Raw genomic sequence first — 72,089 nt, forward strand, 5'->3', positions numbered from 1 at the left:
TGTTTCCCATCCCAGCCTCTTTCTTGTCACACTTGCGTTCACCATGCGTGATGCCGCTGGGTGTCCGACATGCTTCAAATACTCAACAACGTAATGTTTCTGCAATGCATAAATATATTGTCATAAATCAATATAATTATTCACAATTATAACACTAAATATAAAATACATACTTACCACTTTAGAAGGCGATCCTAAACTTCTAAAACTTGTTCCTTTCCCTGATGTCATCTTGTAGTACGCGAAGCTTTCATGCATGTTATCAACCACTTCAACCGTTGCATTATCCAAATCAAAACAAATTATGTAGAAGTGTTTTTTTTCAATCATTGGTACAATTATAATGTTGAAATCTCTCAACTTCAGCAGCTCGTTGTCACACTCAACTACCTCTTTCAGGTGTGATGTTATTGTTGCATACGCCCTTTTTTCTGTTTGTTTCGCCTTTAGCATAAACTCTGGCTGCACATATTACATCAATACACGTCATGCACAAAAAAAATATTTAACGTATTCACAATTGTTTTTAATCATAATTTATGACACACTTACGATTGTTGTGGTATAGCACCATAACCTCCTTTTCCCTGACGGTTTTTCTTTGTTTTCCGTATAGTTCAACAGTGCAGCCCAGCAATCTATTACGTTCTGAGAGACCCACTTTCCTTCTTCAAGTGTGTTTATCCAAAACGCTCTGGTCGACAATCCATGTTGAGTTTCAAATATATAGTTGCTGCATACGTCACATACGTTTCATTAGTTTTTTTTTATGCACATGTGCATCAAACATATAACATGCATTTTGATCAATATTTTATAATAATATAACTAATATGACATATGGTGTCCATATGTCATAATGCATAATTGTATATGCACACGTGCATCAACCAAAAATAATAATATGAATCTTAACAATGATAACATTAATATTACAAGTAATAGCAGTCGTAATGCATATGTAACTTACTTGAATGTCCACTTCACCTCCGTCAACTCATCTTGGACGTCTATGTCATCGTCATCATTCTTTATATCGCCTTTTTTATTACTTTCTCCCCTATAACACAAGTTTGTACCTCAATTTGTCATAACGTCAATACAAATCATGTAATAAAACCACAACGTTCGTAATTATACTTACCATCGTTTATCTTCCATAACCGTCAACAAGTATTGCCATATCAGTTTCTCATCGTCGTTCAGCGGTTCATTCATTTCAATAGCATTCCCATGCACACTTGATTCGGCTTCTAGACTTGGCGAGCTTTGTGAACTTTGTGATAACAACATGAAACTTGGTATCGAAAAATCCACTTCCTTTTCATCATGCGGTTTTCCCTCCCCTTGTTCGTCAACGACACCTCTGTCCGCATCCGTCAACGTTTCTGCCAGCTTACCTGCCCCTTCCATCGATCCTTTCACTCCTTCCACATGACCCGTCATGGTGTACTCTTTGTCTTTTTTGCTACTATCAGCTGTACCCGTAACAGTTATCAGTTTTGACATCTTATGTTCGCCGCTAAACGCTTTGTCATACTGCCTAACAAGCTTTATGACATTCTCGTTGTTTGGATATTTTAAACATGCTTCATCCAACTTTTTATCTAACGATGCTTTCGTCCTCAATGTCTTGTCCATCAACTGTTTGATTAATCCGATATGTTCCTGAATACGAGCACGTGTAAATGTAATAAAACTAATATGTACAATCTAATTGTTATTTGTTATATTCGTTACATGTTACGAATTATTTATATTCATTATGCACACGTGCATTATATAAAACTAGTGCAATTACTAACTTTAATGACACCACCAAACCATTGTGCACATGTGCATTTTTTCTTATGTGCATCAACTTTATTTTAACTATTATTTATTACGTAATATTTGTATCCACCTTTTTTTTATTATACTAATGCATATGTGCATTTTTTTCATAAATATCATTATTCGTTATAACCAATTATGCACATGTGCATTCTCAAATTATCGTAACTATTATACATACCTCAAATGACTCTGGTTGAATTTTGCTGTTATCATCCGACTTGACAGAACCCTCATCATCTACTCCCCTATCTACGTCTTTGACATGGACATCGACACCAACCCCTTTAACATCTGTCACATGTGCCCCTGATCCGTCCCCTTTTAATGAAACACTGCCTGAAAGTATATCCTCCATATATCCTTCTCGTAACAATCCTTTCCCAAACCCCCCATTTTTTATCTCGTATTTTTCCCTAATACTCAACATGTCCTTTGTCCAAAACGACAACGGACTTGTTGTGCGAACTGAATTTATATGTCCGCATAAGGTTTGGTCCACGTATATCAACTGCACATGTGCATTATCACCATACATTACAAAATTATATAAACAAACTAATAATAATACGTTATACAATTTACAAACATGACAGTTAACTTACCACCATAATGGTGAGCGCGCCATTGAAATATATGGACTTGCTGTCTCGCTGCCAACCGTCCTTGTTGTTCTTGATTGTGTCGCATATAAATTTGCACCAATTCACGTTTTCCAAGGCGATGTTTTCGTTTAAACACTCGAGAAAATCGGTTCTACACGTCCCATCTTTCTTTGTCTCTACCATCGTGTTCATAAACAACGCTAAAAAATCGTATTTGAAAAATACCCCGTCGTCATCTTGATTACATACTATTCTTTCAACTATCCTACTTGGTGTCATTGGACACCCTTCGTACAAATGGGTCCACATGGCATATGTCCCACGACTTTCATCTTTGTCGTCTCCTTCTTCTTCGTTTATATCGATTGCTTTGCCTTTTAAATCCTCTTCACCTTTTACCTCTTTCTTTTTGCGTGTTTTCCCTTTCTTTTTTTTCACTTTCTTTGTCCCTTTAACTACATTCACTTGTTCTTCATCGTCGTGCTTTTTGGTTTCCTCATTCTTTTCACTTTTCTTTGTTTTGTCCTTAATTCTCCCTTTTTTGCTCTCTTTTCTTTGATAATTCAGCACAACCCCACCGTTTCTTAATCCTAACAACCCGCTTACTACATTTTCGTTGACCTCTATATTACCTACACTCAGCTTAATCACCATGTCTCTTTGGTTAAAATGATCTACTACAAAATGTGCCAGTCTTCCTGGTATGCTGTCTGTTTTGATCTTTAATATACTCCCGAACCCCATGTTTTGTACTGTCTGCTTCTGTTTGTTTGACATTGCATTTACCCCCCTCAGAAGTTGATGTGGTGATAAACGTGTACGTATGGAACGCCATTTGACTGCCCGAAAAGATCTTCGAATCACTGGCTTTTTTTCCGTTCTGTCTACTGTCTTATTCGTCGTTATAACTGCTCGGTTCTTCGTTTCTGTTTAATAATGCATTGTAGTTTTCTGTTAGTTTCTGTTTTATAATGCATTACATTTTCTTTTTAATAAATCATTACGATGCACATGTGCAGACAATTAAAAACAAAATAATTATAAAACCCACATTTGTGCACCAATAAATCACAAATGCATTTCAAAGAATCACAAATGCATTTTAAAAAGCACATATGCATTTTAAAATTACATCAATAAATCACATATGCATTTTAAATAATCGCATATGCATTTTAAATTATGGTTAATTATTTTAATAACACATACCATCAACATCTTCCATATCCACCTCGTTGTTTCCCGCTGGCGTGCTTTTTGATTTTACGGACCTTGTATTCCTAGTACGAGCTCCTTCATTCCTGGTATGGACTCCTTCAACACCTTTATCTCCTTCGACGTCTTCAGTTGATTCGTTATGTTTTCGTTTACTTTTCCTTGTACTGACATCCTCAGATTTCGTTCTGTTCTTCCTTTTCAATATGCCTACAGTTCAATTTGTAACGGTTAAACAATAAAAAAATAATTTTAAAAACATTCATGCACATGTGCATGTACCCATACTCTAAAATAACAATAAAAAAAAACTATATAACTAACAAACTATAACCTTTTGGCTTATCGTTCTTGTATTCGTCTTCAGCCGCGTCAGGCATCCTTGTTGATCCTTCATCTCTTGACCTCAGTAAAAATGTTACTTTCTTTTGCGTTTTCTCCATTGATTATCTACAAGTAACGTGTGTATCAACATTAATTTATGATACATTCATCAACTAATTTATGATTCATTCATCAATGCAACAACATATGCACATATGTGTCATTATAATCATAAGCATACAAAATATGCACATGTGCATATCAACATATACACATATAAAAAATATGTACACATGTATAGTCGTTATAATCGTCGACATACAAAATATGCACATATGCGTTTTTTAACATATGTACAATCACATATTAATATATGCACACGTGCATAATAACATGTACACACATGCATATCAACATATGCACATGTGCATATATATATATATACATATGTACTTGATACTTCTATATTTAACACTACGTATCTGTATTTCTCACAATGTTACTTTATGATCATGTTCTATTATTAATTATGATAGTGTCGTTTTTAATTACATAATGCCGAAATAAAAAAAACAAATATGCACATGTGCACGTGTATGTGAAACACCTTGATATACGGTTCTGTGTACACTATGCACATGTGCACGTATATGTGAAACACCTTGATATACGGTTCTGTGTACACTATGCACATGTGCACGTGTATGTGAAACACCTTGATACACGGTTCTGTGTACACTGGCGACGAGTAATGCACAATTGCACAAATGTTCATTACACAAACTTACCTTAATATTATGTTAAATAAATCAAACAAACTACATATGTGTTGATAATTATGCACATGTGCATTAACTTAGAAACAAACTTAGATTATAAATGTATCAATTCGAACTTCGTGTTGCCGAGCATATCAAACGCATTTTGTATAACATCATCATGTGTATAACATCGGTTATATAAAACTAATACAGGCATGAATCTAATAAGTTGAACATATCAAAGTCACTTGTATATCATCATCATTTGTATAACATCCATTATATGAAACACAGTTCTTAATAATACAGGTATGAATCTAATGATAACAGGCATATTAACATGATCGAATACACTTGCAAACTAGTGCGGTCGTGTTAGCATAATCGATTACACTTACAATATGAGTCTAATAATAACAGTCGTATTAACTTAATCGAATACACTTACAAAATAGTGGATTGGCGCTTGATTTCCGACGATTGATGAATTGTGATGAATCGCTATTCCGATTAGCCCTAGTTGTGCAGATTATCCCTAATTGTGCATCAAAAATCGACGAATTCTTTCAAATTAGCCCTAATTCCTCGGATGTATGACGATACGGCGATTTGTATGACAGATTTGTGATATTGTTGAGCGTACAGGATCGATTTTTCGTATAAATCTCTCTGAAGAATATTTTTTCGTATAAATCGCCTTCGAAGAATGGATTAGAGTGGATTGTTCGTATGAATCGCTGTGACTTTATCGGACGTGAGATGTTATTTGGTGTGTATTTTATTTTCTATTTGACGTCCGTTGATATTTGTAACTTAACGAAGGAAGCGGGTGTTTTTAAGTTTTCCATGTAATTACAATAATGCCACCCGTTCACACTGGTTCTCGCGGTTCTCGCAATAAGGGTGGTTCTCGCATGAACCTTACCCTATATATATATATATATATATATATATATATATATATATATATATATATATATATATATAGGGTCAGGATCATTTCAGAACTATAAATATTTACAGAACTCGCAGAACTCCTAATAAACAATCTTTTTATTTATATATTTTTATGCTTAGGATAATTTTATCATTTATTATGTGTATTTTTACGATTACATACATGTTAAGAGTACTTTTATCATTTTTATATGTAATTTTATAATTACACAGATGTAAACTAGTTTTTTTACATATATGTAATTAGTTATGACACATATATATAATTTTGGCAATTAAACATATGTAAACTACTTTTAACATGTATGTAATCAAAGAAATACATATAATAGATGATAAAAAGATTCTAAATACAAAAACTTATATATAAAATGATTGTTTATTAGGAGTTCTGAAAGTTCTGTAGTTATTTAGAGTTCTGAAATGAACTCAACCCTATATATATATATATATATATATATATATATATATATATATATATACATAATTGTTACTTTTTGAAGTTTTCAACGCGTAGCTTGTAAATTATATTTGCGATACATAGTTAGCTCGACACGAATACAAACGTATAAAAATATATTTTTATATACTCAACACGTTTATATTTTTATGACGATTCTATTTTATATTTTATTAAAAACGAGTAACTAGTGAGTATAATTAAGTGGTTTTTTATACACCTAACGAAACTTAACTCACACTCAATGAGCCATCACCATACCCTACCCTACCCGCACCCCACCCCACCCCTAGACCCTACGACCAAACACTCCACTATACACCATTCTTTTGTTACATAACTAGTTGATGCCCTGCCCGCGTTGCGGGGCGATGGCCGAATAATTAGCGAGTGTTAGGCAGCTCATTGACACGGAAAACAATTAAATCCAGTTAACCAATTAAAACAAAACACTTTTATAGTTTTGAAAAAAAAAACTAAAACAATGGCAATATTATAACTTTTAACTGAGTGAAAGTTGTATTTTTTAATTGGGGTAAAATCGTAATTTGCCAAAAGATAAAGTAATGACAGTACTATAAATTTGAACCAGGGGCACAGTTGAAAATTTTTACAGGGGCAAATTCGTAAATTTGAACTTGGGGTAACAGCGTAATATAAATTTGAACTAAGGGCACAATCGTAATTTTAAGCTAGAGGCAAAAACACAATTTTATTTTGAACCGAGGGCAAAATCGTAATTTTGAGTTGTGGGCAAAAACATAATTTTGAACTGGGGGAAAACGTAATTTTGAATTGAGGGCGAAATCACAATTTTTTAAACGGGAAAAAATCACATTTTTTAACAGAGGGCAAAAGCGTAATTTTTACCTGGGGGCAAAAACAAAATTTTATTTTGAACTGGGGGCGAAAAGGTAATCCTGAGTTGAGGGCAAAACCACAATTTTATTTTGAATAGAGGGAAAAATCGTAATGTTGAGCTGGGGACAAAATCGTAATTTTATTTTGAGCTGGGGGCAAAACCGTAATTTTAAATAGAGGCAAAAACGTAATTTTAGAATGGATATAAAATAATAAACTGGTTGGTCCAATGGGGGAGTGCGAGGCAAAGTCATAAATTTTGAATTTAGGGCAAGATCGTAATTTTGAGATTGGGACAAAAACGTAATTTTATTTTAAGCTGAGGAAAAAAACGTAAATTTAAAATGGATATAAAACAAAAGACGCGTTAGTCCAACGGGGGAGTGACAGACAGCTGCCTGGCACTATTCCTCCATTTTGAAAATGTATAAGTAGTAATAATAATAATAGTAAATAAATAAATATTACTATATATACTAATATTAAATTACCACTACCATTCCCAAATCAATCAAGTATCAACCCATACATTTGACTTTGACTTTGAAAACCTCAAAAATATCGGACCAGTCCTGCTTCTTATGGCGTTGCAAGCAATCACCAAGCTTTGATTTTTATATGAACAACCAATCACTTAAAACCATTTCACATTTCAAAACAATACAAAAACTCTCACTCTTCCTCTCTTGGTACACACACACATAGCATTTTGTTCAAGTTTTCATCAAGAATCTAAGCTACGTTCAAGTGCTCCAAGGTGTATTAAGTGGTGACTAAAGTGTTTTTAAGTGTTCTTCACCATCCATATCTTCTCCTTGTTTGTTGTTAGTGAGCATTTCTCATTTCTCAAAACTCTAGTTTTAAACATTTTACTAGTTGTTTTTGTGTAGGATTCTTCCAAGTAGGTTGTTTTTTGTTAAAAACTTGAAACATGAAACTAACACCTTATATATTTTGTTTTATTGAAAGGTGGGGACGAAATATTTGCATTATTTGCCTGTTGTAGTTTCCATCAAAGTTTTCCAGATACTTTAGCTAAACCCCAAACTAATAATTTCATAATAACTAGCGTTTTTCAATGACGCGCGTTGCACGAAAGGCATTGGTATTTTCGACCGACATCATTCGTCAAACGATTCGAGATAAACGATGCATAACCAGCCATATCCGGCATCGTGGAGTGTATTAAAAAGGGTGCAATTGAACGGTTGGATGCTGGGTTAGGTGTTTCTTGGAATGCCCACGGGTTGTTCGGGTCAAAACCACGATTATGAGGATTCATTTTTCGTATTGTGGTTGGATGAGAATATTTTTTAAAAATAAGATAGAGATGAATATAGAAAACGTGGAGTAGTTGTGGTAAAAAAATGAATAGAAGTGTGAGTATTTTTTTTAAACACATAGCCGTTGGCCAACGGCTAGCCCAAACGGCTACTTGTCTTGGCCAATGAGATCCCGCCATATCATCTTGATAGCCCCGTCCAACGCCCGGGTTGAAACCCCCGCCCAAGAGGCCACGCCGAAACCCAAGCCCACCTGGGGTGGTGACTTGGGCGTTTGTACCCAACCCACGCCACAACCCCCGCCCCCCGGGCTGAAACCCCCGCCCAAGGGGCCACGCCGAAACCCAAGCCCACCCGGGGTGGTGACTTGGGCGTTTATACCCAACCCCCGCCCTATAACCCATATTCTAATATACCCTAAATTCACTGTTAAGTTTGATTTTTATCATATATGAATGAATGTTGATTTTGAGGGAGAAAGATTCACATGGTGAGCCAGTCGTACTTACTTTCAAGCACACAATTTCTATTCATCTTTTTATATTGAATCATTATTCAGCATAAACATGACACTTATAACATGATCAAAATACAAAGAACAGATTAAATCAATCCGTTGGGCATGTGGATAACACAGCGCAGGCACTTCCCTGAAACCATTAGATCGAATGCTGTATTGATGTCTTCGAATGGCAGATTGTGCGTGATGAGATCGTCAATCATGATTTCCTCTTTTAAAAACATATCAATCAAGCTTGGAAGATCTGACTTTGGTTTCCATCCTCCAAAAAGAGACCCTCTTAGTGTTCTACCAGAAAGAAGTAGTCCATAGTGAGCTGTTACCTCCGGTTTTGTCTTGGGAACCCCGAGGGTAACCGTCACACCCCACCCCTAAATGTAACAAGGATCCAAACAAGTCAAATCTCATATGATGAGAATATTTAACTGGGTTTAAATTTAGATAAGTAATAAATGACTTACATCACAGCATGACTGCAAAGCAGTAGTTACCATTTCCGTGTCTCCAATGCATTCAAAAGAATAGTCAGCGCCACCATCAGTCATTTGCTTTATCACCTGAAAAATAAAAAAAAAAAAGAATTAACATGATAACTCGATAATAAAATTAGTATAAAAGAAAGATGGTACCTGCTGAACCGTCCCCTCCACCTCATTTGGGTTGATGAAATCCGTTACTCCAAAAGCTTTTGCTGCACAAGTAACAAAAACTCATGAATACAGTTGATTTTGATCATCTTAGCAAGTTCGTTTAGAAAAGTGTGCGGCGCTCGGAGGTGTTTTCCTTCACTACCTTTCTCATTTTTTTCGGGATTCGTGTCCACCCCAATTATCCTGGAAGCTCCTCTTATTTTGGCACCTTGTGCAACCTTATTGATAAAAAAATAAGAGTAAATTACAAAAATCGTCTTTTATGTATGTCACTTATTGCAAACTGTGTCCTTTGTCTTTAATAATTACAGAAAACGTATTCGATGTTTGCAAACCCTTGCAAGTTATGTCCTTTAGCCCTAACTCAGTTAATTTTTTGTGGTTAAATCTGACCCACATGAGGGTATTTTGGTCATTTTACTCTCATGTGAGGTCCATTTGTTTAGATTTAACCACAAAAATACCCTCATGTGGGGTCCATTTGGTCAGATTTAACCACAAAAATTAACTGAGTTAGGGCTAACTTGCAAGGGTTTGCAAACATCGAGTACAATTTCTGTAATTATTGAAGGCAAAGGACACAATTTGCAATAAGTGAAATACATAAAGGACGATTTTTGTAATTTACTCAAAAAATAAAAATAAAAACAGGTAAGGATTGATGAACACTACGAGGCAGCTAAAAAAACACTACGAGGTAACTAAAAAAACTTAGGTTCACATACTTACAGATAAACCTACAGTTCCCAGACCAAAAATGGCAACAGTTGATCCCTTAGAAACGTCAGCAACATTCCAAGCCGCACCCAAACCTATTCAAAAGTTCCAGTTCATTAAAGGCATATGATAAGTTGATTAAATATAGATACAAAATGAAATTACCTGCCGCTGTGCCACAGCTGAGGAGACAAACTTTATGTAAAGGGGCATCTTTGGTAATTTTGACAGCACAGCCTGAGTGAACAACAGTGTACTCACTGAAACTAGAAACAGCACAATAGTGATAAACGGGGTTCCCTTTGATAAAGAAGCGAGTTTTTTGATCGCTATGCATAACACCCTTCCGTTCTAAGCCCAGTTGTTGGCAAATGTTGCTTTTTTTAGTAGAAACACATTGTTTGCAACTCATGCATTCTCCAATAAACAAAGTGAGAACATGGTCACCTTCTACAAACTCAGTTACTTCTTCTCCTACACTCTCAACAATCCTGCAATATCCACCCTTCAAGATTCAGCACATCTTTCTTCTTTTGTTTGTTATTATATCGAAACTCTCAAATTTTAACATAAACTGGATGATGACTATGCAGTTAGTATTGGTGATATTATATCGAAACTCTCAAATTTACCGCATTAACTGCATAAGATGATGAATATGAAAAGTATCGAAATCATGAACATGATTACCCGAGTTAAAATTCTAGCTGCCAATCCGCATAAAAATATCGGGAACAAGTTACTAGATTTTAAAAGCTTCATCAAAAACTATAATCGACCGCTTGAAACTTTCTTTATTGTATTTTTAATTTTTCTGTTTTAAATTGTTTCAGGAACGAAGGAAGGAGTGTACCCTGATGCTTCATGGCCAAATATCCGAGGAAACAGTGGAGGTTGTGCCTGCAAATTCCATATTGGTTGTTGTAAGTAGGGCTGTTCATGAGTCGAGCCGAGCCAGGGTAAGCTCGGGCTCGGCTCCGCTTGGTTTGGCTCGATTTTAAAAAGAAAAATATAATATATAGCTCTCAAAATTCAGTAGCCTAAACTATTATTCAATACTTCAAAAAAACATATTCAAAATAAGTTTATCCTAATACATTACAAGCCAAAATCATGTTCAATAACGAAAGATAAGTTTTAAATTTCAATGAAATACAATATTAGTTCATTAGCAAGGTAATTAAGATTCAAATATGTCATGGATATCAAATTACAAGCCTAAATGCATACAAATAATAAGTTTTTTTTTTTTTTTTTTTTGTAATATCGTTAGTTTTACTTGTAACATGTTTGGGAGTATATGGATCTAAAAAGACTGTCATCTCAAAATCCCCAAGAAAGAAAATGTTACTTGTGAGAGCCAAGCTGTGACATCACTGCGGCAAAGAGAAGTGGAAACAACTTTGATCCGTATTTCGGAGGGTTGGGGGGGACTCACTTCCACCTCTTCTATCGTCATCGCTTGTCCGGCTCCCCATGCCACCGCAGCTGCAACCAACCAGATGGATGAATGAAATGAATCATTCATTACCCACCTACAAATTAATTAATTAACTAACTAGGAACGAACAACAACTTACCTTTGCATTTGATGATTCCTCCGGTGTTCTTCGCAAAGCCGGATGACATTTTTTACGATCCCAAATTGAAGGAGATTCATGATGTGAGTTGGTGGGTGTGTTATTTGTAAGCTGGAATGGTGGTGGTAGGTAAGGTAAGTGCCAACAATTGATTACTTGCTTCTTCTTTCTCTTTATTTTTAAGCGGTTGCAAAATTGTGCTATAACAAAGGACGTTTAAGGCCAGTGATGGCCAGCCGAGCTGGTCGGAGGTGGGAGGGTTTACCACGTTCAGTGGTGGACCTAGGAAATTTTTCATGGGGGTGCGGAACATATTTAAAAATTTTAGGCCCCTAGGTATATAAGTAAAAAAAAATCGGTTTGTTTCGGGTCGGGTCGGGTCATGTAAAACAAACGAACAACAAACTAAATTTATATAATCTTCAAAAACATGTCAAACCTTGTTACAAACATAATTAAAACGTCGACGCCCTACGGGTTTTCATTTTTTGAAATCTATCCAAAACATCATCTAAAACTAATTTCTTAAGCAATTCTTTCTCTATATAACATAAGTTCATCGCTCCATAACATAATGTTTCAAATTTAATTATTTTCAACTATTTAAGCCCTAGAAATCATAACGTAAGTTGTAATCACCCTAGAAATATATAAACAACATAATCACCCTAAAAATCATCTAAACAACCATAAACAACGTCAAAACACACAAAATTTCAAACATATTTAACAACTTTATTACCCCTTTTTCTCCTATAATATAAACCAAAATCATCAAAATCACAAAGAAACTTACCCGTGTTCGGATTCCGGTTAGATTTGGTGTCAAACGACGGTGGTATGGTGGCTGATTACAGTGGTCGCCGGCTGCTAGACTGTTGTCGCTGGGTGATGTTGTTCGTTGGCAGTGCAGGGACGCAAGAGAGAGAGAGAGAGAGAGAGGGAGAGAATTTCTAAAGGTTTTGGGCTTTAATTATTTTATTATAGTTTGAAATATTGTTGGGTACTTGGGTTTGGTTAATGGGCTAAAACTTAGTGGGCTACTAGTTAGGAATTATAAGTGGGTAAAGGTATGAGTATTTGGGTTTAGTTAGTTAGGTATTAAAAGTTATATAATTTAGGTAGTATTTTATTTTTTAAATAGAAGTTTACTAAAAAAATTAAAATATAAATTGATAACACTTTTTACCTAAGGGGTGCGGACGAGAAAAATTTCAAGGGTGTGGTCGAAAAATTTCAAGGGGTGCGGACGAAAAATTCCAAGGGGTGCGGACGGGATTTTCGACGGAACTTAGCACTAACTTTTTTCCCCGGGGGTGCGCCCGCCCACCTTGGGCTGGGCTTGGGTCCGCCCATGACCACGTTTGCGTGGGTTTCCACCCGGGTGGTTCCAAGTTCAATCCACGGGGTGTGCAAAACATGCGAAGCCTTCGCGTGAGGGGTTGAAAAGCCTGTATGCGCGGGGGATTCGAACCGAGGGTGTGTAGGTTGTAGGCAAACGATTTACCCAGGTGATCTAAGCTGTTAAAAAAAAGGACGTTTAAGGCTGGCAACGTTTCTTGTGCTAAAAAGTGCGACATTAAGCATGTTTAGTGTTACGTTGCCACATGAACGCTCTGTTTGTTCCGTATTGGTTTGTTATAATGTGGACATATGCATTTACCGTTTATAATTTCTATTAAATTTAGTAATATAAATTTTAGCTAATAGAGTCTCTCAAATTATAACCAATATAACTATTAACTTATTTAATATAGCTTGTAAATGCTAATTTAACTATTTAAGCATTTCAATAAAATTTATTTTGTAAACATAAATCAATACCGAAAAAAAAAACTAACAAAATTTTATGCGTCAAAGAGTATTTAGGACACATGATGTTTATGGTCAAAGAGTATTTGGGAAATTTTATGCGTCAAAGGGTATTTAGGACACATGATGTTTATGATCAAACAATATTCAGGACACATGATATTTTTCCAAAAATGGAAAAAAAATATTAGTTATCGAATCACTATTTGTTTATTTGTTTGGTTCTAAGTTAGAAATGAAAGCAAAACTTATGAGTAAACTGTCAAAATGGTCTCTGAGGCTTGGTCACTTTACCATTTTAGTCCAAAATTCAATTTTTTTGAATTTGGGTATCTGTGATTTCAATTTTGTTGTCATTTTCATCTAAAATCAAAATCTAGTCAGATTTTGAAGTTGACATCCAGTTTTTTTTGTCTTTTCCTCCCTTTTATTGAGGGATAAAATGGTCTTTTAACGTTTTAGTATAACAAATTAAAAAAATCTGATCATTTTGCCCTTTACTAAAAAGGAGGAAAAAAAAAAAAACTGGATGTCAACTGAAAAATCTGACCAGATTTTGCTTTTAGGTGAAAATGGCAACAAAATTGAAACCACATGGGCCTAGATTCAAAAGGTTTGAGTTTTGGACTAAAGTGCCAAAAGTAACCTAGATTCAAAAGGTTTGAGTTTTGGACTAAAGTGCCAAAAATGACCAAACATCAGTGGCCATTTTGGCAGTTTACTCCAAAACTTAAAGCAGTCTTTACATGTATATAATATTATAATAATAGGGAGAGAATCATGAGAAAACTACATATAAATAATGAGAAAACTAAAAAACTAACTAAAAAAACCTAAAAAATATTAGGGATAGATTTTTATTACTTATGGATCATATATCCTTAGTTCGGCCTGGATCATGGATCCTTAGCAAATGGTGCAGAAGGACTGATGATCACGGATCCTTACTGTTATCTTATCTAACTAACAATTGTTTCCTGTATCATTGGCTTTATTTTTCAGGTACATTTCGAAGTGGACTTGTTCTAACCGGGAATAACGGGGAACATGCTTCCATTTCGAGCACGTGCATGAGGCTGGTGACCGTTATGGTGAACGTGGGTGTTTAGCATGAAGTTCAGATAGTTAGTTGTTGAGGGTTAGCTAGATATTTTATGGGGTATTGAGCTTGAATAGTTATCATTATCACACTACACACACTCGCAGACATTCTCTCTCGAACACATCTCTCAAACACATTAGAATTCTCATTGTAACAAGCTCAATATCATCCAAAGTTGTAACCTTTATTGTTCAATATAGTTGGTGATTTGTAGTTTCCATCATCCGAGATTTTTTATGCCGGAGATCATTCATTGATCAAGGACTTTTTCCTCGTATAAATCTCTGTGTTCATTGCCATTTACATTTGATACTTATTCATTCATTTAAGGCTGGCAACGTTTCTTGTGCTAAAAAGTGCGACATTAAGCATGTTTAGTGTTACGTTGCCACATGGACGCTCTGTTTGTTCCGTATTGGTTTGCTATAATGTTGGCATATGCATTTACCATTTATAATTTCTATTAAATTTAGTAATATAAATTTTAGCTAATAGAGTCTCTCAAATTATAACCAATATAACTATTAACTTATTTAATATACCTTCTAAATGCTAATTTAACTATTTAAGTACTAGTCTAAGTACCCGTGTGTTACACGGGTTACTCAAAGTAAATTATATCATTTACCAGTGTTGACATAAACCTTAAAATAAAAGAAACGTTCCATTACTTGTGTAAATATTAAATTACATTGAACTGAAAAAAATTAATATGAAAAAATGTCGTTAAACATGTAGCAATGACAAAGGAAAAGGTTCGTAGTCAAATAAATGTTACTTTTTACCTATTTCGTGAGTTGGTATAGATGTTGTTTCTAATCTACTTGTTTCTAAATAGTGTGACTTGAAAAGTAAAGGATTAGCATGAAATTTACATACATATATTTCTAATCTACTGGTCTTAGAAATATATAATTCAACCAATACAAATATGGAATTGTTCAAGTAATACTTTAAGCATGAACCATGCATAGGGATCTCTTTTAAGTGTTCCAAGCACCATGCAACCTACCTGAGCACAAAATTTTCTAAACAACGTTAGTATCACAAAGCATAAAATTAAATGAAGCAAGTCTAGCAAACAATAATATAAAGCATGAAAAGAATTAAATCCAATTGCACTTTGAGAAAGAAAAAGGTCTCAAATTCCCTACTGATGTCCTGAATGATGCATGAGCTTCATCTTTATCTTAGTTATTGTATTTTAACAATTTATTAAGCATGAGGTTTGTTTGGTTTAGATAATCCAAAAGGCTTTTGAGTTCATGCAATACAAAAAGTTCGAACAAATAAATTATATCTATAATATCAAATGAACATATTAAATTACCTTAATTGATGTCGAATGATTGGCAAATTCGTATTGTTTCACATTTGCAAGTTCTGAGCAAAAACCGGGATCTGATTTCACCATGTTGGTTGATGACAGCTTGCCGATGTGGTTGGACATAATACCAACTTCCCATCGCGCTGAGAACCCTTCACATGTGTTTGGAAATTTATTGTAACCCATTCCAATTCCCTCGTATCCTTTTCCCATTCCCATATTTTCCCATTCCCATTTCAATTCCAATTCCCATTCCCCTTTGCATTCCTTGTTCTTGTGCATAAACAGGTGGCAAATCAAACCTGTTTCGCATGGTAAGGGTCTGCGATGCAAGATCACCCACAAACAAACAAACGTCATCAAGTAAACAACATGGTTATTAAGACGATAAAGGATCTTAAGTTAAGTTTTGAAACAAAATCAATCAGCTGTTAAGATACTAACGGCTTCAGTTCTCATCAAACTAACCACACAGTGATGAAAAGATGCATATCAAGAACAACTGCAGCAAGATTTACAGAGATAATGAAACATATACCTGTACTTTCAGTTGAAGTTGCTTCAGATACTCAATAGCTTCATCCAACATTGAAGCCTTATCAGTCTAGCACAAAACAGCAAACCAAAATCAAACAATCAAAACCATAACTTCTACAAATAATTAAACACATCTTAACTTCCTTCAATCATTAACGTAAGTAACCCTAACCTTGTTAGAATTTGGAACCAAAGTCTGCAATGCTTTCAATTTCTCATTAATCCCATAAGACTGTTACTGCCAGCGTTGTCTGCTTCTTGGAGACAGCTTCATACATATAAAAAGTTTTTTTAACAGCTAAAACCTTTCCAACCATCTGTACATATAATAAAAATGTTTTGACCAAAAGTGGAACTGGTAGTTTTGATATTCTCATATAGCAGACTTCTTCATTGCATCCTCATGAAACCGCATAATAGTGCGATTTCACCACCAAATCTAAATATACACAATCAAAAGAACGTTCATGATAAGCAAGTTTAGACCATACTATAAACAATAACCTAATTAATTTTGAAGTTACAAAACTGCAATTCCGAATCAGATTAGTAAAGACAAAGGCCAATCAGTTAACTACCAATACTCCCACATAGGAGCAGGAGTGCCAACCTTGATATGAACAACTCTTACAGTGCTTCAAAAATCCTGTAAAAGCATACCGCTTCCCAACTTTTGATGTCACCATACCTGAAATTCACATTAATCCCATAGATAAAGCAGGTTAACAACTTTAAGTTCATATTCAATCAAATTAAAAAAAAAACAATACCTGTGCATGGTTGTCACAACATTATTTCTTATTTACCATATCTGATTTGAGATAATTAACTTAATGAGAAACTATAGGGTAAAGGTATTAAGTTTGCCAAACATCATTATTTCTTATTTTAACGTATCCAGCCACACATATTTAGAAACACATCGCCTCAGTGATTAATCAACAAAATAGTACTTAGTGCAAGAAAATCAAATTACCTCAAGGTTTAATTTTGTCAGAGCCATCCGCTACTACGCCATCACCATAACTAAGCAAATATCTGTTCTTGATTTACACAACAAACATTTATAGTTCAAAACTGTGAGTAATGTTCTTTCAAATAAAGCATGTTTCTAAAACACCAATGAATCACTCTTTTAATTCTTATAATTCAATAATCAATTTTGTTAACTCGTCATCAACATTCCATAGTTTATTTATAAATCTTTTCAAATAATTAAAGTGCATTATTCATCGGGCGCTATAAACAAACCGAAGCATAAATCAATGCGACATAGAAGAATAAATCAAAAAAACAACTAATATCCTCATCTAATCCCTAACCACAATGATTCAAATCAATAGGTAATAGGTAACAGAATACATAACCCTAAAATTCTGTTAGAAAAATCAACTGTAGATCTATATGAAATAAAACACACTTAAGGACATGAAGATCACAAGAGAGCATTCGCATGATAGAGATTTTGCGAAGTAGTTGGAGGGACGACCTTCATCGTCTTCGTTAACAGTGATCGATGAAAAGCCCTCATTTAGATCTGATGTAGGTCAAAGGCGAATAAACAAAAAAAATCAAATAAAAAACCTAAGAGATTAATTGAGATAAAAGTATGAATCTTACCTCTTGCGATTGAATCAAGAGCATCTTGCAATTTTTTAAAGAATGCGTGATGGAGAAGAAGATGCGTTATGGAGATGAAAACATTGTCAGGTCAAGAAGATGGAAATTAGGGTTTTTGAACTTGCAGATGGAAACTCATTCATATGTTGGAAGGTGATTTGAGAGGAGATGAGAGAATGATTGTGTGGGATTTGGGAATTATTGTGGTGAACACAAACCGTGTATTCAACTTGCCGCTCAAAAGAAAAATTAGGGAAACAATATAAAGCCACGTGTCAGCCACATGGTTAAGAACATGCCATGTGGCATAAGTTTGTTTTGTTTTATTATAAGGTATAAATTTCAATAAAATTTATTTTATAAACATAAATAAATACTGAAAAAAAACTAATAAAATTTTATGCGTTAAAGAGTATTTAGGACACATGATGTTTATGGTCAAAGAGTATTTAGGAAACTTTATGCGTCAAAGAGTATTTAGGACACATGATGTTTATGATCAAACACTATTCAGGACACATGATATTATTACACTATAAAGAAGCAACTTTTTGTGCATTAGGAATTGTACCCCAAACTTGGGGAGTTTTTCAAAAAAAAAAAAAAAACTTGATTTTTCACTTTTAACCCAAGCATTTCATATTTTGTATTTTAACCCCTTTTAATTTTTTTACTTTTAACCCAAAGTTTTCCATCTTTTATAATTTAACACAAAACTTTATTATTTACAACTTCGGTCCCCCATACTTTTTATCTTTCGCAAGTTTTTCGTTTTACGTTTCATTTTAAAGTTTGCGAGTTAACATGTCGTAGCGTGCATGTGAGGTTCAACGTTTTTTGTTCTATTTTTTCATATTTGACAGACCCCTCGCAACGCGTCCATTTTTTCCTTTTGAAAAGTTCGCCGCAACGGGCGGATCCTAGATCGACTAAGTTATTATTTTCTACGTTTTACGTTTCTGGTTAATTTCTTCGCATTAACACACTGTAACGGGTGTGCGTGGTTCAACGATTTTAGTCTGTTTTTCGTTCAGTGTAATTTTTACCATTTTATCTATTTTATTTTTACGATGTTGAGAGTCGATGTCGTTGTGGCATTGGTGCTACTTGGCACGGTTTTACGAATGTTTTTAACCTATTAAATTTTTTACTAATATTTTGTTTCGGTTTACCCTTATACTTCCTTTACTTAAAAACTATTTTTTACATACATATCTTATGTACAGGTATGTATAAATATGATTTGTTCTATATTCCGACGTAAATTTTTTTTATAGACGAGTCAGGTCAAATATAATACGTTTTCGTTTAAAGAAACCATTTTTACGTGCATATTTTTATGTACGTTTTGGTATAAATTCAAGTTGTTCTACGTTTCGTCATAAATTTTTTTGGGAAATGATTCAGGTCAAATATAATATGTTTTCGTCTTTATTTTATGTATGTTTCGTAAAGTTTGTTTCGAACCGAGTGGAGTCAAATTATGGTTTCTTTTTCTCCCTTTTTTTCGAAAGCTCTAATTAATCCCTTTCGATTACATGTGCATATTTTTCTTCATACCCGTTACGTTTTCTATGTATGAGTTGGGTCACATATAATACGTTATGATTGTTCGATATAAATTTGATTTACTTTACGTTTGATCCAATCACAATGCTTATACAGGTTACATTGAGTTCAACTGGATATGTCGAAATGTGTTTTTTCATATGGTTAATGCATCATATAACGTTTGGACTAATCTATTCAATGTTTACGATGTACCCGTGCTGCAACGCGGGCGGGCCTTAACCCTAGTTTTTCCAAAAATGGAAAAAAAATATTAGTTATGGAATCACTATTTGTTTATCTTTTTGGTTCTAAGTTAAAAATGAAAGCAAAACTTATGAGTAAACTGTCAAAATGGTCCCTGAGGCTTGGTCACTTTTACCATTTTAGTCCAAAACTCAATTTGTTTTGAATTTGGGTATCTGTGGTTTCAATTTTGTTGTCATTTTCATCTAAAATCAAAATCCGGTCAGATTTTGAAGTTGACATCCAGTTTTTTTTGTCTTTTCCTCCCTTTTAATGAGGGGTAAAATGGTCTTTTAACGTTTTAGTATAACAAATTAAAAAAATCGGATCATTTTGCCCTTCACTAAAAAGGAGGAAAAAACAACAAAAAAAAATTGGATGTTAACTAAAAAATCTGACCGGATTACAAAATTGAAACCACAAGGGGCCTAGATTCAAAAGGTTAAAGTGAGGTAGTGTCACGGCCCCCGACCCGGTTTGACCCGTTTCAGGAGCCGCGGGACAGAAATCCCGTGATATTTATTTATGTGATTTTAGCAGCGGAAATTTTAACATCAGGATCGTTGTAAAGCTAAAACTTTTCCCGATTATTTTATTTCACAATTCGGGATAAACCCCGATAATTTACAATACATAAGTTTTAGTGATAAATCCTTATTTCAAAACATATTTCTTTATTTTATACTGAGCCACTATTTTAAGCTTGAAATGCTCCTCAGCACTTTTCCTGATTTACAATAGATCACCTGAAACATGTTTGAAAAAGGTTTTGGTCAGCGGGGAAATACTGAGTGAATCATTCTATTTACTGAAAACGACACATTTGTTATAATTTACAGTATTAAGGGTTTTTACATATGTTTATTATCAACCAACTTTCAAGAATAGGTATTTGTCACAGACCAGCTCTGTGACTGTGGTCATATCACCATTGGCTGTCCCAATGAGTGACGTATATCACTTTAGGCTCGCCCACCTAATGTGAAGGAAACAATAATAATAATATTGTGCACAATACCCCACATACCGGCTGTAATTGGGTGATTACATAAACTTAATCACTGTAATTATAATCTTTGGAAAATGATTTGAAGTATTGTAAAACAGTTGATAAAAAGAGAATGACTTACATTGCAGATTTAGTATGGATAGAATATGATTTTAGCCCTGTTAACCTAATTTCAACAATAATGCACACAAAACAGGGTTAGTGATCAATACAGCAGTTACGATAACTCACGAGATCAAATTCTCACAATGAACGACAAAGTGCGATACTTAAACTCATTCATCGAATTAACGACGAACGACAAAGTATAACCCTAATGTGGGCGGCACTTAAACATTCTTTGGATATATTGATCTCGGAAAATGAATCGTAATAGCGATCGAGTAATTACCCTGTTCCGCGGCAGCGATTCGAGTGCGGTGTGTGTTTATTTTGTAGTATACTGACTCTAATTCGACGTATAGACAGCAATTGAACGTCGCTTTCATTCCAAAATTCAAGTCCCAATGTCGGCTATTTATAGCCAGAAAATAGCATCTCTTACGGACCGTATGACTTAACCCTTACGGTCCGTAAAGGATGTGGTTAGGCTTACGGTCCGTATGGACCTACCCTTAATGTCCGTAAAGGTTGCAGTCTATTTCCCTAGCCTAGCTGATTTCGGGACTAGCTTAGCTGAATCATCAAACTTTTGTTTTTCAATTGTGACAACGAAAATTAAAGATAATTATCAAATAGGGTTTAATCCCCCTGAGTTTTAGGGGCCCTGATCCTGATTCCGATTGTTCCGGAAATTTTAGGGTTAGTGCGGAATTACTTGGGTGTCTCAATTAGGGTTTCCTTGAGAAACTTGACTTTTCGGTCTTCTATTTGTAAAGGTTTTTCTATAAATTTCAGCTTTTCATTTACCTCTATGTCTTGAAGAGGTACTACCAGGGATTCGTCTGATAGACATTTCTTGAGATTGGATACATGAAATACATCATGTACTCCAGCTAGTTCTTCTGGTAATTGTAAGCGATAAGCAACTGGTCCGATTCGTTGAATCACTGGGAATGGTCCAACATATCTTGGACTCAGTTTTCCTTTCTTACGGAATCGTACTACTCCTTTCTAAGGAGATACTTTCAAAAGTACTTTGTCTCCTATCTGGAATTCGAGTGGCTTGTGACGATTGTCTGCATAGCTTTTCTGGCGATCTCTGGCTGTTTTCAATCTTTCCTTAATTTGAGTTATCTTGTCTGTGGTTTCTTGCACAATTTCTGGACCTGATAATTGACTTTCTCCTATTTCCGCCCAACATACGGGTGTTCTGAACTTGCGTCCATACAATGCTTCGAATGGAGCGACTTCGATACTTGAGTGATAACTATTGTTATAGGAGAATTCAATTAATGGTAAATGATTATCCCAATTACCTCCAAAATCAATTACACATGCACGGAGCATGTCTTCCAGAGTTTGGATCGTCCTTTCACTTTGTTCGTCCGTTTGTGGATGATATGCGGTACTTAGATTGAGTCGGGTTCCCATTGATTCTTGGAAACTTGTCCAGAAACGGGAAGTGAAACGACTATCTCTATCCGATACAATGGAGAGTGGAATTCCATGTAAGGATACTATTTCATCTACATACAACTTGGCTAACCTTTCCATACTAAAGGTTTCTTTTATTGGTAGAAAATGAGCTGATTTGGTTAATCGATCCACGATTACCCAAATGGCATCAATACCTTCTCTGGTCTTGGGTAACTTAGTAACAAAGTCCATTGTTATGAGTTCCCATTTCCATACCGGTATTTCTAACTGTTGTAGTAGACCTGAGGGTTTTTGATGTTCAGCTTTAACTTGTGAACAGGTTAAACACTTAGATACGTATTCGGCTATATCCTTTTTCATTCCTATCCACCAAAAATTCTTTCTTAAATCTTGGTACATCTTATTGTTTCCTGGGTGTATAGTATACCTAGATTTATGAGCTTCCTCTAAAATCTTTGATCTTAAATTTCCTTGTTTAGGTACCCAAATTCTGCTGTTATGGAATTTCAAGATTCCATCCTTTCCTTGTTCTAATTCTTTTAGGTAACCTTTCATTCCTTCGGCATCGTTCTTGATTGCCGTTTCCTGAGCTTCCTTCATTTGTTCCATTAAATCTACTTGTAGATTTATTTTAAGAGCACGGATTCGCTTTTGCTTTTCATGGAACTTACGACTTAAGGCGTCTGCGACTACGTTTGCCTTTCCTTCGTGATATTGAATATCACAATCGTAATCATTCAGGATTTCCATCCCTTCTTTGCCTCATGTTTAACTCTTTTTGCCCAAATATATATCTTAAACTCTTATGATCTGTATAAACAGTAAACTTACTTCCATACAGATAGTGTCTCCATATCTTAAGGGCGAAAACTATAGCTCCTAACTCTAAATCATGAGTCGTATAGTTTTCTTCGTGCTTTTTCAATTGTCTGGAAGCATATGCAATTACCTTCTTGCGTTGCATCAACACACATCCGTATCCTAATTTTGAAGCATCACAATATACCTCAAAATCTTCTGTTCCTTCTGGTAAGGCTAAGATTGGAGCATTGGTTAATTTCTGCTTTAGAATTCTGAAGGCTTCTTCTTGTTTATGTCCCCACTCAAACTTAGTGGCTTTACAGGTAGCTTAGTTAATGGTACAGCTATTTTGGAAAAATCCTTAATAAACCATCTATAATAACCGGCTAAACCTATAAAACTTCTAATTTCCATTGCAGTTTGCGGAACCTTCCAATTGGTAATTGCTTCTATCTTAGCAGGATCTACGTGAATACCTTCGTGATTCACCATGTGTCCTAAGAATTGCACTTCTTGTAGCCAAAATTCACACTTTGAGAATTTAGCGTACAACTTTTCTTTTCTTAACAAAGTTAAGAGTGCATGCAAGTGCTGACAATGTTCGACCTGACTTTTTGAATAAATAAGTATATCATCTATGAAAACAATTACAAATTTATCCAAATATGGTTTACAGATCCTGTTCATCATGTCCATAAATGCTGCGGGTGCATTAGTTAATCCAAAGGGCATGACTGTAAACTCATAATGTCCATACCTAGTCCTAAATGCAGTTTTAGGTATGTCTTCTTCTTGAACCTTTAATTGATGATATCCGGAGCGCAAGTCTATCTTAGAAAAATATTTAGCGCCTTGTAATTGATCGAAAAGATCATCAATCCTAGGTAATGGGTATCGATTATTAATTGTAACCTTATTCAATTCTCTATAATCGATACACATTCTCATCGATCCATCTTTCTTTTTCACAAACAACACCGGTGCACCCCAAGGGGATGAACTAGGTTGTATAAATCCTTTGCTTAGTAATTCATCTAATTGCTTTTTCAATTCTAACATTTCGGTAGGAGCTAATCGATAGGGTGCCTTGGCTATCGGTGTAGTTCCTGGAATTAGATGAATCCTAAATTCTACCTCCCTATCTGGTGGTAACCCAGGTAAATCTTCTGGAAATACATCTGGGTATTCTGAGACTACAGGGATTTCCTTAAGTTCTTTTCCTTTAGTACAAATGATTACTGAAATCATATATACTATTCCCTGCTTCCGTTCATAATTAGCAACTTTCATTACTGATATGAACTTCAGTGGCTTTCGAGGTTTATCTCCTGAAATCTTAATTATCTCTCCAGTAGGTGCTTGAATTTCTATAGAGTTTCTATCACAAATGATTTGAGCATGGTTGGCTATTAACCAATCCATTCCTAACACAACGTCAACTCAGCTAATTTTATAGGAAATAAGTTTGCAACAAATTTATGACCTGAGAGTTCTACTTCTACTTTTTGTAAAATCTGATTGACTTTTACCGAATTCCCATCCGCAGTTTCGACTGTAAAGATCTGCCTAACAGTAGTTAAGGGTAACTTAAGAGCTTGACAGAATGAAGTATTTATAAAACTTTGGTTTGCACCAGAGTCAAATAATACTTTTGCATAAACGTTGTGAACTAGAAACGTACCGACGATCACATCCGGAATGAGTTCTGCTTCTTGTGTAGTTAGCTGGAATGCTCTAGCATTCTTCTTAGTAGCTCCTTCAGCTGCCTTGGGTTTGTTGTCTACTGGGTGAACTAATTTAGGACATTCTGGTTTGATATGTCCAGCTTCCCCACAATTGTAACAAATTATGGATTTCTTTCTGCAGTTTTCTTCCCGATGTCCTGTTGTTTTGCAAAAATTGCAAAGTTTGTTACATTTTCCAAAATGTTTCTTTTTGCAAATTTTGCAGAATGGCACCGTTGAAGATTGTCCTGTTCCTCTCTTTTTGAAATTACTACTATTACCCACCCTAAATCCTTGGGAAATTTTCTGAGCTAATTCCTTCTTCCTATCTTCATCTCTTGTGCGTATCAGTTCATCAGTTAAGGTGTCAGCTAATTCTACTGCATCGTCAATAGTGCGAGGTCTCGCAGCCTTAACGATATTTCGAATTTCGCTAATTAATCCCCAAATATAGCGAGAAATGAGTACCGGTTCTGGCGAAGCCAGGTTAGGTACCACTCTAGCATATTCAAAGAATGTCGAAGTATAACCACGACAATCCACACCTATCATCCGATGAGTTAGGAACTTATTTGCCATTTGTTCCTTTTCATACTCAGGATAGAATTTTCTTTCTACCAAACTCTTGAATTCTTCCCAAGTCATAGCATAAGCCCTATTTCTTCCTTTAGCTTGTAACACAGTATTCCACCATTCCAGTGTTCCTTCTTTAAACAGATTCGATGCGTACATGACCTGATCATCTTTGGCACACTTGCTTATTGCAATCACTGCTTCGGTTTTCTCTAACCAACGCAGCGATGCAGTTGCCCCTTCATTGCCTGCAAATTCAGTGGGTTTACAAGCAAGGAATTCTTTGAAAGTGCAACCAGGTGTTGTAGCTTTCTGTTTCTTAGGGAGCGGCGTGTGCTGGGATTCATTATCATGATTAACATGATTATGGCCACCGTTTATACTATTACTGAAGTTATCTTCAGTAGTACGTTTACTAGGAATGATATGTTGCGGTTCGATTGGACTTTTTACAGCAGCAACAAATGCTGGAATAGCATTGGCTATCCCTTGAGCAACAATATTTTCAATATCTTGTCTAGTCATATATTGATCCCCTGGATGTTGCTTTGACTGATTAGCTTCATTTACCGGTTCATTACCATTATTAGCCATCTGATAATATATATTAATTAGTATCTTGATAAATAGCAATTTAGACACAAACAATCAGAAAATTCATAATGCATGTAAAGTCAAAACTATCGATTTATATTAGTTATAGTATGCATCAATACACACCAATATTTTACAATGTTTTATTTGTTATGTTACAGACTGATTTTGCTAATTACTTTTACTATTACATAACTATAGTTTTACCATCCTCCTATCCCTCGTCACTTGTCATCCTAAAAACGAAGTTCCCTTTCGTCATACTTCCAAGCAATCTGTCCCCCTATTTCCCTGATTCTATTCCCTGCATCCATCAATTCTTCACCAAAATGGCGAAGTTCAGCCATATTCTCAGTGCTTATTGGTGGATTAGGTAGGGGTTCTGGATCGAATTGCGGAAAGAAGGAATAAGGATCGTTGACAATATTTTGAAATTGCCAATCATTCGTCCACCATTCTTCCATTTCTACAGGTTGAGCGTGGACTATTGGGTCTGGGATTGCTGGTGCAAAATTCACAGGGAGTGGATTTTCACTAGGATAGGTAAAAACATTCGCATTGACAGGCTGAATAGTTTCACAGTTTGCCAATAGAAAATCTATTTTATCCTGAAAAGTTATTCCCTGGTTTTGGTTTTGATTGGAGCTCTCTCCGATTTCTATCTGAGTTGGTCTAGAACCTTGTCCTACTTCCATTTCTATTTCCTTAGAATATTCCTCAAACTGTATTTCCATTTGCCTAGAATCTTTCCTAACTTCAGTTTCCATCTCTTGCTGTTTAGAACTCTCCTTGATTACAATTTCTTTTCCTTTTTCTAAAGGGTTGTTTATTTTAGGAAGTTTCGGAACTGGCTTTTTCCTACGAATACGACTACCCCATACATAATTCTTCTTTTTCTTTCATTTTGGCTTTATCAAAGGTGGAGCATGGAATTCTACAGGTTGGTCCACATCAGCAAAGTATCCAATAAACTCTTGGGAAACTTCTATATTCACCGGGTAAAGATTGAGGTTCTGAAAAGCTTCAGATATCTCGCTCATGCTGTGTAGCATATATGCAAAATGCACCGAAATGCTAAGTTAAAACTTTGGAACAAAGTTTAACAAATAAACATCAAAGTTTTATTGCACACTATTTGTACAAAATACAAGAAAGAACACACACTCAGCTTTATTTATCTACTTACTGAGAAGTACTAGTACTAGATTTAGAGTACTTTAAAGATTTGCATTTTCCGCTACAGTAGCTAGCATATACAAATTTGTCCATTTTTCATCTAACTTATCTTCCCACGGTGATTTATTAATTATCTCCTGGGTTTCCTTTTTAAATCCTCTTTTCTCGGATTTGCTCCTTACTTTTCTTAATAATCATACTCCTTTTTCTAGGAGAAAGTGGGTTTTCATACCGTGCTTTACGCACAAATATTCCTTCTTCAGGAATTGTAGGGAGCTTTGAAAATTAGTTTTGGATGAACTTCCCTCTTCGTAAACTGACCTATCTAATTTAAGATAGATATCTTGTAACTTTTGCTTACCCATACTGTAATTAACAAATAATCAGTTTAAATAAAACATATAATCACCGAATAGTAACCAGGAAAATTTAAGTATCGTTTAAATACTTAATTAGCTTAACTCAGTGGCTCTGATACCACCTTATTTCTGTCACGGCCCCCGACCCGGTTTGACCCGTTTCAGGAGCCGCGGGACAGAAATCCCGTGATATTTATTTATGTGATTTTAGCAGCGGAAATTTTAACATCAGGATCGTTGTAAAGCTAAAACTTTTCGCGATTATTTTATTTCACAATTTGGGATAAACCCCGATAATTTACAATACATAAGTTTTAGTGATAAATCCTTATTTCAAAACATATTTCTTTATTTTATACTGAGCCACTATTTTAAGCTTGAAATGCTCCTCAGCACTTTTCCTGATTTACAATAGATCACCTGAAACATGTTTGAAAAAGGTTTTGGTCAGCGGGGAAATACTGAGTGAATCATTCTATTTACTGAAAACGACACATTTGTTATAATTTACAGTATTAAGGGTTTTTACATATGTTTATTATCAACCAACTTTCAAGAATAGGTATTTGTCACATACCAGCTCTGTGACTGTGGTCATATCACCATTGGCTGTCCCAATGAGTGACGTATATCACTTTAGGCTCGCCCACCTAATGTGAAGGAAACAATAATAATAATATTGTGCACAATACCCCACATACCGGATGTAATTGGGTGATTACATAAACTTAATCACTGTAATTATAATCTTTGGAAAATGATTTGAAGTATTGTAAAACAGTTGATAAAAAGAGAATGACTCACATTGCAGATTTAGTATGGATAGAATATGATTTTAGCCCTGTTAACCTAATTTCAACAATAATGCACACAAAACAGGGTTAGTGATCAATACAGTAGTTACGATAACTCACGAGATCAAATTCTCACAATGAACGACAAAGTGCGATACTTAAACTCATTCATCGAATTAACGACGAACGACAAAGTATAACCCTAATGTGGGCGGCACTTAAACATTCTTTGGATATATTGATCTCGGAAAATGAATCGTAATAGCGATCAAGTAATTACCCTGTTCCGCGGCAGCGATTCGAGTGCGGTGTGTGTTTATTTTGTAGTATACTGACTCTAATTCGACGTACAGACAGCAATTGAACGTCGCTTTCATTCCAAAATTCAAGTCCCAATGTCGGCTATTTATAGCCAGAAAATAGCATCTCTTACGGACCGTATGACTTAACCCTTACGGTCCGTAAAGGATGTGGTTAGGCTTACGGTCCGTATGGACCTACCCTTACGGTCCGTAAAGGTTGCAGTCTATTTCCCTAGCCTAGCTGATTTCGGGACTAGCTTAGCTGAATCATCAAACTTTCGTTTTTCAATTGTGACAACGAAAATTAAAGATAATTATCAAATAGGGTTTAATCCCCCTGAGTTTTAGGGGCCCTGATCCTGATTCCGATTGTTCCGGAAATTTTAGGGTTAGTGCGGAATTACTTGGGTGTCTCAATTAGGGTTTCCTTATTGACTAAGTATCATTCTAATTATTAATTTTAATGAGAGTTGTTACAGGTAGGGCCCTTTGGGGCCGGTCAAGATAAGGGGGGGGGGGGTAATGTGTAAGTTTATGGAAGTTGAAGTGTTGGTGCAGTCATCTGTCGTCTTAATATCGAGTCTCGGGTTCGTTGCAGTATGGAACAAGAATGATGTCATCATTCTTGATGATGACATCATCTATTGCATCATCATCATATGTGAAGTCTACAATGTCTCGTAAAAGATAAGGTTGAATGAAGACAAATTTAGATATGGTCCGGTGCATCCTTATGATGGTCCAATGAGAAGAATCAATTTGAAGACTTTTGTTTGAATATTGTAATAGATTTAATGGTGACCGTTTGAAAAAGTTGACTAGGTTTAGAGGTCCAATCGTTTGAATTGTAGTGTCCGTTTGAACAGTCTTCGTTGGAAGGTTGTGTTCGTTTGAAGATGTTCAAATGGTAGGGTGTCACTATAAATAGGTGTCAAGCATTGTCATTTGTAACGGTCTGACTTGTGAATACCGAAGTGCTGCCGGTATTTCCTCTCACTGTAAACGTTGTCAATCGTATATAAAAGAGGATTATTGTATATTTCAAGCTGTGTACACGTCCGCTTCTTAGTTTCCGCCTCTGAAACGGATTTGAGCTCTTCCGAACGACTCGTTTAGGTCGCGAAACGATCCTACAATTGGTATCAGAGCTCAGGACGAGGAGTTCTTGCCATATTCAGCTTGAAAATCTCATTTTCTACACCTTCTTTCTTAAAACCGATACTTTTTACGGTTGAAATTGGCTGAAACGTTCACAAAATGTGCGTAATGATAGTTTAACAAAGCCTTAGAAATTTCAGACTAAAACTCGAACTAAAACTTGATAAAAATATGGTTTCCGTTTGAAACTGTTCGCGAGTTGATGATGTCATAGATCTGTTGTTTGAAAAGATATTCCATCGTTTGAAAATTCTATCCTATCGTTTGAAACAAAGAGTCATCGTTTGAAAATGTGTTCCGTTTGATACCAACATCGTCTGATCCCACCGTTTGAAACTGACCGCTTGAAAATGTTCTGATCGTTTGAAAACATTCACAGTTTGAATAATACTTCGATTAGCGTGAACCGTTTGAAATTATATTGTGTCATGTGATAGGTATTGAAGTTGTCGGATATTTTAAAAAAAAATTTTGCATGTGAATAAGATAAGTGTTAAAGTGGCAGGTAGTGGCCCAATCAAAAGTAGCGGTTCATTTAATAAATCGGTGGTTAGTTTAGAATTTAAAAAAAAAAAAAACGGCACAAATAGTTGAATTTTTTAAAGGTGTTGGGTTAATGAAATTTTAGGTCCTATCATATTAAAAGTTAACATATGTGCATGTGAAAACATCATTTCGAGACTTGTCAGGAGTGCATGTGAATTTACATATGTGAATGTGATTGTTCTTTGTCATCGGCCCATGTGGTATTAATAGTTTCACCGCCCAAAAGGCCCTATAAAACTAAAAATTGTTGGTTGAAAGCCCAAGACAATCGGTCCAGCCGCCCACTATAATGTCAAATAGTAAATCATTTTAGTGCAATTTAGTGTCGGTCTAATCGGCGTTATATAATACCCATAGGCACCGCCCCATTATAGTTAAAAAAAAAATAAATAACCAGGCAACATGATACTTCTTTGATTTGTGGTTGGTGTATAAGGACGACTCAATTTTATATCAGTTTAAAGGTGATTTTTGTGATTTGTGGATTTAAAAGTTCAAATAGTTTAAAGGCTCATATATTCACACCAAGTCATAGTTTCGGTCCAAGTTCAAAACATAACAAGTTTTTGGAATTTTGAAACTGGTTTTAGAATTTGTGAAGTATTGTAAGGGTGAATTCTGTTTCACTTGATTTGAATTTGATTCTAGTTCACAAGAGAAATGGTTCTTTCCGTTTAAATTCAATTTAGTTCAAGGTCGTGTGGTTCAGTCAGATCGCGTGAAAAAGTCTGATTTGTTTGAAAGAAATCATTTCGCTTGGAAGTGTGTTCCAGTTCGTACGCTTTGGAGTTCAAAATTTTCAAAGGTCTATTACGTTGTCCGAAAGTCCATCAGTTCGCACGTACTGAGTCTGTTCGTTGAAAATTGATTCGAGTCATAGCAGTCCGCACCGTTTGTCAACCTTCAGTCTGCACAGAATTTTCACCAATTCGAGTAACAGTTTGTTTCCATTAATTGATAAAACTTTAAACTGATTGTGTTGTTTGTGTGTTATCAGGTGTTTCCCGAAGCATCATCTGAGTTCTGAAACATGGCTGAAGAGTTCTACAATGCGTTCGCGACACCCGTTGCTCCTGTAACCACTGCTGAAGCATTGTATAATGAGAATGAGACGGGAACTCATCAAAAACCACCGAAACTCATGTACATTGAAGATTTTCAAGGTTGGAAGAACCGATTCGAGAACTGGGTTCAAGCTTACAGATTTGACGCATGGTGTTCTTTACTGAAAGATTACGAGAAACCAAAGAATGAACGTGGTTTGGAAAAGGGTTTCAATGATTTTACTGAAGCTGATAAGTTGAAGTATACTAGTGAGAAGATGATGATCAGGATCCTTCAGCAAGCAGTTAAAGAAGACATTTTTGTCTTACTTCAACATAACGGAACAGCTAAATCCATTTGGGAAGCTTTGATTCAGAAATTCAGAGGGAGTGCTGATATGATTAAAAACAAGAAGGCATTATTGAAGAAATCATTTGACATGTTTACAGCTTTCGATCATGAAACTACGAAACAAACTATAGATAGATACTGTCATTTGGTATTGGAAATGGGTAGATTGGATATCAAGAAAGAGGACGATGAGTGGGTTGATAAACTAGCTGAGGCGTTACCACAACATAAGTGGGGAACATATTTGATGGTTGTGAAACTTATGAGAAAGTCTGAAAGCATGAATTTGGCTCAGTTTATTCAGAAAATCGAAGAGCAGGAGCTGGATATTCAAAAGACAGCTATCATGACAAATCCAAATGCAAAGCAAGACGTCAGTCTGTACTATCGTGGGAACAAGTTTGAGACCACTCCCAGTCAAAGTCCAAAGATAAGTACCGCATTCAGTGCTGATGGTTCTGCAAGTCCAAATGCAAGTACTACAACTCAAAGTGGTGGATCTACTTCATCATTCTCAAGCTTTGATCCAAACAGCAACACACCTAGCCCTCAAAAGCAAAACTCTACAAATCTGCAGTGCAATGTGACACTGAACATCCAGAATGGACAAAATATGTCTCCTGAAGTGGCTAAACAACACATGGCATCTCTTGTCGCCATGTTAGAGTCGTATGAAAGTTTGATTGCTGGAAGAATTGGTAATCCGATGCTCACAAAAGAAGATTACGACCAAATCGATGCAGAAGAGCTAGAGCTGATGGATGTGAAGTGGTGTTTAGCTAGTGCCTGCAGGAGAGCTGAAAAGTTTCAACAGATTACTGGCAGAGACGAGTTCCGAGGAATGGCTGCTTCTCCACTTGGTTATGACAAGTCAAAGGTTACCTGTTTCCGATGTAAAGGAAAAGGTCACTTTAAACGGGAATGTAAGAACCAAGAGTCAACTGGTAGTCAAGAAAAGAGCAATTACTATCAGAAATCAATCTTTCATCAAATCGATCAAAAACCTCAACAAAAGGAACCGCAAACTGCTCATGGGAGAATGATTGAAGAAGCCAATAGGAAAGCTTATTATGGGATAATTGATCAGAGTGATGAGGTTGTTGCACAGGGATTTAGCTGGGACAAGTATATACCTAGTGAAACTAAATCTGATGTGGCACTTGTTACCAGGATTCTGGATCAAAATGAGGATTGTCAGAAAAGGATTCCAATATTTCCAGATCTTGGAAGTGATGTTGATACGGATGATGAGGAAGAGTATCTTAACAAATGTAGAAAAAGCATTGATCCTGACAGTTTTAATTTTTTCTATGCAGATAAAGTTGAGATGCTGAATCAGAAGAAGATTGCTCGATTGCAAAGAGAGCTAGAAGCAACAAAGCTACTCGCTGATGAGAAGGCGAAGGCTGAAGCTGTAGAAACAAAAGATGAAGCAACTGCTGAGATTGCACCAGAAAAGATTGTTGAAATAGAGAAAGTAGTGGAGAAAATTGTCGAAGTCGAGAAACTCGTGGAAATTGAGAAAATTGTTGAAAAGATTGTCGAAATAGAAAAGATTGTTGAAGTCGAGAAACTTGTAGAAGTTGAAAAGACTGTTGAAGTTGAAAATATAGTTGAAAAGGTGGTTGAAGTCACAAAGCCTTGTGAGAAATGTTCAGAAGCTTGCAAAGTTTGTGAAGAAAAAGATAAAAAGATTGCTGAGCTAGAGAAAATGAAAGAAGATTTACTGTCTGATGTGAAGTATGTTAAAGAGTCATACGACGTATTGAACAGGACAGTTGACAGTTTGAAAAGAGCAAATGCAGAATTTGAAAAATCAAATGACAAGATGAGTGCAACTTTGATGACAAAGCAAAGTGTCATTAATGACTACATTGAAGATTGTGCTAACTTGAAGAAGGAGTTGGAACTTGAGAGAATCGAGAGTGAAAGGATCAAACGATTACTTTTGAGTTATACTACTTGTGATTATCTGATTGATCGTGTTTATCCTACTGTTGCAGGTCTTGAAGCTTTCAAGAAGAAAGAAAAAGAAGATGATACTGGTAAGAAACCAAATGTCAAGTATAACAGATGTCCGCCTCCTATCTTTGAAAGTTATTCCCCCAGGAAACCAAATGGGGAACAAGTAGACAAGGCTCTAAACATCAAATTAAAGTCTGAAATCACTGATGAATTACCAGACAATATTGATGTTACATTCACAGCGTCTGACACTGATCATGAGTCCGAGTTAGTTAAAAGAGTTGTCGATCAGGTGTTGGATATGGATGAAGAGTCAAAGTCGGAGTCTAAGTCAGATAGTTCGAGTTCGTCTGAGAAAAGTCCGAGTTCGCCGGTTAAGAGGGTTTACAATAAAGAATTCCTGTTATCAAAATCTAATTTGAATGACGAATCAATCAAAGTAGCGTATACATTGAATGATTCAGACAAATTATATTCTGATGAGGAATTCCCAATAAGAAGTGTTAAAACTAAAATGATCAAAAAGGTTTTCAAATTAACAGAAATTAACATTTCTGAAATAAAAGATTTAAATCTTTCTGAAAAACCTAAACCTTACACTTCAAGGATTCAACAAAGAGTAAACAAGAAAATGGGTTACGGTTGTGGTTATAGTTTCCAAAAGAAACCAAACCATAATGGTAATCTCAAAAAGAAAGGTCTTGGTTTTATTTCACAAGAAAATTATAAAAATCAGAAAACTTATAAACCAAAAACAAAATTTGTTTCAGGTGGGAGTTCTGAAGATGAGCAGAAGAAACCTTTCTGGAAACAGTCGAATCAAGAGTTTCTTGCTGAAGTAAAGAAGAATGTGAGAAAGTTTGCTTCGAGAGTTGATAGAAGAACCTGTTTCAAGTGTCAAAAAGTTGGACACATTGCTTGGAACTGCCAAGAGTCCAATTATTCAAAACAGGGAGTGTCTTCTAACTCTGATATGAAAAAGAAGTGTGTTGATAAATCGACTTTGGAAGTTGGTGAAACTTCAAAACGTTTTTACAAAAGACAAGTCGATTTGAGTAAACAAAGGGTTGTAAAGTCTGAAGGTCATTCTGACAATGAATCTGATTCCATAAAATCAGAGGAGTCATTGGTGGATAAAAAGATTGTGAATTCCGTTCCAGTGGTGAACGATGAGAATTTTTCAAAATTGTCAAAAGAAAATTTGATGAAGAAAGTTGGAAAGGTTGAAATTTCAAATCAATTCTTCGCCGATAAAGGAGAATTTGATGTTGATAAGGCTTTCAACGGGAAAGTCAAACACATTTTTGGTAAAATGGTTGATAAGAAGGTAAAGGATGCTAAAGAGTTTTATAAATCAAAATGTTGGTGGGACAGATGTGTTCCAAAGTCACCCAAGGCTGGTGAAGCTTGGGTGGACATTATGTTTGATTAAAACACCGGACTTGCCGGAGATCCCAAGTTTATATCGTGGATCAGGAATCGGCATCTTTCATGTTTAATTAGGATGATTTGAAAAGTGTTTGAAATTGTTAAAATTTTACAGATTGAAGGACTATGCCGGAGCTTCCAGGTTGGTAATTGAGAAGCAGGAATCGGCATCTTTCTGAATACTTTGACAAGTGGTAAAGAGGTTTATGTAGATGTTTCATTCCTACAGCAAAACCTACAAGTGGTATTTTTGATCTACAAGTGGTATTTGTGATTATACCTTGAAGAATTTACATTTACAAGTGGTACAGTGATTTTGAACTGCAAATGATAAATCAGGGACATTAAATTGTACTTGATTTATTATTCATATGAGATTGATAAACAAGATGATGAACCATATCCCCATGCTTCATAAGTGGTAAACTTAAAATGGTAAACACAAACTCATTTTCCGGAAAAATCATTTCGATTAAAACAAACTTAAGTGTTTTGAAATCTAAATGAGAAAATGGTTTGTTGAAAGGGGGAGTTCTGATTGTTTGTGCCGAGTGAATGGAGATTTGATGTGATTTGATATCAGTTGTCAAGTTTCTGTACAGTTTGTGTTGTTTTCTATGTTTTCAAGTGAGTCAATAGTAGTTTTCAAATTTCCTTTGAAATGTGTTTGCATTTTAGGGGGAGTAGAAAATTTCAGAAAATCCAAAAACATTAGAAAATTTGAAAAAGACAAAAACATGATAAAAATCAAAAATGAGTTTTGTTGTGAAAAAGAGGAAATGATAGTACATCAGTAGGCTGTCACAACATGCTAAAGAAATGTAAAGATAAAATGTGATAAACAATCTTACTGTGGATATGTCAGTAGGTTTTTACACATTTAGTAAACTGTGACGAGATATAAATCTAAAAGTTCAAACTTGCTTGTTCTGTGGGTTAACACAAACTTGGATATATAGGTAACCCCTGAAATCTTGTTTGAAAGGTCCCTTATTCTGAGATACTAGGTCTTTATGCTCAGTGATATCTGGGGTATTATCCCGGGACTTCTGCTGTATGGAAGTACTGACCTAGTCCCCGGATAATACTTTCTGCAAAGCTTGAAATATAGCTTCACCCTCAGCATGCTGATGAAACAATAAAATTGATAGTCATTGCTGTTGTAAAAAAGATCCTCTAAAGGGGACCCACCAAAAGTCGAGCCGTCATCTCTCTGCTGAACGGAAGTTCTGACCTGAGCTCTCACGGTTTCGCACCTAACCCCTTACAAATATCATCTGTGGTATACTCACCTGTAAGACTGAATATTGGGATCTGGATACGGGAGTATATTCAAGTAGTGGGACACACGGATAAGTTTTAGTTTCTAAGACATTAATATCGTATCTCGAATCAGTTGAACTTTGTGTGAAAATTTAAGTGGACCAGTATACTGACAATCTAGGTAAATTGTTTAGAACTTAAAATGAAATCAAGCTTAACGGTGTTGGTGATTTATCTCAGAAGCTGATATGATCCTCTTACGCAATCTCACAAAAAAAAAATAATGTTTGTAAATATTTTTTAGTGCATTTTATTTTTCTTATGTCAAAAAATCCAAAAAGATTTTCAGTGTGTTTTAGCATAAATTTGCAAAACAAAAAAAAAAAAATTTCGACAACTGGTATTGAAAAGTTGATGTTCAAAATTCCGGGTGCTAAACATGATGAACAAATGGTTTGGGAGAGTGTGTTGTTTTTGAAAATAAAGATGATATATCTTCAGGTGGTTCATCAAAAGATTAACATTGTAACATTATCTTTGATTGTATAATTTCTGCGAGTGATTCATTAGATCTTTACATGTTATCATCAGAAAATTTACTTTTAGGTAGAGGATGTGCAGGTTTCGAAGAGATAGAGTGCCAGGTTCCAATACCTGAGATCTTTGTGATTACAACATGCCAGACTACGATCCCAGCATATCGAAAGGGGGAGTCTGAAGACATCCGAGTAGAGATTGTTCATGGGGAGTCCGCTGGTGATGATGAAAAGAAAAGAGAAAGAGTTGAGGATGCTTACACTGTGAGATATTTCAGAGAGCGTTCAGACTGATAAAGACTGAAGTCGTTGAAGACTCGACACTTAAGACTCGTCAACATCTGAGGGGGAGTCTGTTGGTGCAGTCATCTGTCGTCTTCGTCTTAATATCGAGTCTCGGGTTCGTTGCGGTATGGAACAAGAATGATGTCATCATTCTTGATGATGACATCATCCATTGCATCATCATCATATGTGAAGTCTACAATGTCTCGTAAAAGATAAGGTTGAATGAAGACAAATTTAGATATGGTCCATTAAGGTGCATCCTTATGATGGTTCAATGAGAAGAATCAATTTGAAGACTTTTGTTTGAATATTGTAATAGATTTAATGGTGACCGTTTGAAAAAGTTGACTAGGTTTAGAGGTCCAATCGTTTGAATTGTAGTGTCCGTTTGAACAGTCTTCGTTTGAAGGTTGTGTCCGTTTGAAGATGTTCAAATGGTAGGGTGTCACTATAAATAGGTGTCAAGCATTGTCATTTGTAACGGTCTGACTTGTGAATACCGAAGTGCTGCCGGTATTTCCTCTCACTGTAAACGTTGTCAATCGTATATAAAAGAGGATTATAGTATATTTCAAGCTGTGTACACGTCCGTTTCTTAGTTTCCGCCTCTGAAACGGATTTGAGCTCTTCCGAACGACTCGTTTAGGTCGCGAAACGATCCTACATGAAGGTATAAAGATGTAAATTAGGGGGTTAAATGGAAGGTTAAGTGTGTTTATGTGTTTTAATGATTTTTAAGGTGTTCTACCATTATAACTAGCTTTATATCACTAAAACAATGCTTCTAGTCTATTTTTGGTGTTTTGGCTAGTGTTCGGTTATTCGTTCGGTTATCGGTTCGTTAATGTCACACCCTAACCGAAGGCGGAAACCTCAGGGCATGGCACTGAGTGAAACAGATTGTTCAAGAGAAATTCCATAACAACTACATTACCGGATAGTTAATACATCTCCCATACCATATCCCATCAAGTAAATTAAGTTATTACAGACCGCGATATCTCAAAAACAAATAACATGTCTCGACAACTCAGATTCAAATATAAATAAATTGTTTGTTTGTTTCTAGACTCTCCCTAACTCGATTCCACAAAGCAAGCATCCTAGCGGATAGCATCCTAAACACCTGTCACATACGTTAAAATAAAGGTCAATACATAAAATGTAAAGGTGAGCATACAAGTTTAATATAGCATAGTAGAGTTCGAATAGTTTACGCGTAACCAACATGTAACATGTATAAAGTGAAGGCAAGTAGGTTATCGACAGAGAAATATGCACAGACGTGACTGCGAGTTGTAGAATGCGCAACACATATCCCCACTGGGACACGTGAAGTAAAGCCCTTAACAACCCCTGTCCATGACAGGTACTGAGTCCAAACTATAGTACTATCATTGCTAAGGTGTCAGGCAACAATCACTGTGTTAACATAACATACAAACATTCGTCGAAAACACGTAGCATGCAATAACGGTCAGCGTATAAATAGTGTCCGCGTTGTGTGATTGATGTGATTTGATATAGATAACGTATGTAACACCCAAAGGTGCGTAAAGCAAAAAGGGTTCGAGTATACTCACAGATTGTGTTTAACAAATAAACACAGCCTTGGATTGAAGGGAGCGCTGAGAGAGATTAGCCTGAACAGTTAATGATAGCATAAACGATAAGCGGCGTGTAAAACTTTTTTTTTTTTGGTGCAAAGTTTCAAGGGATCGGATGGCAATCCGATCGGATGGCCAGTCAACCGGGTGACAATCCGTTCGGATGGTCATCTGATCGGGTGACCATTCGATTGGACTGTCAACTTGTTTGGGAAGGATGTGTTTGTGTATGATGGTTTGTCTTTTGAAGTTTTTGTTGTAGCATTTTAAAAACAGAGAAGTATCTCTACCCTTCAGTCGATCGATCGAACAACCGTTCGATCGGGTGACGATCCGATAGGTTGGACACTTAGTGAGAACAAGTTCACAGCAGGGTTGTCACTCGATCGGATTGCAATCCGATCGGGTGGCAATCCATTGGAACAGACTATGTATTGAACATGTTGAAAATTGTTTAAGTGCTGAAGCTCAAAACATCACATGGTCGGATGGTCGTGCGATCGGATGGCAATCCGATCGGACGGCAACCCGCTCGACGTTCAAAACTTAATAGGTTGAAATAATGTTTAAGTGTGTGGGGCCAAGTTCAAACCGATCGGGTGGCAGTCCGATCGGGTGGCAATCCGATCGGACGGCAATCCGTTTTGGCGGTCTGATCGTCTTGACACTTGATTGTTTTGAAGGTTTTTTTTGCGGCTTTCTCGAGATGGTGTGACCACGTGCCAAACAAAAGAACCCTATCAACACCCAGGTGACCCGATCGGGCAGGAGTCACCCTAGTCCGGTCGGTCGGCTGTTCGAGACGATGGTTTGTGTTTAACCCGAGGTCGGTTGTCTTATTGATAGAACTCAGATCTTGAACCGACACATCACCGAGAAAAAGTAGAAGATCAGAACAAGCTCCGATTCTATCGGTTTTGAGTGCATTGAGTGTAAAAGAGTTGAAAGAAAGTTAGAAACCATCTTTCAATCCTTTTCACCATGATTATGTTCAGATCTATACAAGATCTTTGTTTGCTCATGTGGAAATCGTTCATATCTAAGTTGTTCTTGATGGATTGAAGCCAAAACATGAAGTTCATGAGAACCCCATGATGACATCACCCTAGAACACCTCAAATCCATTGATTTCATGGTTAAAAGTTAAGATTCAAAAGATAGAAAGGTGTAGGAGTTCGTGTAGATCATACAAGTACAAGATTTAGGTTGAAAACTTACAAGAATCGCGAGAAATTGAGATAAAGAAGCTTGAGAGTGCGGCTGGGTCGAGTGAGAGCTGTCACATCACAAATGATGTGACAGGTTGGTATTTATAGGGTTTCCCAAAAAGGAAAGTGCATAGGATCGGGCGGGTCACCGATCGGGTGGCTGTCCGATCGGGCCGCAATCCGATCAGATGACCATCCGATCGAGCTGTCACTCGATCGAGTGGTTCTGACGTTTTGAGTTTCGGCGTTTCATGTTGTGCGTTGACTTTTGCGATGCGATAAAATTTCCCATTAATCCCAACTACTATATCTAACATACAATCACTATAATTAACTTGCGTTTAGTGTTTGCGATTCGATTGCGATAGAGTTTCGATTGCGTTTTGATTAATCACTACAACATAAACATAATTAAACATGCACAAGTAACACATAAATAGCACACACACGTAAAACAATATCCAGAATGCATAATTCGGGCTGCGAATGCGATTGCAATGCGATAAGCGATAAAGCGATAAAACATGCGATAAATAGCGGTAAATCTCGATTATTAACAAGTACTCCACATAATACAACTAATGCGATAAAATAAATAGATTATCTGCAAGTCAAAGAAGTCAAAACAGGAATTGAGCAAGGAGTGACAGATCGCAATTAGCAATCTTTTCTTCCTTTGACTTCAATCTTGACTTTGACTTTGACTTTCGAAACACGAGGTGTTACAGTTAAAGTGCTAAGTAGCGCAGTTTTGCAAGATATGAAATACCTTTTGTGACAGTTTTCATTCCCGACACTTTACAAGTTATTCTAGACATTTAAACCTTAATTCTGCATAGTATTTTGATGTTAAATTGCTGTTTTTGCTTAATTTCTACAGAATTCTGCATTTAAAGTGCGTTTCGGGTACTTTTTAGTGTCTGTTTTAGCTTCCGGGAAGTGTTTATTTTAACCTTTATTCACCTACTTAGTTGTGACAACTCGAATTTCTAAGATTTTATTTCGTATTTATTGCACGTTCATGTAATTGCACAATTGATTTCCATGAAATTATATATGTTCTGATTGTTTGATTGTGTATAGTTGTTGGTTATTTGTGAAACTTGTCAAATGTGTAAACTTGGTGGTGGAACTATGAAACAGTAAACTTGTCAAATATGAGATGGTGTGCACTTGTAAATTATAATACTTAGGGATGTAGATGGTAATTAGTGAAATCCTAGATACTTAACCCTAATCTCAACTTCACTAATCATTTTGGCACAAAAAAACCAAAGCACGTACATTCATTTTCTCTAGCAATCATCATCACCAAATCATTTGCAAGGCATCACAAGTTTGATTACTTCTTTCTCTAGAATCAACGCAAGGTAATTGTTAATGATTGTTTGTTGTTTATTGGATTGATATCAATTCTTGATTCTTGATTTTGTATGCATGAAAAACCCTAGCTTCACATGTGATGTTTCGGTGTTTAAGGATCTACGATTGTTGAGAAATGAATCTGAATAGTGTATGCTCGACTATATTGTTCTTGTAATGATTAACTGATGATCGTAAGTAGATTAGTATGATGATGCCGTTGATATGAATAGAACTAGGGTTTGTTCCTGTTGAATGTTCACGTGTAACTGTTTCAATCGTCATTTGATTGTCTGAGTTTAAATTGATATGTTAATCTGTGTATTGAACAAGATAGTCTGAGCTTAATGATTTTTCATATGCCCGAGTTTAATATGAATGATATTTGTCCGAGTTTATTACAATGTCATTGGGTCCGAATATGTTAATGAAATAGATGCCCGAGTTTAATAAGTTGTCAATGGACCGAATTTAATTCACATGGTCCGAACTTAATGTGTAACACATGTCCGAGTATAATGTAAGCAAGTAGTCCGAGTTTGTTCAACATCGCATGTCCGAGTTTAATGGACATCATATGTCCGAGTTTAATAACTAGCACATATGTCTGAGTTTAATATTCATCACCTGGTCCGAGTTAGATGATCATCATATGGTCCGAGTATAAGGTTTACCCATGGTCCGAGTTTAATGAGTTATATAGGGTCCGAGTTTAATGACTTAAATGTTGGTCCGACCTTAACAATTCATGTGGTCCGAGTTTCTCACTTTTTCTCTTGTCCGACCTTTAATGGTCCGAACTTCATGCTCACATTATCTAGACCGAGTTTACTTGTAATGTCTTGCCTGAGTTTGATTGTGATATGTCGAATGCTTACATACAATCATGAGCTTAAGGTGATACATGATCTAAGCCTTCTGTTAATCAAAACTCTGGATGAAGAACGTGTTGACTATACTTGTTACTTGGTTCTACATGTTAAGATACTGCTTGTACTGTGTGATACAATAACAGCATGTTCTGTTTTACATGATGTGATATCTATGTTGCTGTAATGGTGGTATATTACTGTGTTTATGTGCAAACCATGTTAGTTGAGTATGGAATCGATTATCAAACTCAGTTGATTGAACGCCAAGACTTGTAAACCCCAATTGATAACTGATATCAAACACTTACATTATATCCTGTGCAATATATCCTAGGTCGTGTATAACGGACTTAGGCCATTGTTAAACCCTAGAGCATAGCATACCGAGCAAACCCAAGGTGAGTTCACACTCTTACCAAGGCATGGGATTCCCGGGGTGTTGGGAATGGGATTGAAAGGTTGATTAGATACTCTATTGACACTATGACTAGACTACCACTTTACTATCCTCGGTTGTGAAGGATACATATAGTTACGAGTAGTCTAGTGGTTATACAACGTGGAACACCACCACCAGTAACGTGGAACACCACCACCAGTAACGTGGAACACCACCACCAGTAACGTGGAACACCACCACCAGTAACGTGGAACACCACCACCAGTAACGTGGAACACCACCACCAGTAACGTGGAACACCACCACCAATAGAACATACAATCGGCCCAGTAGAGCCACCTGTTACAAACGAACTTACTATTACGCATTTACTTTCTGTGAACTCGCTCAACTAGTTTGTTGATCATTCTGTTACATGCCTTGCAGATCGTTAGGTACTTGGAGCTTGCACTGGAGAAGCGGGTCGTTGTGGACAAGGATCGTGGCTTTTCTGTTGAGCTATTATGACACTTAAAACTGTTAACTACTACTGGATTATTTACTATGCTTCCGCTACATTTTGAAACGTTGATTTGTTTGATCACCTTTTGTATTGAATGGATGGTTTTCAGTTATTTTACTTAATATTAAATGCATGTTCAATATGATTGGTGGCTTGATCCTGGTCAGTCACGCTCCCAGGCGGTGATACTCCGCAGGTGGATTTTGGGGGTGTGACAGATTGGTATCAGAGCCATTGGTTATAGAGAACTTGGTTTTAATATGGGAAAACGTTTTTATTAAAACCAGACTATAACCAGAACAGTGCTCTCAACGATCCACAACGACGCTTCGCTCCACGTGCAAGACTCAACATCCTAGGTAATACGGTTTATGATTATTGCCTACATGCTAGAATTGCATAGAACTTTGCTCGTAGTATGCTTACATTACTTTGCTCACTACTTGTTACTACTTGAGAACACCTATATGCCTACACTTTTCTGTCATCGCACTACTCGCGAACCATTCATACTTACGCTACCTTTACTGTTCGATCATGTCTGGACGTGTTGACATGACTCAAGCCCAGTTGACGGCTCTCATTAACGAACAAGTTGCTGCGGCACTTGCAGTCGCACAAGCAGGAGGTATAACCTGCTATTCCAGACCTATTCTAGGATGTTAGATCCTACTCTCGTGACCCCACCCTCGCGCTTAACCTTGACCTATCTTTCTCGCGCAACGGGTCAGAACGCACAGCGATTTGTCTGCACATTCCAGAACTTCATGGACTGTCGTCCAAGCACATTCAGCGGCACATTCAAGAACTTCATGTGTGAACGCCCTGAGGCTCGCAGGGTCAAGTACGCCGCTGGTGCTTTGGAAGGAATCGCGCTAACCTAGTGGAACGCGCAAGTACAGATACTAGGGTTGGCAGCTGCTAACGCCACCCCCTGGAACGAATTCAAAGAACGCATTGAAAGGGAATACTGCACGCATGATGACATCCACAAGTTGGAAGTGGAGCTTTACCATTTGAAAATGACGGGGTCAGAAGTTGATGCATATACGAAACGGTCGGACGAACTGGCCATCTTGTGTCCAACCATGGTGGACCCTCCAAGCAAGCATATCGAATTGTATCACGAGGGTCTAGCCTCAGAAATTCAGAGCTATGCTACATCGGCTAACCTCGACAACATTCAAGACATTCAGTGTCTTGCTTATCGCCTCACGGATCAGGCAGTGGAACAGAACAGGCTGCCTAGTTGTATCAGCGCTATTACTACCGCTACCACTCCTGCTACTCCCGCTACTCCTAGTGACAACAAGCGGAAATGGGATGGGTATTCCAGCAAGGGTTCGGCTACCGTTCAGCCTCAAGCACAGCAACAGCGCAAGAATAGTGATCACCAGAGCCGAGTCAGCCAACTTCTGGTGGTCAGGGGCAGGGTGGATATCGGGGAATTCACCCAATGTGTAACTAATGCAACAGACACCACGGTGGTTAGTGCAACGAGGGACGTTTCCAGAGGTGTCTCGAGATGGGTCATGAAGCTTAGGATTCAGGAGTCCACGGCCTGCAAATCGGAATCGCCAGCACCGTATCGCTTAGCTCCACCAGAATCGGAAGAACTATCGACTCAGCTACAAGAAATCTTGGATAAGGGATTTATCCGACCCAAGCTCTTCGCCTTGGGGAGCTCCAGTGTTATTTGTAAAGAAGAAAGACGGTACGTTCAGAATGTGCATCGACTACCGCGAACTCAACAAGGTGACGGTGAAGAACCGTTATCCTCTTCCGCGTATAGATGACTTATTCGACCAGCTGCAAGGGTCGTGTTACTATTCCAAGATTGATTTAAGGTCAGGTTATCATCAGCTGAGAGTCCGGGATGAGGACGTCTCCAAAACCGCTTTCAGAACTCGTTACGGTCACTACGAGTTTCTTGTCATGCCATTCGGGCTTACGAACGCGCCTGCAGTCTTCATGGATCTTATGAACAGGGTGTGTAAACCCTATCTAGACAAGTTCGTCATTGCCTTCATCGACGCCATTCTGATCTACTCCAAGAGTCAGGAGGAACACGAGCAGCACTTACGTCTTATCTTGGAACTTCTTCGAAAGGAACAATTGTACGCCAAGTTTTCAAAATGCGACTTCTGGCTTCATGAAGTCCACTTCTTAGGCCATGTGGTGAACAGGGATGGGATCCATGTTGATCCATCCAAGGTAGATTCGATCAGGAACTGGCCTGCACCGCGCACACCGACAGAAATACGCCAAATATTGGGTTTGGCGGGGTACTACAGACGATTTATTAAAGACTTTTCGAAGATCGCGCAGCCACTTACACTACTGACACAGAAGGGTGCCACCTACCGTTGGGGAGATCCCCAGGAAACCGCTTTTCAGTACCTAAAGGATAGGCTTTGCAGCGCACCTATTCTCTCATTGCCAGAGGGCACAGATGACTTCGTGGTTTATTGTGAGGCATCGATACAGGGGCTTGGTTGTGAATTGATGCAGCGGGATAAAGTTATTGCCTACGCCTCTCGGCAACTCAAGGTTCATGAACGGAACTACACGACGCACGATTTAGAGCTGGGAGCTGTTGTTTTCGCGCTTAAGATATGGCGACACTACCTGTACGGTACCAGGTGCACGATTTACACCGATCACAGGAGTCTCGAGCATATCCTTAAGCAGAAGGATTTGAACATGCGTCAACGAAGATGGGTTGAACTACTGAATGATTACGAATGCGCCATTAAGTATCATCCGGGAAAAGCCAATGTTGTGGCTGATGCCCTCAGTCGAAAGGACACTTTACCTCGGCGCGTGCGAGCGCTACAGCTTGCGATTCAGTCTAGCCTTCCTGCACAGATACGGGCTGCTCAGACAGAAGCACTGAAGCCCGAAAACGTCAAGGCTGAGGCCTTACGCGGATCACGGCAACGATTAGAACAAAGGGAAGACGACGCCTACTAGGTGACAGGACGTATTTGGGTCCCACTATATGGCGGCTTACGGGAACTTGTGATGGATGAAGCTCATAAGTCTCGCTACTCGGTACATCCAGGTTCGGATAAAATGTACCACGATATCAGAACTACATATTGGTGGCCTAGCACGAAGGCCCACATTACAACCTACGTCGACAAATGTTTGACTTGTGCGAGAGTCAAGACAGAGTACCAGAAACCCTCAGGCCTACTCCAGCAACCCAGGATACCACAGTGGAAATGGGAAGAGATTTCCATAGATTTTCTTACAGGCCTACCCAGACCCCAGCGTGGGAATGATACTATATGGGTGATCGTGGATCGACTCACCAAGTCTGCACACTTCCTGGCTATAAGGGAAACGGATAAGTTCTCCACTCTCGCATACATCTATCTTAAAGAAGTTGCTTCGAGGCACGGGGTGCCCACATCCATCATTTCGGATCGGGATGCACGATTCACGTCAGAATTATGGCAAGCGATGCACAAATCCTTTGGCTCACGATTAGACATGAGCACGGCATATCACCCTCAGACGGATGGGCAGTCTGAGCGAACGATTCAAACACTTGAAGACATGCTTCGGGCATGCGTTATCGATTTCGGCAACGGCTGGGAAAAACACCTCCCATTGGTGGAGTTTTCGTACAATAACAGTTACCATACCAGCATTCAAGCCGCTCCATTCGAGGCATTGTACGGACGTAAATGCCGGTCACCACTCTGTTGGACAGAGGTGGGGGATGGTCAAATTACGGGTCCAGAGATTGTAGTGGACGCCACAGAAAAGATTGCACAGATACAACAACGCATGGCGGCAGCACGCGACCGTCAGAAAGCCTACGCGGACAAGCGTAGAAAGCCATTGGAATTTGAGGTCGGGGACCGGGTTTTATTGGAAGTCTCATCCTGGAAGGGTGTGGTTCGTTTTGGCAAACGGGGCAAATTAAATCCGCGGTATGTCGGACCGTTCGAAATCACTAAAAGAATAGGCCCAGTAGCCTACAGACTGAACCTACCAGCTGAACTCGGTGCAGTTCACAATGTATTTCACGTGTCGAATCTGAAGAAGTGCCTGTCAGATGAGACCCTCATAGTTCCTTTTAAGGAACTCACTATCGACGAGCGGTTGCAGTTCGTCGAGGAGCCAGTTGAAATCATGGACCGGGATGTTAAGGTCCTCAAACACAAGAGAATCCCTCTTGTTCGAGTTCGTTGGAACTCCCGACATGGCCCAGAGTACACCTGGGAACGCGAAGATCAGATGAAAGAAAAGTACCCCCAGTTATTCGAAACCAATACATCCACTACTGAGGCTGAAGCTACTACTACTGAATTTCGGGACGAAATTCCAAATCAACGGGGGGATGATGTGACACCCCAGGAAAACCAGTGAACGATGTAACTTACCTAGCTTCCTCAGTGAGTGCGTACCAAATTTCGGGACGAAATTTCTTTTAAGTTGGGGATAATGTGACAACTCGAATTTCTAAGATTTTATTTCGTATTTATTGCACGTTCATGTAATTGCACAATTGATTTCCATGAAATTATATATGTTCTGATTGTTTGATTGTGTATAGTTGTTGGTTATTTGTGAAACTTGTCAAATGTGTAAACTTGGTGGTGGAACTATGAAACAGTAAACTTGTCAAATATGAGATGGTGTGCACTTGTAAATTATAATACTTAGGGATGTAGATGGTAATTAGTGAAATCCTAGATACTTAACCCTAATCTCAACTTCACTAATCATTTTGGCACAAAAAAACCAAAGCACGTACATTCATTTTCTCTAGCAATCATCATCACCAAATCATTTGCAAGGCATCACAAGTTTGATTACTTCTTTCTCTAGAATCAACGCAAGGTAATTGTTAATGATTGTTTGTTGTTTATTGGATTGATATCAATTCTTGATTCTTGATTTTGTATGCATGAAAAACCCTAGCTTCACATGTGATGTTTCGGTGTTTAAGGATCTACGATTGTTGAGAAATGAATCTGAATAGTGTATGCTCGACTATATTGTTCTTGTAATGATTAACTGATGATCGTAAGTAGATTAGTATGATGATGCCGTTGATATGAATAGAACTAGGGTTTGTTCCTGTTGAATGTTCACGTGTAACTGTTTCAATCGTCATTTGATTGTCTGAGTTTAAATTGATATGTTAATCTGTGTATTGAACAAGATAGTCTGAGCTTAATGATTTTTCATATGCCCGAGTTTAATATGAATGATATTTGTCCGAGTTTATTACAATGTCATTGGGTCCGAATATGTTAATGAAATAGATGCCCGAGTTTAATAAGTTGTCAATGGACCGAATTTAATTCACATGGTCCGAACTTAATGTGTAACACATGTCCGAGTATAATGTAAGCAAGTAGTCCGAGTTTGTTCAACATCGCATGTCCGAGTTTAATGGACATCATATGTCCGAGTTTAATAACTAGCACATATGTCTGAGTTTAATATTCATCACCTGGTCCGAGTTAGATGATCATCATATGGTCCGAGTATAAGGTTTACCCATGGTCCGAGTTTAATGAGTTATATAGGGTCCGAGTTTAATGACTTAAATGTTGGTCCGACCTTAACAATTCATGTGGTCCGAGTTTCTCACTTTTTCTCTTGTCCGACCTTTAATGGTCCGAACTTCATGCTCACATTATCTAGACCGAGTTTACTTGTAATGTCTTGCCTGAGTTTGATTGTGATATGTCGAATGCTTACATACAATCATGAGCTTAAGGTGATACATGATCTAAGCCTTCTGTTAATCAAAACTCTGGATGAAGAACGTGTTGACTATACTTGTTACTTGGTTCTACATGTTAAGATACTGCTTGTACTGTGTGATACAATAACAGCATGTTCTGTTTTACATGATGTGATATCTATGTTGCTGTAATGGTGGTATATTACTGTGTTTATGTGCAAACCATGTTAGTTGAGTATGGAATCGATTATCAAACTCAGTTGATTGAACGCCAAGACTTGTAAACCCCAATTGATAACTGATATCAAACACTTACATTATATCCTGTGCAATATATCCTAGGTCGTGTATAACGGACTTAGGCCATTGTTAAACCCTAGAGCATAGCATACCGAGCAAACCCAAGGTGAGTTCACACTCTTACCAAGGCATGGGATTCCCGGGGTGTTGGGAATGGGATTGAAAGGTTGATTAGATACTCTATTGACACTATGACTAGACTACCACTTTACTATCCTCGGTTGTGAAGGATACATATAGTTACGAGTAGTCTAGTGGTTATACAACGTGGAACACCACCACCAGTAACGTGGAACACCACCACCAGTAACGTGGAACACCACCACCAGTAACGTGGAACACCACCACCAGTAACGTGGAACACCACCACCAGTAACGTGGAACACCACCACCAGTAACGTGGAACACCACCACCAATAGAACATACAATCGGCCCAGTAGAGCCACCTGTTACAAACGAACTTACTATTACGCATTTACTTTCTGTGAACTCGCTCAACTAGTTTGTTGATCATTCTGTTACATGCCTTGCAGATCGTTAGGTACTTGGAGCTTGCACTGGAGAAGCGGGTCGTTGTGGACAAGGATCGTGGCTTTTCTGTTGAGCTATTATGACACTTAAAACTGTTAACTACTACTGGATTATTTACTATGCTTCCGCTACATTTTGAAACGTTGATTTGTTTGATCACCTTTTGTATTGAATGGATGGTTTTCAGTTATTTTACTTAATATTAAATGCATGTTCAATATGATTGGTGGCTTGATCCTGGTCAGTCACGCTCCCAGGCGGTGATACTCCGCAGGTGGATTTTGGGGGTGTGACATTAGTTTTCAATGTATTTTTGATGTTGGACCTACTTCTAAGTCCTAAATCTATTGTCTGATTGTTTTCTGCAGACATGTTGACGCAACTTGTCTAACTGGTGAGCTTACTAATCAATTCGACGCAACGCCAAAAGTATAGTATAATGTGACAGTTAATATATGAAACATGCATGAATTTAATTGCATATCAAATAAGCACATAAAGTTGACATGTAAACACATAAATGCAGGTAATAAATATTAATTAAAATAGTACGGAAATTACCGGTTTTGGGCCAGTTGTCCACCAACAATATATGTTTTACAATAAAAGCAACGGTTTTCAAAACATAACTTTTGATTTAAACAAAACCTTTGTTTATTCAAAGACATTGTTTTGTACACGACATTTGGTTACACAAGATATTTGGTTATACAAGACATTATTATATGTGGTTTAAGTAAAGACTTTTTTTTACTTACCATACAAGACATTGGTTATTACTTGACATTTGTTACACAAGACATTGTTTATACATAAAATTTGACATTGCTTTAAACAAGACACTATTTGATGGTTACTGGTAAGTGATTTATATAACAAGACGTGTGTAATGTGATAAAATCATGGTGGATACGCCGCTGGTACTTCATATACATAAATGCTTTTATTACATTACATATCGTGGCGTTATCTAAATCACTTCGACAAAGACAAGACATGACATATTTTACACAAAGACATGACATATTTTGTACAAAGACATGACATATTTTACACAAGACATATTTTGGTTATTAAGTTAACCATGCATCATTCTTTTAAATCATTTGATTCTTATGTGATTTTACAAAAGAAAACATTTTTTTTTTGGTAAAGGGTTACCCCGGTGAATTTTATAAATCAACCAAATAAGTACAAGGGTGTGCCTAAAGTGACACACCAACTAGACTTGACATCCCAAGTCTAGGAGAAAACAAAAAACACAACGAGTATGCAACATACAAACAAGACTCAAAAAGCCACAAAAAAACAACCAAGCATAAAAGCACCCAAAACCCAATCACTCGAAATCACATTTAGCCTGGGTCTTCCTCCTCATTGCTGGTATAGATCTTCCAAGCCTTCAAAATCCTTCTTCGGCATGCGTCCTCGCGAAACTTGAAACCCATAAGCTTCAACCGAACCGTACTCTTGATCATCTCCATTACCGTAGCAGCCGTGTTATGGTTTTTAGAAAACAGCCGGTTATTTCTTATATAAAATAAGAAGAGGTCGCAATCACTAGCTTACTAACAATAATGTCTATCTTCTTTGAGCCATCATTTTGCTCCATCCATGCAACGATGGATTGCCAAGAGTCATCAACACTATCTAATTTCACCATCTTTTTAACATTGTTCCAAACTTGCGACGCGAAGGCACATTGAAAGAACAGATGGTCACGAGAATCTCGATCATACCTGCATAGGGGACAACACATAAGCCTCAAATTCGTATCACTTCCTGCTTCCCATTTGGTTAAGCGATCCTGAGTCTTGAGCTTGTTTCTGATCACTAACCACATATGAAACGAGTGTCGGGGAATACATTGCGAAAACCATACCATGTTGGTCCATGGAACTACATCAACCCGAGACCTAATGTTGTTCTACACTTCTGCCGAGCTGAAGTAAGAATCTTTACCTTGCAAGTCTTTCCAGGTGAGTTTATCGTCCACATTTTGCACTAGAGTTGGAGGTTGAAGATTTATTAAAACCGGGTATAAATCATACCAAGCTTGGGGCCATCTCCAGTGACCCGAATCATCCACAAGATCAGCCACAGTGGACTGCATATTGAAACCCGCATTAGCTATAGCTCTTGGAGATATAAAAGAACGGATCAGATGTCACACCCTGACTTTTGCGGAAGCGTGATTATTGGTGTGACTTTCTTAATACCATAGCATTCAATCATAACATTGCTATATGATAAAACCATAAGATGTTCATCCATATATTAAGTTTAGAAAATACCACAACATACTTGTTTGAAACATCGGCGCCAAATTCAAGTTACAAACCACAACATGTTTAAATGAGTTCATGAAGACTCAACAAAAGACCTTAAATAAAAACCCGGTTTAGAAACATGTATCCCGTCCAGGAATAGGATACACCTCCTAAACCCTATGACCTCGGATGACATCTTTTATTTATAACGCAGCTTGAAAACATGCAACACCTGCCAGATCCACTTAGTTCACTGAAATACATGTAATTTGAAAACATCAACAAAAGTTGAGCGAGTTCATGTGTTTGTATATGAATAAACCTTTAGAGTATGTATGTATGTATGTATGTCCCTGATATGTAGCAATAAGGAAAAACAGATCACCAATGGTTTGCAAGGCCAATGGTATGTGTGAAATGGTGTAGGAAAACTCAAACCTAGCGGAATTTTGCCACGACATTTGTATGTGGACATAGTCACCACATGGGCCACCCTGGTCCTCATGGGTGTGGGCTCGCTACACCCAAATAGATCTATCACTCATGTCCCTCGGTCCTACGACGAGGATAATGGCCTTAAGTGCTATACCCACCTTTCACATGATCAAGCAGTAACCCTCCTTAGCAAACCATACCATGTGTAAAACGTTTGTAAATAATTGTAACATGTATTTCACCCCCCGAAGTTATAAAGCTGAAAACAGTTAAAAGAAAAGGGGGACATGAACTCACAGGTTTGCGTCTTCTGTACTCGCAACTCAAATCTTCTCAGCAAACACGACGCCCTACAATGTACTAGGGTCTATTAGACGAACGGGCCATGCCTTGTCTTAGTATTTACGTTTTTGAGTTACGTTTCTTTTATGTCTCTAATATTATTCCAAGTTATAATTTCTTGTTAAAATAACAATTATTTTAACTTTAAATTATATTTAATTTTGGAATAATTTGTTAAACAATATTTTGTAATAATACTTCTCAAGTATTTATTTTCGTATTTCCTTCCCAAGGATGGGGGTATCTCATACATGTATTTTCGTATTCTTGTATTCTTGTATTTGTAGTTCCAAAATAATATATTTTTAAGTCTAACTTAGAAAATATATTTAACTTATTTTGTCCAAAAATAATGTATTTCAAGAAAATATATATTTCTCCCAAAAATCATATATCTTCTAAATATACTAAGAAAATATATTTTAACTTCCAAAAATAATATATTTTCTTCTTGTCGATAATAAGATATTACTTTCGTAATAATTACAAAAATCATATTTTCATTTTTGCATCCAAAATAATATTTACCAAAATATATTTATAACAGTATTTTTCGGAATATTTTGTAAGTTACGTTCTTGCGTTTGGTTCCACAATGTTAAGTGGGTAACTTATATATTTATTCCTTATGATTTTTGGTATTATTTTGGATTGTAAATTCTTGGTATTTTGTTAAGTCATATTACTTTAAATCCTAAAATAATATATGTTTTGGTCAAAAATTACCAGAGAAATTAAGTGATCAGATTAGTTAAGTGAGGTAGTGTTCTGAAAAAAAATGTGTTAAAAATATGTTGATTGAATTGTTTGCAAAAACAGTTTAGGGATACGGCTCAGGATATAGAGCTGTATTTATGATCAAACAATGAGCGAAAATGTAAAGGGTGACTGTCACACCCCGATAATTCCACGTATTACCGGTGGGCCCGGTGGGGAGTATCGTGACGTAGTTGATATCATCATAGTCAAACAACACAAATTATAAATGCACAACGGAAGCAAAAGATAGATTTATTTCAACTGAATAAAATTGTAATATTTGAGTATCACAAAGTGGCTGAAACAGATCCACAGGCGGATCAAAATAAAGAGGAAACATAGTTCAACAGACATAGGCATCTAAGCTTGCGAGACTTCTATGTGATGCTAGGAGAGACCAGCCTATTACGCGTAGTACGTGCACTTAACCTTTTTGGGAAAATACGTCAGTTTACACTGGTAAATACAATTTAACTGACTCATTTTGAAAAGGGTTGAAAATTGATTTGAATGCACATGGCACAAAAGATTTTTATAACTTGGGATAATTATTTGAATATAAACTTGTAAAAGATTTACATGTTTCTTATGCGTTTAGAAGCCCGGGTTGACACCGGGTTAAAGATCAATAGACACACCACATGGTATAGTCCCGCAGCGGTTTAACCCAAAACCGGCGGTTATACCTTAATATTTATTCATGCACAAACGGGTGTACGCCTACACCCGCATGCTTAGGTCGTGGCCATTTCGTAAAATGATGCCAAGGATATCCGGGACATGGTCATTAACCCCCTAAGGGCTTTAAGAAACGAAACAATTTAAACAGGTCATTTCAATGATTTAACCTTCATTTGATTAAAGATTCAATGCCCAACCAAGCGGTATTTTATATACCGTACCCTAAGTACGTATAAGGGAAAATAAGTTAAAAGTATTTACCTGGGCAAGTATAGTCACAATAAGAAAGTGCAAATATCTTTTACCAGGTCTCCTATTCTGGAACGAGGGTTTATAATAACCTATTAGAATCCTAACGAGTCTTTAATTTAGCCTAAACTTAGACCGGTTAGTTTTTAAAGATAGATACGGTTTAAACGCATGATTAAGCGAGGACCGGAATAGGATGTGATTTAGACCCGACAAGTTTAGAGACTTGTATAATAGGGGTGAGCTAAACACATTCTGGATTTTGAGCCAAAAATGATATGATTTGACCCGTTTCGGCTATTATATGCAAACTAGTTACATAAGCCGATCCGAACGTGAAAAGTGCGTAACGGGTAACCAAATGAATCACATACAAGTTTCCTAAGTCAATATGCTTTAAATATGTTGTTACATCAGTAAGATATCTTCCATTATGCCCGGAATGATTTTAAACTCAAACTATGCCTCGCAAGGGCATTTTAGTCATTTAAAAGGTTATAAAAGAGTTTAAGTAGTAATCTGAGTTACAAGTCTGATTAAATCAGTAATTATACCTAATTTAATAAGTTATAACAGTAGGATATCATATATATGTGAAATTTATTAATTATAACCATACTATACACCGAAGGGGTATTTTGGTAATTTCACATAAGCCTAAAAGGTCAAAACTGGAAATCTGAGTTCAAATCTTTTGGTTACTGTTAAAATATAAAAATTTACTTAATATATCAGTAGGCATCAAACCTAATATGTTAAAAATAGTTTTACTACATACTATGCGTTAAAAACGCTTAAAAAGGCGATTTGGAGCCATTTCCGGGTTTTCAAAGGAAAGCTGATATTTTTAAATTCCAGAAGGCTCAAAATAACTTATTTATTGTATTAGATCAGTAGACAAAGGTTTGGTATCAAAAAAGATTTGTAAAACTCATTTTATAGCCCAAAAGGGCAAAACCGACAATAACCGAATTAAGCTTAGAACTCTAAGTTATGCTCAGCCTAAAAATAATTAAAAATCTCCAAAAATCCCAAAATAATATATTATATCAATGGGTAAAAAGTTTGATATTAAAAATTGGGTTAAATAGGCTATATACTAATTACGCCGTTTAATTCATAAAAACTTTCTAATTACGCTAATGAGCATAACTCCTATTCTAGACCTCGAACTGATATCAAATTTTGGGTACAAGTTTATAAATCAGTAACTAAGGTGTCTACTCTTTTACATTTCCAAAAATCACATTTTAAAGTCATTTTTGGGCAAATGGTCAACTTATAAGCATTTTACGGAAACATGCATGTGAATCAAATAACTAGTGAATCAAGTTGTATAATCTCAGGGGGTTATACTAACATGAAACCTAGTCCTAAATAATCTTTAAGGCACATCTAAACTATGCTTAAACGGGTCAGAACTGAAAGTCAAAGCAGAAGTCAAACTATGCGACTTTCGGTTCCAAACCGAGCCAAATCTGAAAATTGTCGGGGTGAACATGTTTAGACATGTTCTAACATTAATTACCAAGTTATATTAATGATAAAACAGGTTGTATGGATCCTACATTGCTAGTTATGTATTTATTTGAAATAAAGCTTTCTGTTGACTTTTTGTAATTAGCTTTGACCCGACAATTGACATAGTTAGAGTGGGAATCTGAGAATACCCTTTTAAGGGTTTATTACCCACATAATTACCTACTTATAGGTATTTTTAATTCGAGATTTGACTGAGTAATTATTGGTTAATCTCGAAGTCAAACCTTAATTACGACGGTTTGACTTTTAGCTAATTAACTAAGCTAAACAAGATTAAAGGAGGTTAAGGACACTTACAAGAGTCCTAATTATGATTATGGAGCCTAAGAGAAGATGGTTGCTGTCCAGAGAGCTCCAGAGAAGTCTTGAATAAATTTCCAAGTGAGCAAGTGTAGAGTTCACAACTTCAACTCTTTATATAGGAGTCCCAAATGCACAAGATCAAGCCAAGGAACTCTACAAGAGTTGTGAGATGATCCCAGGTGCCCCTATGATGCTATATACCAGTTACCAAGCCCCTGTTTTCGAAAACCACACTAATAAGGCGGTGTAACAGGCTGAACAGGCAGCTGTCCAAACTCTGCTGCTAGCGACAGGCTTACGGACCGTAAGCCAAAGCTCTTGCGGTCCGTATGCTCCTCTTACGGACCGTATGCTTAAACGGTTTCAGTCCGCAACCGACCCTTGCTCAAATCGCCCAGTTACTATCTTATGGACCGTAAGCCCTTGGCTTTGTGGTCCGTATCCGATGACCAGAGGACAAAAATTTTGGAATTTCTTAGGCTTTGACCATGCATTCTTTTCAATTCCGAATCTTGGGTCCTTTAATCAGTTGAGGGTCCCTTTTGCTCAGACCTTGCATGCCTTGCATGCACTTATACTCCCTTGGCACTTAGTGGCAAGTTTGAATTGACGGAAATCTCAAGAATACATGTTTGGACATGCTTAAGCTCAAGTTCAATTCTTTTTATTAAGAATTGTAAATTTCCTAAATATTGTAGTAACATTTTAAAGAATTTAATTTCCATATAAAAATGGAATTTTATTTATTTGGGAATAACCGACTAAATATATCAGATGTTTATCATAACGATTTAAGGATCTTGGGATTTGTAATTTGGGTCGCTCAGAGGTATTTTAATAACATGTCACCCTTTTTAAATCCTACCATACATCTTTTATTTGACCCGGGATTCCTGACACGATTGTCTGACATGACACGTGTCTTTATTTCATTGGGTATGATTTTACGAGGTGTTACATCCTCACCCCCTTAAAAGAAATCTCGACCTCGAGATTTACTGAAACAATTGAGGGTATTTTTCTTTCATTGTGGACTTTAACTCCCACGTATATTCGGGACCTCTGCGGGCATCCCATTTGACCTTGACAATAGGCACGTGCTTCCTTCGAAGCTTCTTTACTTGTCGATCCTCAATCGACAAAGGTTTCTCCACAAATTTCAAGCTCTCGTCTATGTGCACATCCGTTTGTGGTATGACTAGCGATTCATCTGCTAGACATTTCTTCAGATTGCAGACGTGGAATACATTATGAATACCACTGAGCTCTTCAGGCAAGTTTAACTTATAAGCCACCGACCCCACACATTCGATGATCTCGAATGGTCCTATATACCTTGGGCTTAACTTACCTTTCTTGCTAAATCGCATCACCCCCTTCCAGGGTGATACTTTAAGCAAAACTTTATCACCAACCTCAAACTTTAGAGGTTTTCTCCTTTTATCAGCATAGCTTTTCTGCCTATCCCTGGCAGTTTTCAGGCGGTCACGAATCTGGACAATCTTGTCCGTCGTTTCAAAGACGATGTGAGGACCTGATAATTGAGCTTCTCCTATTTCCGCCCAGCAGATAGGCGTTCTGCATTTTCTACAATATAATGCCTCAAAAGGCGCAGCCTGAATGCTGGTATGGTAGCTATTATTGTAGGAGAACTCGACCAACGGCAGGTGGTTATCCCAACTACCACCTAGATCAATCACACATGCACGCAGCATGTCTTCCAGGGTTTGAATGGTACGCTCACTGTGTCCGTCCGTCTGAGGATGGTAAGCCGTACTGAAATTTAAGCGCGTGCCCAAAGACTATTGGAAACTTTTCCAAAAATGCAATGTGTATCTAGTATCCCGGTCCGAGATAAGAGACACCGGTACGGCATGTAGAGATACAATCTTGTCTACGTACAATTGGGCTAACATGTCAGAGCTATAAGTCTCCTTAATGGCTAGGAAATGTGCTGACTTAGTCAGTCTATCTACTATTACCCATATAGTATCATTTCCTTTCTTTGTTTTAGGCAACTTGGTGATGAAATCCATTGTCACCATTTCCCATTTCCAAGTGGGAATTTCAGGATGTTGCAGTAAACCTGACGGCTTCTGATGTTCAGCTTTGACTCGTGCACACGTCAAACATTTAGCTACATAGGTAGCTATAGACTTCTTCAAGCCCATCCACCAATAATTTGTCTTTAGATCCTGGTACATCTTATCAGCTCCAGGATGAACGGAATATTTGGAACTGTGGGCTTCCTGGAGGATAACATCCCGAAGTCCTCCATAAACTGGAACCCATATATGTCCATTTAACCTTAGGATTCCATCCTTGTCATAGGATAACTGTTCTTCAGTTACTCCTAGCTTTTCCTCAGGGTAGTTAGCTTCTAAAACAGCTTCCTTCTGAGCAGCTAACAACCTTTCATTCAAACTGTTCTTTATCTCAATGCTCTTGGCATTGATTCTCAAAGGCTTTACTCTTTCTTTTCTACTTAAGGCATCGGCAACCACATTTGCCTTTCCTGGATGGTATCTTATCTCACAATCATAATCATTCAAGGTTTCCATCCAGCGTTGCTGTCTCATGTTCAAGTCCTTCTGATTGAACAAGTGTTGAAGGCTTTTGTGATCAGAGAAGATCACACACTTGGTTCCATACAAGTAATGCCTCCATAGTTTTAGTGCAAATACAACGGCACCCAACTCCAAGGCATGGGTGGTGTAATTCTTTTCGTGCCCTTTTAACTGGCGTGAAGCATAGGCAATGACTTTGCCTTTCTGCATAAGTACACACCCCATACCGGTGTGTGATGCATCACAATACACCACAAACTCATCAGTTCCCTCAGGTAACGTCAATACTGGAGCGTTACTTAACTTCTGCTTCAAAATATAAAAGGACTCTTGCTGCTTAGGCCCCCAAATAAACTTGCTATTCTTGCGAGTTAATAAAGTTAGGGGTGCTGCAATTCTTGAGAAGTTTTCGATAAATCGTCTGTAGTATCCTGCCTATCCTAGGAAGCTGCGAATCTCCGTAGGCGTCTTCGGCTCCTGTCAGTTCATGATAGCTTCAATCTTAGCGGGATCTACCTGGATACCACGCTCACTAACAACATGTCCAAGGAATTGGACTTCACGAAGCCATAATTCACACTTTGAAAACTTGGCATAGAGCTTTTCTTGGTGAAGCAGTTCGAGAATGCAACGGAGATGCTTCTCGTGGTCAGCGTGACTCTTCGAGTAAATGAGGATGTCATCGATGAAGACGATGACAAATTTATCTAAATAAGGCTTGCAGACGCGATTCATGAGATCCACGAATGCGGCAGGTGCATTAGTGAGCCCAAAAGGCATCACTAGGAACTCGAATGACCATAACGAGTCCTAAATGCAGTCTTGTGTACATCTTCATCTTTAACCTTCAATTGGTGGTAGCCTGACCTCAAATTGATCTTAGAAAAGTAGCTTGCCCCTTGCAATTGATCGAACAGATCGTCGATCTTGGGCAAAGGATACCTATTCTTGATAGTGACTTTATTAAGCTCACGATAATTGATGCATAGACGCATCGATCCGTCCTTTTTCTTTACAAACAAGACTGGAGCTCCCCAAGGAGATGAACTAGGTCTAATGAAACCTTTTGCCAGCAAATCATCCAGTTAAGTCCTCAGCTCCTTCATCTCTGTTGGTGCCAACCTATAGGGTGCTCTAGCGATAGGTGCTGCTCCAGGGATGATGTCAATTCTGAATTCTACTTGCCTATCTAGTGGCAAACCAGGTAGCTCTTCAGGAAAGACTTCGAGGTATTCAGAAATGACTGGGATATCTTCAATCTTGGGCTTCTGCTCATCAACGGTTACCCGTGCCATATAAATGACACAACCCTTCTTCAAGCATCTGGATGCCTTGAGCATGGACACTTGCCCAGGCAATCCATACTGGGTATCACCCTGAATGGTAAGTGGCTCACCAGATGGGGTTTTGACTACCACTTGTTTCTTGTTGCATACAATTTGGGCTTGGTTATGTGATAACCAATCCATGCCTATCACTGTATCAAAACCAGCTAGCTTAAACGAAAGGAGGGACAAAGGAAAAGAGTGGTTCCTAATGGATATGAAACATCCATCTAACACGGTTGAGGCTGTTTCTAAGGTTCCATCAACTAATTCAACCTCATACTTCACACTTAGGGCTTTAACAGGCAATTTTAACAACTCACAAAACTTATTATCTACAAAAGATTTATCTGCTCTAGAATCAAACAATACTCTTGCGTAGACATCATTAATAAGAAAGGTACCTGTTATGACATTGTCATTCTGGATAGCCTCTTGTGCATTCATTTGGAAAACCCTAGCATTGGTCTTCTTCCCTTCATCAGCTTTCTTTACAGCTTTTGGGCAATTTGTCTTAATATGCCCTTTTTCATTACAACTGTAGCAAGTTGCATCCTTCAGCTTCTTACAATCTAGAGTTTTATGTTCAGAAGATTTGCAAATCCCACATGGCCTTGGCTGAGACTGGGATTTTGAGTCATATCTGCACTTTCCAAAATGGTGCTTCTTACAGACCTTTCACTTGGGCTTATCTCTAAATTGATGCCCATCCTTCTTGGATCCAGAACCCTTCTTGTGGTCATTGTTTCCCTTGTGTTCCTTATCCGAACGTCGTGAGTTGTCATCCTCACGCTTTCTCTTCTCTGCATCAGTGTTTCTCAGCGATCTCTGCCTGACCGCATCTAGAGTGAGGGACAGAGATATATCAGCTGTAGACTTGAATGTAGCTGGCCGAGAGGCCTTCACACTTGCCTTAATCTCTGGGGCTAAACCCCTAATGAAACGAGCTATTCTTTTGGGTTCCGGGGTCACAAGATAAGGAACCAACCTTGACATAGTATTAAAGCTCATGAGGTAAGCTTGGCAATCTAGGTTCTTCATCACCAATGACAGAAAATCAGACTCAATCTTTTCAACCTCGTGCTGAGGGCAGCAGTTCTCCATGATCAATGTCACAAATTGTTCCCAAGACATATTGTACAATGGGATTTTCCCTGTAGCTTGGATCAAGGACCTCCACCAAGCTAATGCCTCACCCTTAAAAGACCGTGATACAAACTTCACAATGACTCTTTCAGCACTCCACTGATATCCACCACAGTGTCCATCTCATCCAACCAGGTCATGCAATCCACTGCCCCTTTCTCCCCAGTGAAATCTCGGGATTTGCATGAAACAAAGTACTTGTATGTGCAACCTTTAGCACGTGGTTCATTATCAAACACTATCTTCTTGGATGGAACACTGTTTTGGTTGGAGGAATGTCGATCATCATCTTTCTTTGACTCATTTCAATGAGGTCATTTCAATGATTTAACCTTCATTTGATTAAAGATTCAATGCCCGACCAAGCGGTATTTTATATACCGTACCCCAAGCTCGTATAAGGGAAAATAAGTTAAAAGTATTTACCTGAGCAAGTATAGTCATAATAAGCAAGTGCAAATATCTTTTACCGGGTCTCCTATTCTGGAACGAAGGTTTATAATAACCTATTAGAATCCTAACCGGTCTTTAATTTAGCCTAAGCTTACACCGATTAGTTTTTAAAGATAGATACATTTCAAACGCATGATTAAGCGAGGACTGGAATAGGATGTGATTTAGACCCGACAAGTTTAGAGACTTGTATAATAGGGGTGAGCTAAACACATTCTGGATTTTGAGCCAAAAATGATATGATTTGACCCGTTTCGGCTATTATATGCAAACTACTTACATAAGCCGATCCGAACGTGAAAAGTGCGTAACGGGTAACCAAACGAATCACATACAAGTTTCCTAAGTCAATATGCTTTAAATATGTTGTTACATCAGTAAGATATCTTCCATTATGCCCGGAATGATTTTAAACTCAAACTATGCCTCGCAAGGGCATTTTGGTCATTTAAAAGGTTATAAAAGAGTTTAAGTAGTAATCTGAGTTACAGGTCTGATTAAATCAGTAATTATACCTAATTTAATAAGTTATAACAGTAGGATATCATATATATGTGAAATTTATTAATTATAACCATACTATACACCGAAGAGGTATTTTGGTAATTTCACATAAGCCTAAAAGGTCAAAACTGGAATCTGAGTTCAAATCTTTTGGTTACTGTTAAAATATAAAAATTTACTGAATATATCAGTAGGCATCAAACCTTATATGTTAAAAATAGTTTTACTACATACTATGCGTTAAAAACGCTTAAAAAGGCGATTTGGAGCCATTTCCGGGTTTTCAAAGGAAAGCTGATATTTTTAAAATTCCAGAAGGCTCAAAATAACTTATTTATTATATTAGATCAGTGGAAAAAGGTTTGGTATCAAGAAAGATTTGTAAAACTCATTTTGTAGCCCAAAAGGGCAAAACCGACAATAACCGAATTAAGCTTAGAACTCTAAGTTATGCTCAGCCTAAAAATAATTAAAAATCTCCAAAAATCCCAAAATAATATATTATATCAGTGGGTAAAAATTTTGATATTAAAAATTGGGTTTAGATAGGCTATATGCTAATTACACCGTTTAATTCATAAAAACTTTCTAATTACGCTAATGAGCATAACTCCTATTCTAGACCTCAAACTGATATTAAATTTTGGGTACAAGTTTATAAATCAGTAACTAAGGTGTCTACTCTTTTACATTTCCAAAAATCACATTTTAAAGTCATTTGGGCATAATGGTCAACTTATAAGCATTTTACGGAAACATGCATGTGAATCAAATAACTAGTGAATCAAGTTGTATAATCTCAGGGGGTTATACTAACATGAAACCTAGTCCTAAATAAGCTTTAAGGCACATCTAAACTGTGCTTAAACGGGCAGAACTGAAAGTCAAAGCAGAAGTCAAACTATGCGACTTTCGGTTCCAAACCGAGCCAAATCTGAAAATTGTCGGGGTGAACATGTTTAGACATGTTCTAACATTAATTACCAAGTTATATTAATGATAAAACAGGTTGTATGGATCCTACATTGCTAGTTATGTATTTATTTGAAATAAAGCTTTCTGTTGACTTTTTGTAATTAGCTTTGACCCGACAATTGACATAGTTAGAGTGGGAATCTGAGAATACCCTTTTAAGGGTTTATTACCCACATAATTACCTACTTATAGGTATTTTTAATTCGAGATTTGACTGAGTAATTATTGGTTAATCTCGAAGTCAAACCTTAATTACGATGGTTTGACTTTTAGCTAATTAACTAAGCTAAACAGGATTAAAGGAGGTTAAGGACACTTACAAGAGTCCTAATTATGATTATGGAGCCTAAGAGAAGATGGTTGCTGTCCAGAGAGCTCCAGAGAAGTCTTGAATAAATTTCCAAGTGAGCAAGTGTAGAGTTCACAACTTCAACTCTTTATATAGGAGTCCCAAATGCACAAGATCAAGCCAAGGAACTCTACAAGAGTTGTAAGATGATCCCAGGTGCCCCTATGATGCTATATACCAGTTACCAAGCCCCTGTTTTCGAAAGCCACACTAATAAGGCGGTGTAACAGGCTGAACAGGCAGCTATCCAAAATCTGCTGCCAGCGACAGGCTTACGGACCGTAGCCAAAGCTCTTGCGGTCCGTATGTGTAGGATCGAATGCTGACCCAAACGAGTCGTTCAGAGGTTAACTCTTGCGTTTCAGATGCGGAATAATAAGAAATGCAAGTAGATATAGCTTGTTCTTCCTCCTAACTGCTTGTTGTATTGATTAGAAACGTTTTACAGATCAAACATCACACCGGCAGAGCTTCGGCGTGGAATACAATCAATCACTATATGTGGATCGCTTCTGATAACACCTATTTATAGAGTTTTGGAATCGCTCATATGGACATGTTCATATGAGCGGTCCAGGTCAGTCCACATAAGCGGCCCACATGTGCCATAAAAGCGATCCAAGACATCTATGACCCTATGAGCGACCCAGCCTCCTAAAACCTATACAGACTCCTGTTTTCTCGTATTTCGTGCCCTATACTATACAATACGAAGTAAGACCTGATCCTAGACACCTAGACGGAATCAACAGATGTAGTGCACCAACAGACTCCCCTCAGATGTTGATGGAGTCGTCAACACACCTTGACTTCGAAGTTGTGTCTTCTCATCTTTAATCTAGATCAGTCTCTGGGCTTTCTCTTTCTCTCTATCTTCAGACTCCCCTCTCGATTTACTGGCATTCATTTGTTCTTCAGTAACATCTTCAGGATCTTTGTCTGGCATTCAAACACTCTAATTCTCTTGATCAGATCTCTTGATTCCTTAAGTTCATCAGCATCAACAGTTGACATGATCTTTAGAATCATAATCGATCAACCTGGCTCTCCTCTAATCTTTAGAAACCAAGACCTGATTACCTGCACAATCTTAACCTAGAAATAAATTTTCTAATTTTATCATCTATCAAATACCTATGCACCAACATATGACTCCTCTCAAAACACTCTATGATGAACCACTTGAAGAAGGTTAGATTAATACAAACATTTAGATTTTCACAAACACTCCCCCTCAAATTCTGCTCATCATGTTTAGCACTCGGAATTTTGAAAATCAATTTTCCAACGTCAGTTGTTGAAAATCTTTTTGACTTTTTCAAAAATTATGCTAAAACACACAAAAATCTTTTTTGATTTTCTGAGAGACATTAATTGACACCACTTGAAAACAAAAAAAAAAAACAAAAAAAAAAACAAAAAAAAAAACAAACAGAAATATAATATTTACAGACAATATTTTTGTGAGTTCGTGCAAGAGGATCATATCAGTTTATGAGACCAATCACCAACACCGTTAAGCTTGATTTCATTATAAGCTTTAAACAATTTACCTGGATTGTCAGTATGTTTGTCCTCTTAAATTCTCAACACAAATTTCAATCGATTCGAGATACGATATTAATGTTTTAGAGACTTAAACTTAATTGTGTATCACTCCACTTGAATATACTCCTGTATCCAGATCCCAAATATTCAGTCTTACAGGTGAGTATACCACAGCTGATATCTGTAAAGGGGTTAAATGCGAAACCGTGAGAGCTCAGGTCAGAACTTCCGTTCAGCAGAGAGATGACGGCTCGACTTTTGGTGGGTCCCCTTTAGAGGATCTTTTTGCATTTCAACAGCAGCGACTATCGATTTTATTGTTTCATCAGCATGCTGAGGGCGAAGCTTATGTTTCAAAGCTTTAGCAGAAAGTATTATCCGGGGACTAGGTCAGTACTTCCATACAGCAGAAGTCCCAGGATAATACCCCAGATATCACTGAGTATAAAGACCTAGTATCTCAGAATACGGGACCTTTCAAACAAGATTTCGGGGGTTACCCATATATTCAAGAATAGTTATCCACGAATCAAGCAAGTTTGAATTAGGTTTATATCTCGTTTCAATTTACTAAATGTGCGAAAATCTACTGACACATCTTGCAGTAAGATTGTTTAACACTTTTTAACTTTACATTTCTTTAGCGTGCCGTGATAGTCTACTGATGTACTATCATTTCCTCTTTTTCGCAACAAAAACTCATTTTTGAATTTTATCATGTTTTTGGCTTTTTTCAAATTTTTAAATGTTTTTGGATTTTCTGAAATTTCCCTACTCCCCCCTAAAATGCAAACACATTTTAAAGAAAAATTTGAAAACTTCAAGACTCTTGACCTACTAGAAACATAAAATGTAAAACAAACTGTACAGAAACTTGACAACTGACACTGAATCACATCAAATCGCCATTCACTAGGCATAAACAATCTGAACTCCCCCTTTCACAAATCATTTTCTCATTTAGATTTCAAAACACTTAAATTTGTTTTAATCAAAATGATTTTTCCGGAAAATGAATTTGTGTTGATAACAACCACTTATAGGTTTATCAATTTTAAGAACGGGGATGTGGTTCATCATCTTGTCTATCTTTTGCCATGAATAGTAAATCAAGTACAATTTAATGTCCATGATTTATCATTTTCATTTAAGAACCTTCTGTACCACTTGTAAATGTAACCTCTTCAAAGTATACAAACATCTCAAAATTTAACCACAAATACCACTTGTGGGATCAAGATTACCACTTGTAGATACCCAAAAACTACCACTTGTAGGAATGTTACGTCTACATCACCATTTTACCAATCAGGATGCCGATTCCTGCTTCGCAATTACCAAACTGGAAGCTCTGGCGTAGTCCTTCAACCTGCAAAACATTCAAACACTATTCAAAATCTTTCAAATAAACTTTTTAAACACTAGAAATATGCCGATTCCTGATCCACGATATAAACTTGGGATCTCCGGCGTAGTCCTTCGACTATCATGGGAAACAGACTTCCATCCAAGTCTTCTCAGACTTGATGGCTTTCAGTTCTTGAGCTGTAGGGTTGTATGTTGCCTTTTTAGTAGCATAAAAATCTTTAACCCCTTTCGCTCTCCCACTCAACATCTTCCCAAATATCTTCTTAACATTCCCGTTGAATGTTTTCTCGACATCAAATTCATCCTTTTCTTTATAAAACTGATTAGAAATCTCATTTTTTTCCCACTTTCTTCTTTACTTCCTCAAACTTCAATGATGGAAACTCCTCATCATTCACTGAGATCTTCTTCTCAACCTGTGGCTCTTCTGGCTTTGTGGAACCAGATTCATCGCCGACATTCACTTCACCTTTCTTCGCAACCCACACCTGGTTGTCTTTTCCTTTCTTCTCATACTTGTTCTTTTGTGAACATTCACCAACCTCGAATTTTGAATTCTCAAAAATTCTAAGTTTTTCAGTCGGTGATTCAACATCAACAACTTTCTCTTTCATTTTCTGAGAAACTCCCTGTTTTGTTTTGGCATTCTGTGTACAGTTCCATGCAATGTGACCAACTTCATTGCATCTGTAACAAGTTCGAGTCTCTCTTTGATAACAAACATCAACTCCATTCTTCTTTTTCTCAGCAAGAAACTCCTGGTTTGACTGTCTCCAGAACGGTTTCTTCTGTTCCTCCTCAGCGCTTCCACCTGTCACAAATTCAGATTTTGTTTTAGAATTTTTCATATTTTTATAATTTTCTGGTGGAACAAAACCAAGACCTTTCTTTTTGTAGCTACGATTTTGGTTAGGTTTCTTTGGAAAACCAGAACCTGAATTGTAACCTTTTTTCTTGTTTAAACGTTGTTGAACTCTAGAAGTATATTTTTTAGGTTTATCAAAATTTTTCAAAACTTTTAATTCAGGAATATTAACCTCTATTAGTTTAAAAGTTTTGTTGATTAATTCCGTTTTAATACTCATTATCGGAAACTCTTTGTTGTAATATAGTTTGTCAGAACCATTCAAAGTATAAACAACTTCGAATGTTTCATCATTCAAATCTGCCTTTGATAACAAAAATTCTTTACTATAAGACCGTTTAACCGACGAATTTTGACTGTTGACAGACGACTTTGGCTTTTCAGACTCAGATTTCGACTCTGTCTCCTCATCAGTATCCAACACCCGATCGACCACCTTTTTGATTATTTCAGACTCATGATCAGTATCGGATGAGATAAACGTCACATCAATGTTTTCTGGTAAGATGTCATTTGTGTCGGTTTTAAGCTTTATATTGACTGCTTTTGCAAGTTGCTCCTCATTTGGTTTCCTAGGTGAATACCCATCCCAAATTGGAGGCGGACACTTGTTATAGCTAACAGTCGGTTTCTTACCACAGTCTTTCTTTTCTTTCGACTTCTCATCTTGAAAAGCTTCCATACCTGCAACAGTTGGGTAAACACGATCAATAAGATAATCAGAAGTAGTATAACTTAACAATAACCTCCCAATTCTCTCATTTTCAATCTTTTCAGTTTCCAACTCTTGCTTCCATTTGGCACTCTCTTCAATGTAGAAATTTATACTTTTTTCTTTGACATCAAAGTTGCATTCATCATTGTCAGCGCTTGTTCTCTTTCTGAGTTTGTCGTTTGGAGACCAGTTACTGTTTTGTTCAACACGTCGTACGATTCCTTCACATAATTGAGGTTGAACAATAACTGCTCCTTCTTCTTCTCGTACTCAGCTATGATGTCGTCTTTGACTGCACAATCCTTGCAGGCTTCCAGACACTTCTCACATGGCTTGACGACTTCAACGATCTTTTCAACTTCGATTGTTTTCACAACTTCAACCACTTTTTCTACTTCAATCACCTTTTCTACTTCAATCACCTTTTCTTCTTCTTTCACAACCTCAGTGATCTTCTCAGCAACATTCTCAGTGTTTTGAATATCACCTTCAGATTCAGCTTGTTGTTCTTTAGCAACTCGTTTCTCCTTCAGTTTCTCCATCCGATCTGCAAAATAGAAATGAAAACTTTCAGGAGAAAGATGAGATTTAGCAACATCTATATGTTTTTCTTCCTCATCATCACTACTGCTGTGATCTGGTGATTGATCAAACTGAACTGATTTTTCAGAATCAGCATCAGATACACTAGAATCAGATGGTATTTTGTCAAATACAACATCCTGTTGACCACTCGGGTTATTCATCCTGACTATCTTCTGTTGTTCCAGATCCTGTCCCTCTAACTTCTCAATAAACTGTCCGATTGTCAGTCTGTCATAAACACCCGTGTTTTTTAGTATCATCAAATACGTTCCCCACTCTTTCTGAGGTAACGTGTCAGCCAATTTATCCACCCATTCCTCACGACCTTTTTCAACTCCCAACATTGATAACGATCGCACCAAGTGACAGTATCTTTCGATTAATTTTTTAGTATCCTCACCCGGCAAACTACTAAACAGATCGAACTCTTTCTTTAATAAAGCTTTCTTGCTTTTAATCATGTTTGGCTTAGCACGATTTTCAAGACAATTGACAGAAAAGCGATTCACCACTGAACAGATAAGCGAACCAAGGATAATCCAAATAAGCGATCCAGAAAAATATCTTTGGAATGGTCCAACAAAAATGTCAATTCAAGCGATCCAAGAATGTTCGTTCGAGCGGTCCAGGGATTGTTCTAAGAGCGATCCAAACTATTAATTTTGAGCGGTTCAAGAATCCAATTTACGAGCGGTTCAACCTTAAATGTGAACAAATGAGCGGTCCAAAACTGTGAATTACGAGCGGTTCATGATGATGTCATTAGAGCGGTCCACATTTCGAACATATTTTGATCTGTTTTTAAGCTGAATTTCGGCCTGAAACTTCCAAGGATTTGTCTAAGTACTATTGCGCACAGTATGTGAGTTTTTGAACGAATTTCAACCGTGAAATCTCCCGCAAATAAGAAAAGAAGGTGTAGAAGTGAGAAGAAACAATGAAATCCGGCTATAATCTGCAGAAAACCTCCTTCCAGAGCTCTGATACCAATTGTAGGATCGAATGCTGACCCAAACGAGTCGTTCAGAGGTTAACTCTTGCGTTTCAGATGCGGAATAATAAGAAATGCAAGTAGATATAGCTTGTTCTTCCTCCTAACTGCTTGTTGTATTGATTAGAAACGTTTTACAGATCAAACGTCACACCGGCAGAGCTTCGGCGTGGAATACAATCAATCACTATATGTGGATCGCTTCTGATAACACCTATTTATAGAGTTTTGGAATCGCTCATATGGACATGTTCATATGAGCGGTCCAGGTCAGTCCACATAAGCGGCCCACATGTGCCATAAAAGCGATCCAAGACATCTATGACCCTATGAGCGACCCAGCCTCCTAAAACCTATACAGACTCCTGTTTTCTCGTATTTCGTGCCCTATACTATACAATACGATGTAAGACCTGATCCTAGACACCTAGACGGAATCAACAGATGTAGTGCACCAACAGTATGCTCCTCTTACGGACCGTATGCTTAAACGGTTGCGGTCCGTAACCGACCCTTGCTCAAATCGCCCAATTACTATCTTACGGACCGTAAGCCCTTGGCTTGCGGTCCGTATCCGATGACCAGAGGACAAAAATTTTGGAATTTCTTAGGCTTTGACCATGCATTCTTTTCAAGTCCGAATCTTGGGTCCTTTAATCAGTTGAGGGTCCCTTTTGCTCAGACCTTGCATGCCTTGCATGCACTTATACTCCCTTGGCACTTAGTGGCAAGTTTGAATTGACGGAAATCTCAAGAATACATGTTTGGACATGCTTAAGCTCAAGTTCAATTCTTTTTATTAAGAATTGTAAATTTCCTAAATATTGTAGTAACATTTTAAAGAATTTAATTTCCATATAAAAATGGAATTTTATTTATTTGGGAATAACCGACTAAATATATCAGATGTTTATCATAACGATTTAAAGATCTTGGGATTTGTAATTTGGGTCGCTCAGAGGTATTTTAATAACATGTCACCCTTTTTAAATCCTACCATACATCTTTTATTTGACCCAGGATTCCTGTCACGTTTATCTTACATGACACGTGTCTTTATTTCATTGGGTATGATTTTACGAGGTGTTACAGTGACACAGGATGTACGAGGAAAGCCCTTAATCAATCTAGATCGCCGACACAAAACCTCGGGAGCTGACAATCGCAGCTGCCTTGTTCTTCTATTACTTCAAAGACCATGATACAATGCAGGATAATGCTCAGATCGAATCTAAGTGTTACAATCATTGTGAATTGTGAGTGTTAGTGTGTGTTTGCAGCTAGAAATGAGAGTGTACGAGTATGAGAGCTCGAAAGTGTCCCCATTCCTATGATCCGGCACTCCTATTTATAGTTACAAGAAATAACAAACTATGCTAAAAATCCAGGATATTCCCCTATTATTCCGGGATACTGAGAATATTCCTTTCTGAACGTTGGGGGGCTGTTTCAACTCGTTCTCCACGTGCATATTAACCATAAATCTGAGATTTAAGCTCCTATAACCGTTACAACATTAATAGCATTGACCAACTCCCATAAAATACGCCTTTCTTCAATGCTGACCGTTACAAGTGCTATTCTTCCGCCATCAACGTCCTTATCCTAACCCATTTGAGCGGGTCTTCTGGATGACTTGGCCCTCATGAACGTTAGTTCCTTGTAACCAACGTTTACACGCAAATTGTTAGTAACAGTCAGGATACTGCCTCAGGATGTTACCAATATCCTGGTCTGGTATCCTGATCGTAATCACCTATCATAAAATCAAGATATAGTGTCAGGATTTGGGCTCAGAATTTCACCCATAACAATTGTCCCCAAAAATATAACTGTTGGATATCCTGATTCCAACGGATATATTTTTTAGTCATTCCAACATGTCCGGTAAGGATATCTGTTTTAAATATTCCTGCATAAGTTTGGTTACTTCTGAATATTATCATGAAATTAGAATTACTCCCTTTTACGCAGATTCCACCAAGGACCCTGCTACTTTCGATCTAGAGGAGCTTGACAGCTTTTCTAAGCCTGCCTTGGTGAAAAAGGAGCCATCTGTTGCCATCAGCTCTAAGCCCTCTGCTGCTGCTACTGAAGGTTTCTCTTGTGATGACCTTGGCTTCGTGGAATCCATCGAGCCCATGACCTCCTTTCTTAATAAGGTAAATATCCAGATCCTGTATCTCGTACACATATACTGAACATGTATCTTG

The 72,089-nt window shown here is 37.3% G+C and overlaps 1 protein-coding gene and 1 long non-coding RNA gene across 6 annotated transcripts; both read right to left on the minus strand.

The window, feature by feature from the left end:
• Window positions 1–8,804: 8,804 nt before the first annotated feature.
• On the minus strand, window positions 8,805–11,946 carry LOC110895841 (alcohol dehydrogenase-like 6). The gene is made up of 9 exons (XM_022143205.1): window positions 11,767–11,946; window positions 11,538–11,674; window positions 11,040–11,086; window positions 10,352–10,677; window positions 10,199–10,281; window positions 9,612–9,687; window positions 9,449–9,510; window positions 9,281–9,376; window positions 8,805–9,190 (listed from the first exon to the last, which is right to left on the minus strand). Exons 1-9 carry the CDS (start codon window positions 11,813–11,815, stop codon window positions 8,903–8,905), a joined length of 1,164 nt encoding a protein of 387 aa, XP_021998897.1. The 5' UTR covers window positions 11,816–11,946; the 3' UTR covers window positions 8,805–8,902.
• Window positions 11,947–15,518: 3,572 nt separating this feature from the next.
• On the minus strand, window positions 15,519–18,380 carry LOC118484887. Of its 5 annotated transcripts, none has more exons than XR_004874848.1 (7): window positions 18,165–18,380; window positions 17,521–17,582; window positions 17,155–17,232; window positions 16,717–16,983; window positions 16,546–16,611; window positions 16,011–16,329; window positions 15,519–15,692 (listed from the first exon to the last, which is right to left on the minus strand). It is a non-coding gene; the product is annotated as an uncharacterized LOC118484887 (long non-coding RNA). The 5 variants fall into 5 exon arrangements; XR_004874849.1 differs by having other exon boundaries at window positions 17,123–17,232; XR_004874847.1 differs by adding an exon at window positions 18,034–18,081 and having other exon boundaries at window positions 16,717–17,232.
• Window positions 18,381–72,089: the final 53,709 nt, after the last annotated feature.

Source organism: Helianthus annuus, chromosome 12, assembly GCF_002127325.2.
Source record: "Helianthus annuus cultivar XRQ/B chromosome 12, HanXRQr2.0-SUNRISE, whole genome shotgun sequence".
Classification (NCBI taxonomy): Eukaryota; Viridiplantae; Streptophyta; class Magnoliopsida; order Asterales; family Asteraceae; genus Helianthus; species Helianthus annuus.

What these genes read in the sequence shown, in the direction of transcription:
- LOC110895841 (XM_022143205.1), bottom strand. Translation starts at nt 11,815, where the DNA reads ATGTCATCCGGCTTTGCGAAGAACACCGGAGGAATCATCAAATGCAAA. An exon ending in AGGAATCATCAAATGCAAAG is followed by an intron (nt 11,675 to 11,766) that starts GTAAGTTGTTGT and finishes GGTTGGTTGCAG; the next exon opens with CTGCGGTGGCATGGGGAGCC. An exon ending in TCCCGAAAAAAATGAGAAAG is followed by an intron (nt 9,511 to 9,611) that starts GTAGTGAAGGAA and finishes TTACTTGTGCAG; the next exon opens with CAAAAGCTTTTGGAGTAACG.